Consider the following 72,089-nt stretch of genomic DNA (forward strand, 5'->3'; position numbering starts at 1 on the left):
AAATTTCCGTATGAAATACTAACTTTTTTCCTAGGCAAGCTATACCAAAAATTCTTTTTCTTTTACACTTTAGGTACACATGGGATACTCCATACCGAGTTTGGTTCGATTTGGACAAATCGATTTGGATAAAAATTCTTTATTTTTGAAAAAAGAATAAGCGAATAAGTCGAAACTTCCGATTGAAAGAGAGAGAGAGAGAGAGAGAGAGAGTTTAGGCTTCTGTGGGTCTTTCCACACGGGTTTGCACCCTTCATATAACGACTGAGCTGAGCTTCTGCACCGGGTTACAATGTCCACAGCTGCAGTTGAAAGCACAGGAACATAAGTTGACTTCCGAATAACTTTTGAAGAAGTACGAACAGACCGAATGGGTATCGACCAGATCAAACAGACGCCCGGAAAACTTGTTCCCACCAACTACATCCCCAACATGAGGTGCACAAAAACCCAGCGGGGGGGAAACCGACTAACCGGCGTCTCAACGGGGCAGGGAGGGGGGTGTGCACCTCATGCGGGCCCGAGGCCCTCACCTTAGAATAATAGTATTATATAAATATAAACCAAAATAATTTTACATAATGAGTTTAAACATTGTCCTCTGTAACTGGTGACACGTCCTCTGTGACACGTCCTCTGTGACACGTCCCTGTCAAGCCCCAAGTCAATCCCCAAGTCACAGGGTCAGTTCTCCTGTTTCAGCAGGTCAAAATGGTGGTATCTTTAACAGTCAATATTTCAAAACTGGCCGAACTAAAGACAACCAAACTGGGACCAACAACAGTACTCCTTAAGATGCGCTTTATGTCAAAAGATCATCCAAATCGGTCCATTTTTTGAGGAGATATTGCAAAGTTAAGGTACCGTACCAATCTCGTCAGAAACGAGGAGAGGTGACTTGCAGACCAAAAATTGACCACCTAAACTACGGAAAACGCCCTATAAAATATATATGGGGAGAATCCTCATTATCGGTGGAGTCTACGGAACTAATTCTCGGGGCTAAATTTGTCTTTTTTGTTGGTCTCGCATGTACATACCCGAAATGTACCGGACACGAATTGGTAAAAATGGGGGTATGTGTCCTGGCCAATTTCTCAAAAACGGCCGAACGAAAACAAACGCCCTTACTAACAACTGTAGCACTGCTTGGGATACGCATCATATTAAAAAATGAGCCCAATCGGTGCACTCTTGGAGGAGTTATAGCAAAAATAAGGTACCGTACCAAATGACCAAATAGTACAAGTACGGGTCACGTATCCCTAAAATTGACCACCCGAACTACATAAAACACCATATAAAATATATATGGGGATACTCCCCACTAACTGGGGATTCTATATCACTAAGATTTGAAACATAGTTCAAAGCTTCAAGGTGTGTCAACGGTGTCAACGGATGGTGTCAACCGCTTCTGGGGCTAAAATCGAGGGCAAGTTTACTGGCCAATTTCTCTAAAACGGCTGAACCAAAAAAAACGCCCTTAGTACTGTTCGTAGCACTGCTTGAGATACGCATCATATTAAAAAATGAGCACAATCGGTACATTCTTCGAGGAGTTAAAGCAATTATAAGGTACCGTACCAAATGACCAAAAAGCGAGGTGACCTGACTGCAGAGCTAAAATTGACTGTCTCAATTCCGGAAAATGCTATGGAAAATATATATGGGGATACTCCCCACTAACTGAGGATTCTAAAACACTAACATTTGTTGGGTAAATCGCCTGCTTTGTTGTACCGAAATTTGGGTCACCCAGAATAGCCCGAAAATTCGGCTTATTTCAACTTTGAACATTAATAACTTTTTCATTAGGCCGATTTGGGAAATCAACCAAATAATGCAAGCAAGAGGAGTTCAGTGCTAACAAAATGAGACTACTCCCGTTTAATTTGGTCCAGTACTTGAGGAGATATTAACGAAATACTGTTCTGTACCCCATTTTCTGGGCTAAAATCGAAGCCCAAGATCTCCGGAACCGACGTAAAACACCGTGAAACAGCGTTCCCGGCGTAATTGTGGGTGTAATTCTGGTCCACTTCCACGTTCTAGGTCACGGCAAACCTTCATGGTGAGGTGGGAAAAAATTTCCCACCTCACCATGAAGGTTATGATGTTTTGTGTGTTTTGACATAAAACAACATTCTCAGAAATTTGATGAGATCGTGAAAAAAGATAAATTGTTGAATTAGCCCCATTATTTGATACAAATAGCTTCATCAACTTGAACAATGTCTAGAAAAGACAAAACGCACGCCAAAAATCATGTTCAATTGCACAAAACAACACTCAGTCATAAAATTTAAAAAAAAATTGTTTTTCCGCATTCAAAATTGAATAATTGTTCTAAAGAATATCTTCAGGATTGTGACTAGACATTCCCGAGAAGAATGTCCTAACAGCAACTGATGATGCCAAAAATCACTCGTTTTGGTCAAAAATTGAATGAGAAATTGGAAAAAGTACAAACTTAAGTTCATTTCTCGATGTGATAAAACAAGTTTTTTCCTCCGCAAATGCAAATTTTGCTTGGACATCTGTTGCAAATATTCGTGTTTACCTCTGGTTTTCTTTTCTCTGAAGGCTGTGATTGAAGTACAAGATCAAAATAAAATGAAAGAAATTTTTAATCCTGAAACAATCAGCTCGTAACAAAATTGCTAATTGACCAAAAAAGGCAATTTGACCGGATTCAGAGCCAAATTTGACTACCTCAATTCCATAGACTACTATGCAATGAATATATGGGGAAAATCCCCCCTAACTGGGGATTCCAAAACACTAACATTTGTTGGGCAATTCGCGTGCTTTGTTGTACCGAAAGTTGAGTCTATCAAGATAGCCCAAAAATTCGACTTTTTTCAAATATAAACATTAATAACTTATTAATTAGGACGATTTGAGAAACCAATCAAACACGGCAAGCAAGAACGGTCTAGTGCTAACAAAATGCGACTCCTTCCGTTTATTTTGGTCCGGTACTTTAGCAGATATTAACAAAAGACTCTTTTATACTCCATTTTTTGGGCTAAAAGCGAAGCCCAGAATCTCGGGAACTGACGTAAAACAACGTGAAACAGATTTGCCGGCGTATTTGTGGTTGTGATTCTGCTGCATTTTGACGTTCTGGATCACGGAGAACCTTTATGGGGAGGTGAAAAAAAATTCCCACCTCACCATGGAGGCTATGATGTTTTGAGTAGTTTTGACAAAAAAACAACACACACACACAAACATACACAGAAATTTGTTGAAATTGTCAGAAATTAAAAATTGTTGAATTAACTATGATCCTCAGTAAAACTGGCTTCATGAACAAGAACTTCATGGCAAAAACGAAAATTAAATAGGGAGAAGGACATATCATTGAGGTTTAAACATTCCAACAACAAAAACAAAAAAAAGACGGAAAGTTTTGACTTGCATCAAAATAACATGCTGAAAAGCAAGAGCAGATTAACCAAGGTTTAAGAAGAGCTCGGCTACTACTGAATGCATAGCTGATCACAGAAAATAAAGCAAAATTGACAAAAAAAATGGCACAATATCTGAAAAATTTTATTGCTTTTATTATTTCGTAAAAGATAATCATCTTAAAAACCACGCAAGACTGAGTGGTTAATCAATTGAAAAAAGGTTCTCAGATGGCTCAAAGGGTCTGTTTAGAGCTTTTAATTAAAACCTGACAGTGATTACCAAAGAAGCCAAAGTGTTGAAAGAAATCAATTTGTTGAGAGAAGGTACCAAATGACATAATTTCCCTCCTGAGTTTCAAGTTTCTCTAAAATAGACCATCATTTTGTTGCTTTTGAAATTTTATTCTGTTATCCTAAAATTAATGGCTCCATCGGTTTAGAGAACAAGTTCAATGCATCATAGCTAAAGTTTTCAGTGATACACGTATTGATTAAATGGCTTCAACACTTTCTTCTCGCAATTTTCTACAGAATTTTTAGTTTTTGCGTGTTTTTGTTGTTTTTTTTCATAGCCATAACACATATTGTGATGTGCTATTGATTACCTATGCACGGAAACGTCTTTTTACCCACATTGTGGCGTAACTGTGCGTATTCATTGACTTCCGTTGAAAGCTATTGAGTTTAATGGCGGTTAAGTCTTCAAAAATAATTTTTCTGCTGTAATTTTTTTGAATATTAATCGATCTTTAAATTATTTTCGTGAACTGTAAGTCAGTCTCAGTAATAACCAAACCCTTTTTTTCTATTTCAACAAAAATTAATATATTTAGCGGTTTCAACTTCTAACTATTGTTTTTTGACTTCGATCAAAATTTAATTTTGAATTTTTGATATTTTTTTCGTAAATTTAGTCCCTTTTGAAATGTTATTGCATTATCCTAATTTGGGTAATCCCTATTGGCTCACAGATGTTGTTCAATGGATCGTGAAAAAAATTTTCAGGAAAAAACTTATGGTTTAGTTGGCTTCGATTGTTTTCTCTCGCACTTTTCCACTGAATTTTTGGTTTTTGCCTGTATTTGATGTTGTTTTCAAAGTCAACGACTTGTTGTATTGTCTTACTAATCATTTTGGAGTAACGAACATCTTTTTCGTTACATTGGGACATAAGGTAGCGTATTTGATGGCTTTTGTTGAAAGCAATTGAATTTTATGTCAATGAAACTACGGTTTTTCTCAAAAATTTTGTCGTTTTGTTGTATTTTTTATTCCATGCGACTTTTGTTGATGGGTTATCGATGTAACATATATATGGGGATATGTGTATATATATACATTTATATATATATATATATATATATATATATATATATTTGGGGATTTTCTCCCATGTCTCAGGAATCTAAATAAGTTTTATGATCTTGGATGGGCCATAAAAGTATATGGTCTTGGATATGGTATCCAAGACACCATAAAATTTTTTTCATGAGTAATTTTTAAATCACCTTTTTTACCGTCTGAAACACGCATAGGACCTTGTTTAAATCATTTTTGTGTCAGAAAAAGATGGTGCACAAAAAATGTTTTATGATCTTGGATGGGCCATAAAAGTCTATGGTCTTGGATATGGTATCCAAGACACCATAAAATTTTTTGTCACGGGTAATTTTTAAATCTCCTTTTTTATCGTCTGAAACCCGCATAGGACGTTGTTAAAATCATTTTTGTGTCAAAAAAAGATGGTGCACAAAAAAAGTTTTATGATCTTGGATGGGCCATAAAAGTCTATGGTCTTGGATATGGTATCCAAGACACCATAGAAAAAAAAATTTTTTGTTGAAGGCCAATGGCAACTACGATACATTTCTTGTACTACGTGGTCCAAAAGACGTCATTTGAGATCACCTTTAAGTTTTTGTATGGTCTTATGTATGGTACCAAAGAAGCCATACAACCATACATGTCTTACGTATGGTTTCCAAGAAACATTTATGGTGGTCATCCCGGGTACTGGATATTTAATGTTTAAATACTTTATTATTCAGATAATAATTTTAAGTGCGTTAAATATTCTATAAACCAGGAGCCACTAATTTTCCCCAGGATGCAGCAGAAGGCTTGACTGACGACTGTAACAGAAACTTTTGTGTGCTGGCAACTTAGCAAATAAAAAAGCAAGAAATTTAGGTATCTTTATATGCTTTGATTTTAATATAATGCAGAAAAGTTCAGAATGGTAACATCATTTGCATTTGACACAACATGCAAACATGTTTTTTTGGAGACGGTTTAATTTCGAAACTAACCTGATTTTTTTACATATCGAAAAGAAGTCTTTTCTCGTTTTTGTTTTTTTTTCTAAATTGATTCAAGAAGAAATTTTTTGTATGAAAACATACAAGGTTCTCGTAGGAATAGCTTTTTTTTCATGCATCAACTCATTGATGGAATTTGTAGCAATTGCAATCTCCAAGCACGCGCGGAGATTGGAAATCAGAATAAAGCGGCGTTTTGGGGGTTGTGCAAAAGCACAAACAAAACAACAAATACGATGGGGGTTGGAAAGGAGATAAATCCGATGAATTACAGGGTCGGTAAAACCAAAAAAACATCCAGTAATGATGTACTGGTAGGAGATGGAAAAGTTACCAACCAAGTGTTCTGCAAGATACGTACTAAATCTTGGAACTTCTTGCAAGATCTTACAAGATAACTATCTAGTACGACTGAATAGTTTTCTTGCAAGATTTTTACTAAATCGTTTCGCACGATTTGTACGATCTGGAAAATCACAAAAATTACCGATTTTGAGTTTTTAGGTCCAGCGAAAATAACACAAAAGTTACAAGCAGACACAAGAAGAGAGGCAGAATAAGGGGGTTCGGTAATTTGCGTTCGCACATAATGTTCCGACCCTGCTCAAACACTTTTTGGTTTAATTGTCAACCAGGTGAGGAAGAAGTAGAAACATTCCAAAAATTCACAAATCGTTCAACAAACAACTAAATGTAAAAATAAAGCGGGATTAAAAGACCTATTAGACATGCGATTTATGAGAGTACTGGGCGAGACAAACAGAAAAATCAAATAATAGCGACCAAAACTTGATGTCTAATTACGACCAGAACTTGATGTCTATATACAAATAAATTAATAACAAAAAAATGAAATCAGAAAAAACCAAAGCAAAACCCAACTAAACAGAAAACCTGTACTTCCTTAGAAAAGATATCTGACACATCAAAAGTGAAATTCCACAATACGTCGACAAAGAAGAGCAAAAAGGGCAAAGTTCAAAAATGACATTGTATTTTTGAAAACAGACGCTTTCGAATTGATTGAGACCAATACGTATCAACTCAGTTCATTAGGAATTTGCTATGTTTTTCAATTTGCTTTATACTTCCAAGGAACCAATTGACACCTGTCGTTATCCATAATATACCAGACGACAAAACAATAACGGCAAAAACGAAAAAAAAAACATATATTTAACAAGAAAGCGGTAATACCACCGATAAAACTATAAGATTTTCCTTTTGAAACAGTGAAAAAACCCAATTGTACTTTTCAACTCCAGTTAGTCCTCACTATAAGTAAGATGTTTTTGCAAAGAAACAAAAAAACCTAGAAACAGGCAAATTTCCAAAAATCGCGCTCTTCTTATGAAATTGCGTAGTACCAGAGTCAAAACGATTAGTTGAAAATAAAACCATCATAAAGGTTGGATCTTGGTTCAAAAAAAGAGAATTCAACCTGTCGCTGCTGAGACTAAACGACAAAAAGACAGAAAAAAGATGGAGGTCGAAAGCTCAAAGTCTAAAAGCGCAAAATTAAAGTTCAAAAATCCGCTATTTTTTTTCAAAACAAACATTTTCAAACATTCAAACAAACAAAAAAGATTTAAACATAAGACACATTCACTTGTAATTCATCACGATACTAGTTGGGCTTGTTATTAAAGGGATTGAATCATGAGACGACAAAAATTAACACTTACGGACAGAACTCAAATTTTCACTATCAACTCGTCAAAAACAGTGTGTCGAAGTCATTGGAACTATAAGACAAAATGACACCATAAAAAAAACAAATAGACCAGAAGGATTCGAAATTTTTCGTCTGGTCTCCTGCGATTGCATTTGGGTCTTCTTTGAAATTGGTCTTTATGAAAGAGACAACAAAAATAAGCTCAAATTTTGACCAGCATCGAAACTAAGGAGTTTTTTTTCTTTCGCTCACACATCTCTATTCTATAAAAACGTCAATGAAAACATTTCCAAGTGCGCAGATACCTTTTGGAGCAGCAGAAAGTTAATGAGCTCTTATAATAATGATACGAAATTAGTTGTTGACGACAATGGTAACGAAAAATCTTTTGGGAAACAAAAAAACTGGGAAGTACAAAAATCTTTTCCTCATAAAAAATAAAACTGAAAAACTTTGAAACCGGACTGACAATAGTAAAAAAAATTCATATCAACATCTATCAGAAAAAAAAATTTGATTGTCAATTTTACGCGTACAACAACAAAAAGAACAACAATTAAGGCCAAAAACCAAAAAAACTTTAATAAATTTTACAGGAGAACGGTTTCGCAGCCGTTAAAATTGTAAGTTATTCGCTGAAATTTTTTAAAATTTTTTTTGGTACATCCGCTCAATGCCAATTGGAGCTATCTTGTGGTAGGAGAGCCTTGAAGCCATTAGTTAAAATTAAAAAACCACAATCAAGTGTTTTTTTATTTCACTAGGATTATGGTTTGTCCTGTATAAATTGCGACTAACCTACATGTTGAAAACAAAGAGATAGAGAAAGTCTAGCAAACTCCAAAACTTCATTGGAATTTTCTTATAACAGAAATATTCAAAATCTGAATAGGAATTGGAGAACGATTAAAAGTATTGCATGGGTTCAAATAAGCTTCAAATCGGATCTTTGGTTCAATGGATGCAGTCAGGATACTGCAAAACTAACGACAGATTAAAGAAAAACAAAAGAAATCAAATAAAATTTGCAAAACACACTGTCAAGGCCAAAAAAACTAAATATGAGCTTTTCTCTGAAGATATAATATCGTTCCTCTGGCCTCGTTTTGCGGTAAGTAAGATCTGTTGTTATTGGGCCTTGATTTGAAATCATTATCGTCAGTAATTGATATAAATTTCTTTTAAATAAAATGCGAACAAATTGGAATAGACGGCGCCCCCATAAAATCCGTATATTTATGCGTTTTGTATTATTATTCAGTTAACTTTTTTGAAAAACCGGCAATTTATTACTTCCAAGAGACTCCTCTAGCAACCAAAAGCATAACAATTTTTATTGGATTTTTTGAAGAATGTGAAAGCGGAGGTCTCTACATCCGTAATTTTTACACAAATTGGTATAAAAAAGCGTTATTGCAGTCATTTTTGATTTAAGAAAAAATGGGAAATTTGAAAAAAAAGCAAAAATATTGACTAAGATGCTGATAAAAACCAATCAAAAAGCGTCATCTATCCTTAAAAGTTTAACAGCAATATTCGCCAAGAATTGAAATGAACAGTTCAACAAGACTCATTTGTCTTTAGAGGTAAAACCAACATACACTATCGTTACCAACTTTAACATATTGTTTTCGCAAAATTGACAAAAAATGCGAAACTATGAAAAATGAAAAATGTGAAGGATAAAAAAAATCAGTCAAATGTTCACAAAACTTTGAACATTGATAACTCTGAGGAAAAACAAATCAAAAAAATCATTCTACGTTCGACGGGCTGTCTAATTATACTAGTCTGAACCCTCTACGATGAATATATCGATCAGCCAAAATTGACTGAGCAAAAAACCCATTTGCGTATATAGTTCCTCTCCCCACAAGTGGGTCGGAACAAAAATGGGTGGTTCTTCTGAATTGACAAAAACCATATGCGCAAAATCAACCGAATTGTTTACCACCAGCGTTATGATTTGGGAAAAGCTGCAAACCGTTAGAGGGCGAAACTTATACATTAGAATCAATTAACGTTCAAATTTAAACATTAGAATCAATTAACGTTCAAGTCTTCAAATGCAATCTTTTGATCTTTTCAGATCTTTCCGTTGACTCTTTTCGCGCGTCTCTGTGTTTTGCAGTTACCCAACTGTATATGAACTTCATTATTTTTATTTACTGAAACTTCCGACAAATCATGATACAAAGCAGTGGCTTGAATGTCAAATGAGATATTTTTCGAAAATGAACTTAGACTTTAATGTGGCTGGTCCCGTTACCTTATGTTACTATGCGTGTCAAGGTTTAACAATATAACACTAAAGCTTGTGAATAATTGGTAATTGCTAATATAGAATTTTTCCCGCATTCTTTCCTTTTTAGCAAATTTTATCTGGCTGTGAGGGTTCCAGACAAGGGAAGGAATTAAAATAGGAGTTTTTTTGCATAGAAAATAACCTTTTGTCACTTTTATCACACAAAGTATTTTATAACTGACTGGCTCATAGTGTACTGGAGGGTTGAATTGGAAAAAAAACAACAAGACTGGTATATGTAGCCTATTATAAAAAAATTTCAAATAGTTTGATTCACAGACCATCTATATTAACTGAACAAAATATGTGCATATGTGAGTTCTTTCTCCATTATTTTTCTTATCCGTTGATCAGAGAGGTACCAACGGGACTGGACGAAAAACTACTTTTCAATGATATGGATACAATTAGTAGATCTGTGACAAAATCTTAATTCAAAGAAAGCAATTCTGTCAATTTTTCGTTGCTCTGAAAAATCTATCAAGTGCCAAAACACCATTTTCCTTTCACAGTCTTCCAGTGTTTTTAACAAGCAAAGGCTTCGAATGTCAATAGATCTTGTTTCATAAAAAAACATCACTAAAATTGTGCTTAATTTTATATAAGCAACAAGCCCCCCCCCCCCCCCCAAAAAAGAAAACCAACGGAAATAAACCCTGTTTTCAAATAGAACTTGGGTCGTAATAATTTGTTCGGATGTGATAGCTTCATATCAAGTCCCACGGGCCGCTAAGACATTGCCATGGTCCGCAGCTATGGTGCGCATTTCGCAATTCTTTGAAATATTCAGCGGCGATTTTTTCCGGTGGGTTTGTTTTCTATCTAAAATGAAATGTGTTTTTTTTTCCGAAACTGCCAACAACATTCCAATGAAAAATCAGTCAGCTAAAACTATGGGCAGAACAAATAGAACAATGGTAAAGACTGAAACGTACTTCGGGTAGGTTTAGAAAATATATCTAGCTGTACGCGCCCTATTAAAAACGCGCAGTTAAGCAATGTACAGTTCAAATATCGACGCAAGAGTAAATGGGCACTGTTGAAAAGGATTCATGACAACTTCTTAATTGAGCTTCGATCAAATAGAAGTTAACAAGGAAAGAAACAACCATGGTTTCAAGCAAATACACATTCAGCAGAAAGTGCAAAATTTAAATGACTAAAATGCTCAAACTAGTCTAATGATCACCTGAATAGCAATTGCCGTTAACATCAGCCTCCAACTCAATTTCTCATTATTGCCTTATTTAATGCGTTAACTTTTTTTATTCGCACAAAAAGCTACAATGAAGCTTAATCATTATTCTGTTTTGATAACTTGTTTGATTTAACAAAATTGGTTTGATTAACGGCTATTTTATGTCTGTCGCAAGAGTCTGTGAACAGCAGCAAGCCGTCTATCAAAAAATTAGATAAAAGATTCTGGCTTTGATAACTTACATGTTTAATCTGTCGCTTTTAAGAGGCGAAACGTGTCTAATCACAATGAGACGAGCCATTTGTAGTGGTCGCACCAGCTGAAAATTTAAAATAACTTTTTGCCATATTTGCTCATGGCCACAGTACGCAGAGGCATACCCAAATCGCAAATTTGCCCAATCTGTGTATCTCTTGTTCGTTTTTCCTATCTTAATGCCTTGAAACTGCAACAATATTGCGAAAAATAGATACCTTAGCGAAAACAGGCAAAATTGAAGGGATTTGTACAACACGTGTACACAAAAGTGTCCAAAATTTAACCGCGAAACTGAGGAACAAGGTGTGTACCCTATTGTTCGCGCGCTAACTATCATGAATCTGTTCGATCTAGGTATTCTTTTTTCGCACGCAACGTAACTCTACTTCGCCCTGCATGTATCTAATTTTCGCACTAAGTTTATCTACAATCTGCAAATAAGCCAAGTATAATGCCCGTTTCTGAGCCTTTAAAAGTGGTTTAAAGCTTTATTAATTGATAGCAATTAGGTAATTAAAAATGGTTTACAGGTTAATAATATACCATATCGTACCAATTCATAGTTTTCGGGCTTTTATTGGTATTCAATCGTCATCCTTTTGAGATAATATAATAAAGTTTGACAAATATACTATTTTCTGGAAAATCGCTCAGTTTCAATGAATAGTTGAAAATGAAATCCACTTTTATATAAAAACGATACAAAACTTGTCTCCTAATTTCATTATTTTATGTATCAATTTTTCGAATGAATTCGACTAAGGGAGAAATTTTGTGGTATACCTCTGCTGCGTAATGCACTGAACCAAAAATTGGAACAATCTTGATTAGAACCCTATTAAATGTTGATAAGATTTTGGCATATTTCTCAATAAGAAACAAAAAGATAAGAGCTGACGGAAATTTTTCGCTAGTCAATTAGATGTTTGTCGGAATTTTAAAAAGGAGTTATTGAAGGACTGATATAGCACGGTATCAAATAGTTATTTTAAGTTCTAACTAAAACAAACAAAAACAAAATAAGACGAGATACAGAGATCAAGACACAGCACAATGCGTGCGTAGATACTGAAATTGAGCATTTTTCTGTAAATTGCGGATTTAGAGATACTGAAGGGCATATAAAAACTAAAAATTCCGCCTTATGAAATAAAATAAAAAAATCAGTTCTTCCTGAAAAAGATACATATCAAAAAATTCAAAAATGGCTATTCAGAAAACCAATTGCACTTGACAGCAATCAAAATAATTGATTAGTACAAGTGTAAGCGACAAAACTATATCGAAAGAAAACATATTATTGAGAAAGCTGCTATACACAAAACTAATAACTCTCCAAATTTGTAAAAGAAAAAAAACAGATGTTTTTTCATAATCCACATAAGCAGACTTTTATAAAACAGGTTGAAGGGAAAGGCAAGAAAATGCAAAAAGTTTCAAAACGTGAATTTCACCATAAATTTTGATTAAAATAAAGTGTGTTTAGTCGCAAAAACTTTTAGAGGCGACCTCCAGCTATTAATAAATTCCCTCAGGCCACTGCAAAAGAAACAAAAATGGAAAAAAATATATGAAAACATGTAGTACCCAACTTAACAAAATCAGTATTTGCTCACACCAATTCAGAACTAAGCGTGTATGCACTATCAAAAAAGTAGATCACATTTTCTAGACCCAGTAGTTCAGAGAGGATGACAAATAATTTGATAGATTTTTTAAAGAAGGACAGATCTGTATGTGAAAAGAGTTATTATTGGTTGAGTTCAGTTTTTTTATTCCACTAGATGAAATACCAGAACAAATGGAACGATAGAAAATGGAACCAAACGACATATATCTAATATGCAAAATATTAAATTTTAATTAACATTCCGAGCAACAAGACTGAGAAACAAAATAATCTGGTGAGAAAAAATAGACCTCAGCCCAATTAGGTGTATATGTTAGTGCAGAAAATCAAAATTGAGAATGCAAATTCAAAAAGGGGTTACACAAGCTAATTAGTCGCAAATTAAATCATAAATGAGTTACGTCAGGATTGTAGGGAAATTGAGTGACGTGAGGAAATTACCAAGACCTTATGCTAACTTTTTAGTTTTCATATCACATAAATTCGCATTTGCTGAATTTTAAAAAAAAGTGGAGAAAATTTTTCATAAAATCTAAAAACTTTAACGTTGAAAATGAAAACTTGAAATCAGTATTACAGATATGTTCATAAATGATACTTCTGAAACCAGCGAACACCTCTGATGATAGAGCAGATAGAACTCCTTAAAAAATAGAATAATTTACAAGTCGACAAGACAATTTGGATGTGCAACTACTTTCTCTTAATTGTCGTTATATTTGAAAAAATGATTATTTAGCATTCACTGTCAAGTGGACATGTTCAAATTTATCATGTAACCGTCCCAGAAAATCGGGTGGTCTTGTATGCAATCAGAAATTGTGATGAGTAAAAAAACAAAAGAAGTAAGAATGGTCAAAACTCAAATCCACATACATTTTTGAAAACAAGTACAGTTGACATAAAAGCCATTAGCTATGAAAGCTGAGTCATTTCAAGTTTGTTTCACTCCACTACTGAAAAAAATGAGACCTCTCAATACTTTTAATCTGACAAAATTTCAGAAAAAGATATCTATAAATGAACAAAAATTTACAAATATTTTACCAAAAGAAAAGGTTTCTTTAGGAACCAGCTTCGGAGGGGTACAGAGCTGAGTACGCGACAACCGAAGAAAGTATTTACGAACGACCACAGGATGTTCCAAAAAGGGATATAAATTACGGTGGCAGATTGAAGCACACTCAGTATGCCCTGATAGTGGCAGCCGTCTTCATATTCATACTCATGGTGAGTAAATAGCCGAATTGAATCCCAATACAAAGATACAGGACGTCACCTTCAGTCATTTGTAGAATTATTGAAAACAAGAATAGCTTAACAATGTTGAAGCGCTTATTTGAGTGTTGACAAATTTCGATAGCAATTTGAACTACCAATTTTTCCGATTGCCATATATAACCACGAAACTTTGGAAAATTTTTGAGCAATGAATACTTTTTACAATGAAGGTTTTTAATGGTGCAGTAGAACCAAGGTGAACGTTCCAGACCGAAACAACCTCTGAACAGACCCTCTTCGAGCTCACATGAGGAAATCTGCGCTCAAAATTACAGATTATAGATCTGCTCTAAATTTTGGATATATTTCACTATTGAATGTGATCAGAGGTCAATCTGGTCCTGGGACGGTCTGATGATTGTAGTCTAGGACATCAACCTGTGTTGTAACTGCCTTTAATTATGTTAGTGGGTTTTAATCAGGATTCGAACCATCTTCTCTTTCTTGATAGTCTAGCGTGCTAATCATTATTCCAGCTGGTCTTACGCTCTCCCCGTTCTTTCTTGTTCTGTCATGTTCCGCAAGGCTCCATTGATCTAGCCATCAAGTATACGTTAAACAGTTAGCTTCTTGTCAAGCTATGTGAAGCCTATCTTGAACAATTTACAAAACTTTGCTCTTTCCCAACCTTCTAAAACATTACCAGGTATCATTGATACAAATTTGTGGTGACAAAGAGTAAGGCAATCGGTACTTCTGATTTTCTTTGAAACTGAAATCCAGAATGAAGTGGACTGTGCGCAAATGTTAAATATTAAGCACCCAAATTGAAATCCAGCAAATTGGAAACTTCGCGTTTGCAAAAGGGGGTGGCATTGTTAAGCGGTCCCAGTATAATCCACATGTATGATCAACTCAGTCTATGATCAACTCAGTCAAGGCCGAATCGAATACAGCTTGGTCACCGAGTTAGCGCCCCGACCTTTAATTATCATTGCGCCAATTTGTTGAATCTGGCAACAAAGGACAAAGACATTATACAATTACCGATCAGTAATCGTTCCTTTGTCGCCATATCCAACTATGTAACGCTCTTTTTAGTTGTATCAAGATACGCTTTGTGGAATTAAAGAGAAGTAAAATGGACCAAATAGTCCACTTGTTCTGGTAGGGGTGATGGCTCTTAATGGCCTTTTCGTTTCAGACTGCCTTCCACTGGTCTAAAAATGTAACGAGGCTTAATTTTTTTAGGTTTTTGTGCTGATAGAATTAATTGTTCTCATTTCCCTGGCAAGCAAAGTGAGCGATCTGGAGTCGCGACTGGTGTTACTAAGTAAAACGAGTAATATACCAAAATGCGTCATTTTTCTTGGCCAATCAGAATCGAGTATTTAAATACGCATAGAAATCGTTCCAATTTACCTACAAAGCTCGGAAAAAGTGCAATTAACATAATTTCAAGTAAATCTAATCATAAGACCTATCAAATAAGACATGATTCGGCTCAATATTTTTCGGCTTTTTGAATTCATTGGTACAAAATGGTGACTGGCATTGAACTAATGCGTTATTAGACAAAATACCGGCCAAATGAGCATCAAAAATTGCCGTCTAAAAAACCACTTGTTGCTATGATCGTCGTAATCTTAATACGTTAATAATGCTTATATACGTTGTCTTATGCGTTGCTTTATATCGATTTGAACGATGAATTGAACTGTGTCCGAAAGAGTGTTTTACACCTTTACAAGTGGCGCCCCACAAGGGACTCGAGAGAGAAGTCATGTGTGAAGAAGTACAGTGGGCTGTGACGTCATTGGGATCCAAACAACATGCAGATTGTGATTCGGATAGAGAGTTTCAGTGTTCAGACGGTGAATGCATTCTGTTGTAGCTAGTGTGCGATGGCATTGGAGACTGTTTCAGGGGTGAGGATGAGGTCGGTTGTCCAGCATCGCGTCCAAGGGGCACGTATGAACTGTGTCTAATGGGTGACGAGTGTATCTCCTATGATCAGTTCTGTGATGGGAATCGAGACTCTGGCGACAATTCAGATGAGTTCTTTACTAATGGTTACTGTTTCTCCAGTGGAATCTTCTGCGACTCAACCTGTTTCCCAATCCACATAATTTTTTTACTCAAATTGAGACTGCAAATTGAGGGACGGTATTAAGAGGGTACTTCTATTAATCTCAGCCTGACGCTACAACGCAATTAAACAGCGGAAACCGCATGCCTGGAACTGGACCGAAAAACTGAAGTACAATAATTCCAAAAAACTGTAAGAATCATTAGACCACTCCTTTTGCAGTTAAAATATTTTCCATGTTTAGACGGCAAGAAACCCAACCACTTATTTTTTTTTGATATCACATGGGATAGTAAGACCAAAAAAAAAAAATTGAGAAAATACGCAAAACCGGTCACCATTAACCCCCACAAACATAATTTTGAGATGGTAAAACATCGATTTTGAAAATTGTTTGTCGAATTGTCGAAAATTTGTGAAAAGGGGTCAAGTCGGTTCGTATATCAAAAAATATTCTCTGATATAAACAAAATAGAGAAAACATTATGCTAAATTGTTCAATTTTGAAAATTTTTGGTCAATTTTGATGCAATTCTTAAAAACTTTGGAAAATCAATACCGAATATTGATAGACCGCATTTTCGAGCTTAAATCCGTCCGGTTTACTGGATTTCCGTTCCGTAATCAAGAGTTTGCAGAAAAAATTGACCAAAATTTGAAAAATTGGACAAGGGCATAAAATTTTTGACAAGGTTGTCAAAAATAAATTTCTCTAACAAGAAGGTTCGTTTATTGAGTGAAACTTATTACACAGAAAAAGTTGTGAAAATTTTCACAACCTCCGGCCTACAAAAAATTATCGAATTCCCATAATTTTTTTCGTCGCTCGTTTATATACCGTTTTTCGTCCGCGTTCTTTTCGTTCTTCAACTTTACAATTCTTTGTTTTCCGTTTTTTTTTCAATGACGTCGCTCTCCCAAAACTTCGCTTTTCGTTTTCTTCACTACTTTTCCGTTTTTCGATGTAGTATGTCATATGTGATGAAGTATGTTGTTTTTTTTGCTGTAGTATGTTGAGTAAGCTAGTATGCTGGTTTGTTGTTTAGGTCTTATAGCTTTCTAGGGTGTGACTTAAGTTTATTCTCGAGTTACGGCTGGATTTTCCTTTGACTTTTCAACTGTACTAACTTACTAGCCTTCCTGTTGTAGTATATTAATTTTTGCTGCTGTATGTTTGCGTGTAACTGTATGATTGTTAGCTGGTTTGGTTTTTGGCCTTCTAGGGTGTGACTTAAGTTTATTCTGGAGTTACGGCTAGATTGTTTCTTAATTTTTCCAGCTTTCATAGACTACAAAAGCGCTGCATATTACTTAACTTTTGCTGTAGTTTGTTTAATATTGTTGGTATGCTGATCGGTTGTTTTGGTTTGAATATTAATAGGGTGTGACTTAAGTTTATTCTAGAGTTACGGCTAGTAATTTTCTTGTTCTTTTCATCCTTTTAGTATACTATTGTTTGCCGTAATTTAGTTTGTTATTTTCATATGTTAAGCCCGATAATGAATTGTGCTAGTTTGTCTCTTGCAGTAGCATCTCTCCTTCTCCCTAGGGTGTGACTTAAGTTTGTTCTGGAGTTACGGCTAGTTTGTTTGGTTGAGTTTGTTGCTGTGGTCTGCTAGCATAGTGGTTCTCGACCTCCCCGCTCGCTGCGTAATCGTCTCCCGCCCGTTCCGACCCGCCTTTCCGTTTCGTTGCGCGCTATTCGCTCAACGCCTCCGATTTGCCCGTCTCGTTTCTTCGTGCGTCGCTCGTTCAGCGTTTCCGTCCCGTCCGTTGCGTCGCCCGTTTACTACCCGCGTTTTCGCCAGTTCCGTTCCGTTCCCTGTTGCGTTGCGCGCCGTTCGCCCGTCCTTCCCGCCCCGTCCGCCTCGTTCCCCGTTTCGTCGTGCTTCGTCCACTCAGTCCTCTTTCCCCGGTTGCCTGTGTCCCTGTTTAGTCTCACGTTGCTTTCAAGCACGCTAGACGCACTCTATAATTTCTTACTCACTTTCGCCAAGTAATTCATTACTCGGTAACTTCTTTTCTGCTCTTCGACGTCTTGATTATCAAGTCGTCGTCATTTGGGTTCGGTATAACCCTCATTCCACGTGTTTGGCTGAAAGTACTCTTCATTGATAAATTAGCCATTTCAATATCATGGCCGAACAGCAAGAAAAATTGAAAAAACTCTTTAATGCAAGATCTAATCTAGAATCTGAGTTATGTAACATCCATAAGGACATCACAGATGCCATAGATTGTCAAGACAGGAGGGTTAAAATTGAACGCTTGGTTTCTAAGTTGAAGGATGTTTTCAGTAAACTAGTGCAGAAGAATGAAGAACTGTTTGACTTAGCCAGTAAAGCGGAGAACCCAGATTCAATTTACCCTGTCCTTGAGCAATGGTTGGATGATAAAACCAAGAACAATGATAAATTCTTGCTTGCGGCTAGAAGCTATATTGACTCAGTTGCTGACCGAGACACCGTATGTGAGGGCGTTAATCCTCAAGGTCAATCAAAGAAAAGTTCACGCCGAACAACATCATCAATGTCTAGCCAGCGTAAACATGAATTTCTCATGGCAAAACTAAAACGCGAAGAGGCCGAGAAACAGGAACAAGCTGCCATGCGCCTCGCTAAACAAAAACACGAAATTGCCATGAGAAAAAAGGAGCTTGAAATACAAATGGAACAGATGGCACTTCAAGAATTGGAGGAAGACCACCGCCAGCGTGTTGCAGCAGCCAAAATAGAGGAGGCTGATTTAATGGACAATCATTCATTGTTTAGTCACCACTCAAGTGAACTGAAACTGTTTAAAGAAAGGGGATCAGATAGAAGTCAGGGACTTGTTCAGGATTGGGTAAATTCGTTTCCAGCAGGTAATTCAAGTGAGTTAAACTTTTCTCGTCCTGGTTCAGCAACCGCCGACCCTCCTGTTAAAGATACTTCCCCTAGTAATCCTCCAGAAAACCCAAGTAATGTTGCCGATAACTTACATCATCTTGAAATGCTTTCTCAGTACACACGGCCAGGAGTTGCAATTTCTGTTGCCCAGCAGGAAGCTTTGTATCGGGAATATCTCCAGGCTCAACTGCAGCAATCATTCATTGATCAAAGGGCACATAGTCCCTCAGGCAGTGGTGACGTGAACCAAGTACCAGTCGACGTGCAAAATGTCGCACTCCAACCACCTCAACCACCTATGCAACCTCCCCGGCCACCAACACCCGTTATGGCACCAACGAACTCCATTTTCGTACCTGATTTTTCAGCAAACCCACAGGTAAATCAGTTCTTGGGTCCAAAAAGCTCCAGTGTACCTTGTCAATTACATATGTCAATGCCTCATGTTCAACAACAACAGAATCTAACTCAAAGTAACATTCCACACCGAACACAAGTCCCTATTGCCCATTCCCCGCATAAGGTCCCTCCACTTCTAAACCCACTCGTGAACCCGCCTCCTGTATTCCCGCCTCAACAATTATATAATCCTCAGCCTCCCATGGTTCCGTCGCCCATTCCAGCGAGCGCAACAGCATACTTACCCGTCCCCAACATTCCACAACAAAACATTGTCCATTCACCTCAAACCCGCCTGGTACCATGCCCTACCGCACCCAAACTTCCCCTGAACCGTAACCCCGATTTAAATTTGTGGAGTTTTCCTCAGGATAAGCCCCCAAATGTAAACCAGGCGACAAATAACGCTACCATCTTCAAAAACGTTCAACAGAACCTACCCCCAAGCACAGCTAACCCCACCATCAGCCATCCCATCTTGCAAATGAGTACACAACATAATCCAAATAGCAACTACGCAGCTAACTGTAGCATCCCTGTTAACCCCTTTAGTACAACTACTAACATCGCGCCACCATTCGTCACGCCGGTTATACATCCAACATACGGGCATACTGCTCCGATACCATTGTGTTGGGGTGGCCCACCGCATCCCACGCCTCCAGCGCCAGCATCTGAAAATGCAAGCTTGATTAAGGCACTCACTGACGCCCTATCTAGCAAGAGGAATGACCCACTACCCGAATGGAAGTTGTCACAATACAGTGGGGATCCTCTACAGTGGCACGAATGGTATGGTCAGTTTAAAAGCGCAATTGACTCTCAGTCCTTAACTGATGATGTAAAATTGACATACCTTAAGACCCTCGTAACAGGTAAAGCCAAAACAGCTATAGCTGAGTTCGCCTACTGCGGCGCAATGTACAAAGACGCACTGAGGACCTTAGAACGTAAATTTGGCCAACCACAGGCGGTCGTAAGTGCATATTTGGACAAACTCAACAGCTTTCCACCATTGAAGATGCACAATAGCGATAACATCATTAACTACTCGGGGTGCATTTCAAGTCTTGTCGGGGTATTTAAATCGCTGTCATACGATTCGGATTTAAAGAGTGCTGCGCTTCTCAACACCGCCGTACAGAAGCTACCACCCAATATGAAGGAGTCATGGTCACTCTTCACGGTCAAAAAGCATTGGGTGAAACCTACTCTTCTTGATTTCAACGATTGGTTGAAAGAGAAGGCCGAAGCGCACGATTTAATGAAGAATACCGCACTTAAAGCAAGGACTGAGGATACCAACAACTCAGTAACCAGATCAAAAGTCGCTTCAAAGGCATTTGCTGCAAATACGCAACAGAAGCCGCAACAGAGATCTCCGTCAACATCAATCCCTAGTTGCATTGTATGCAAAGGCAGCCACCGGTTGTGGGAATGCCGTGTCTTCAAGGAAAAGACTCCCACACAGAGAGCCAAGGTCGTGGCTGAGGCAAAGCTCTGTTTCTCTTGTTTGCGTGATAAACACATGTTTAGGCAATGACCAAGTCCCCGTAAGTGTAGGAAAGATGGTTGCAACAGCTCCCATAACACCTTACTTCATGGAGCTGAAAGGGTTTTTCCAGCTAAACCCTCAACAAACAACAACATCGATACTTCGAAGTCGAAGGCAGGTACAAGTAGGCCACCTACTGGTCAACAGCAACCAAGCAAAACAACCACTTTGTCTTCCGTGACGGGTGTCAAAGGCCTCCTTCAGGTCACGGAACTGAAACTTACTAATTCTTCTGGTCTTAGTACTACGGCGTTGGTTTTATGCGATACCGCTTGCAGTAACTCTTGGGTGTCCGATAGTCTCGCAGCTAGACTCGGTTTGCAGGGTACCGCATTAAAACTGACCGTCAAGGGTATAAACACGGAAGAACTCATAGACACAAAGGTGGTTCAATTGACTGTGACACCTCACAAAGATCAAGACTTCGAAGCATTTACTGTACGTCCCTACGTGAGGGAAACATTAAACGTAGGTTCCGACATCATTGACGTGAAGTCCATGCAAGAAACGTACCCACATTTGGCAGTTCTAGATCCAGTAAGATATAGCTATGGAGAAATTGAGATGATACTTGGACAGGATGTCTACCATGCCATCCGCCCGTTAGAGTATTTTTCAGCCGACGAAAAGTGCTCACCATTCGCTGTCCGCTTGCCCATAGGTTGGGTTTTAAGTGGCCCACTCCCGTCAAGCTCAAGTTTAGTCTCCACGTGTTTCAAAGCCAATATTGAACAGGATTTTGAATTAGCTTGTCTGGTTAAATCTTGGTATGATATGGAATCGTACGGCGCGTTCAAGCAAGTTGACCCAAGATCCGCAGCGGATGCTCGCGCGCAGGAAATACTTGAAACAACAACCTTCCATAACGGCCAAAGATACGATGTCGGTATGTTATGGGCTGATGACAACACCCAGCTCCCGAATAACTACTTTTCGTCACTGGTACAGCTCAAGTCTCTCGAAAAGCGGCTATCGAGAGATACATCATTGAAAGAAACTTATGCTAATACCATCCGTGAAGACTTGGAAAAAGGTTACTTGATCACAGTCCCTGATGCTCACAAGGTCGAGCAGCGGTCGGATAGAGAATGGTACCTACCACATCATCCCGTAATCAATCCGAACAAACCGGGGAAAGTGCGTAGGGTATTAAATGGTGCAGCAAGGTTCCACGGTACTTCTTTGAATAAATCTTTGCTCACTGGCCCCGACCTGCTCCAAAACCTAATCCACGTACTACTTAGGTTCCGTCAACATCAGTTTGCCGTGTCCGCAGATATCGAGGGTATGTTCCTCCAAGTGGGTGTCCCTGATTGGGACCAGCCATCACTGCGTTTTTTGTGGCGGGAGGACCCCACAACAAATGTTGTAGTGTATCAATACACGCGCCATATATTCGGGGCTAAAGACTCGCCCACATGCGCTAACTATGCACTGCAACGCACGGCCCGAGACAATGTTAATCAGTACCCGGAAGCAACCAAAGCCGTCCTAGAAAACTTCTACATGGACGATTACTTGGATTCGGTGGAGTCACCTGAGAGGGCTCTCAAAAGATCGAAGGAGTTGGTACATCTTCTCCATCTAGGTGGGTTCAAGCTTACTAAGTTTGTAAGCAATGTACCAAATCTGGCTGATCGAATTGATGGGTCAACTCAGTCTACTGAACCAAAAGTAATTGCCTCATCTAAGGAGGATTCTTCGCACGTGCTTGGGTTGAAATGGGATCACAACAATGATACTCTAGTTGTGAGTCGGGGTACCTCCAGTACAGTAACTAAGTCTTTAACACAACGCTTGGTATTGAGCCTAGTGTCTAAGGTGTTTGATCTCATCGGCCTAGTGGCACCATTTACTGTTGGTGCCCGATTGTTACTAAAGGACATCTGGCGTGTCAGCGGGCAGCACTGGGATGAAGAATTACCAAAAGACACTGTTGAAAGGTTCCTCGAATGGAGTGTAGAACTACCCAAGCTTGCAGAAATCACGATACCGAGGAGCTACTTTTCGGGAAGCTTTAAACACCTGGAACTACACATGTTTGGCGATAGTTCCCAAGAGGTCTTCAGCGCTGTTGCATTTCTCCGAGCTCAAGTAAACACTTCTAGTGGGCCAAAAACAGAGCTTGCATTTGTCCTGGGTAAAGCTCGTGTAGCACCTATGAAAGTGATGACAATTCCAAAGCTAGAGCTGCAAGCTGCTTTACTGGCCGCTCGGTTGAAACAAGATATCTGTCGAGCCCTTACTGTGCATGTCAACAAAGTTTATATGTGGACCGACAGCACTACTGTCTTGCAGTGGCTCAACTCCACAAGCAAGCAGCCAATATTTGTTGCAAACCGTGTTTGCGAAATCTTAGAACACACTAGCGTTGACGAATGGAATCACGTTGCCTCAAGCGATAATCCGGCAGATGCTGGCACTCGCGGTATGTCCGCTGAGGTTTTGCAATCAAGTAGCTGGGTGAGAGGTCCAGATTTCTTAAGAACCAAGCAATTCCCATTCGAACCAAGCACTGAAGTAGTTAATAACATCAAACTCGGTATAGTAACAAAGGAAACTGATGAAACAAATACATCATTGGCCGCATCTGTAACCAAGCCAACTAAAGAACCGCCCCCGCAACTAATTCCCTTCGATAAGTACAGTTCTTATCAGAAGTTGCTACGGATAACAGCGTACGTACTCCGCTTGTTACCTTCTCACGAATGCTACCGTAATGTCGATGGTAGCATCATAGACCCCACGGAGCTTGACAAAGCCGAGCGTCATCTCCAGTATCTTGTGCAAGGGGAGTCATTCAATGCAGAGAGAAAAGATCTTCTCGAAAACAAACCCGTTAAACGGAGTAGCCGTATTGCCCCGTTTTCTCCCTTTATTGGGCCAAATCGTCTAATCCGATCGGCAGGCCGCATCAAGCGGTTGGTCGAAGTTGACTTTGATGTAAAACATCCTATCGTTCTGGACGCACGCCATGCGTTTGTAAAGTTGTTCCTCAGGCACACGCACGTCAAACATCATCATCAAGGTATTGATTACCTGCGGGCAAAAGTACAAGAACGTTATACTATCCTTAAATTACGTTCCTCACTACGTTCCATTAAATCTAACTGCCTTACGTGCAGGATGTTCCGCGCTGCCACTATTCAACCCATCATGGCTGATCTCCCAGTAGAAAGACTTGCATACCAGTCTCCTCCCTTCACGAACACCGGAGTCGACTACTTTGGCCCGTTTTACGTTACTGTACGTAGAACTACCGAGAAGAGGTGGGGTTTCCTCTTCACATGCTTAACTACTCGTGCCGTTCATGTTGAAATCGTTCCGTCCATGGACGCCAGTTCGTGTGTAATGGGCGTGGAGCGGTTCGTCTCCCGTCGGGGTACACCAGCCATTATTTGGTCAGACAATGGCACTAACTTTGTTGGCGCGGAAAAAGAACTACGCGAGAACATCGAAAAGTGGAACACCATCAACATCGCTGTAGAACTTGCCCACAAAGGCATCAAGTGGAGGTTCAACCCGCCCAGTGCGCCACACCAGGGTGGCATCTGGGAGAGGCTAGTACGTAGTTTTAAGCGCGTACTTTACACAATCCTTGGAACACGTCGCCTCACAGATGAGGTTTTAAATACCACTTTTTGTCTGGTCGAACATGCACTTAATTCGCGTCCGCTAACGCCCGTAAGCGCCGACCCGTCCAACCTAGGAGCATTAACACCTAATCACTTTCTCCTCGGTAACCAAGCACGTAGTCTCCCGTCCATCATTGGCGTAGATGAGTTTGATCACCGTAAACGTTACGCCCGCGCGCAGTCTTACGCTAACGCTATTTGGTCTCGTTGGATCAAAGAATACGTACCGGCGCTGAACCGACGTTCCAAGTGGCAGACGCCTGCCGAGCATCACCTTAAGACCGGTGATTTGGTTTGGGTAATTGAAGAGACCAACCCAAGGGGTTACTACCCCACTGCTCGGATCACTGAACTTCGTTACGGTTCCGACAGCGTCGCACGCTCCGCCGTATTGCGCACGTCCTCCGGATCGCTCGTTCGCCCGCTTGTAAAATTAGTACCGATTCTCCCAACATCTTCTTCTGGGCCGGAGGATGTTACTAAGTAAAACGAGTAATATACCAAAATGCGTCATTTTTCTTGGCCAATCAGAATCGAGTATTTAAATACGCATAGAAATCGTTCCAATTTACCTACAAAGCTCGGAAAAAGTGCAATTAACATAATTTCAAGTAAATCTAATCATAAGACCTATCAAATAAGACATGATTCGGCTCAATATTTTTCGGCTTTTTGAATTCATTGGTACAAAATGGTGACTGGCATTGAACTAATGCGTTATTAGACAAAATACCGGCCAAATGAGCATCAAAAATTGCCGTCTAAAAAACCACTTGTTGCTATGATCGTCGTAATCTTAATACGTTAATAATGCTTATATACGTTGTCTTATGCGTTGCTTTATATCGATTTGAACGATGAATTGAACTGTGTCCGAAAGAGTGTTTTACACCTTTACAACTGGATTCCTCAGAAGGTGAGATTGTTGAGCTAAAAAGCCAACAGCAAAAAGTATCTGTCCCGACTAATGTTGACCCTGAAAACCCTGGAGATGATGAGAATGATGACGATCAAGTTGTTGGCGGAAATGGCAATGTAAACGTATCAGATGATAGAATGACAGATTTGGAGGAAAGCTTGGTCATAATGAGAAACAACTTAACAGAGATAAAAGCCGATTTAGGTGAGATGTAACATGTGCACGGGCCAGGACAACCCAGGTTTAGACCCCGATTTAAGAAAAGAGTCATGGTATCTAGTGGGAGGGTGGTCAATATTGACTGAAATAACACAGTCGAGCACTCTATTAAAGTCGAGCAAAAGTATTTTCATGGTTCAGTAAAAGTCTTTTAAAAGGCATTTTGCATCATTTCATGGGTCCAGAATTAACTTTTTAGTAGTCCGGTCAAGATAAATTCAGCGGTCGAGCATAGTGTTCTCATGGTTTCAGCAAAATTGTTCTCATGAGTCTGGTTTTTTTAGCAACTCGGGAAATCTTTTTCTGCTTCCTCATAAACAAAAGCAGCATCGGAGCAAGACAACAAAGCAATTCACCACTGCAGTCCGAATTAGTACACAGCGGAAAAACTGTGGACAGACTGTGTTGCGATTTTTAAGATAAAGCAGTTACATCAGCTGGACTATATTGCGAAATCAGTTGATTGAATAAAACTAGTTAGTTTTATAGAAGCAGTCTTTCTTCCATTAGCTATGAGGAAAAAGTGGCATTAATTAGCTTTTTTCTCCGAAAAAGTTCATTATCAAAACAATGCCGATTCTTTATATAATGGTGGTTCTTGTGAATCTTAAAAAAAAGAAAGAGCTTGCATTCTGACTGCGTTAAAAGCAATAGTGAGCAATAAAATAGCACGTAAAACTTTGAGGCAGAAATGCATACTAATGATTTGACAATAGCTTGAACTAAATTTTGGATTTGAATATTTTAAGTCGAACTAAAGTCAAGCGAGGTTAGGTTGAGTCCAGCAATGTTGCAGAAGCAAAATTTTAGGTCAAATTGAAGTTCAGATGCAGATAACTGGGCCGAGGAAAAGTCCAGAAGCAAAATTTTCAACCAGAATTTAAGGAAATCTAATTGTCGAGGTCATATTAGTTTTGAAACGCACATGATAGAATAAAGTATTGTTGTATGCTTATATAAGCAGTTTTGAAGAAATTCTGTTTTGTAAAATACTCGATATGACCATTGATGAGGTGCGGCACCAGAGACAGCTCTCATCAGACCTACAGATAGCTTGCCAACGCCGGGTAAACCACGACCGCTCCAAGAATTCTTGCACAACAACCTACAGTATGAACATTCTGATCACACTCCGTCTAAAGTCTGCATAATCTTATCAAAGTAAGCATTAGAGTCAAGATAATTTTGGTGGTATGGTATTTGGTGCGGCTGCTCAAGAGTGTCAACGAAACGCATGTTCACAGCCTGTTTGTCGAGTTTTACGCCATCTTCATCTTTAGCTTCATTTTCAAATGACTAAAAACCTCGTCAAATCTTTTAGTGGCTGATTTGTTTAGAGAAAGTTACTTTAATTTGATTGAAAATAAGAAAATCCGAAGTGTTAAATCGCGTACAGTAATATCTCGAACTGACGTTTCTAAGTTTTCAAATAACGCTACTTCTGCAGCTACCTTCCTGTAAGAAAAACAAACTTCCGTAGAAACTTTTGCAAATTTAAGCTCTAGCAACAAAATAACAAAAAAAAACTAAAATGTGAATAAGAACGCACTTTTAGTCCAGATTAAGTCAAATGCTCTTTTTCATATTTCCTTATGGCCCTATATACAAAAGGGTTTCACGGCATATAACAGTTCGTTAAAACCAACCAAATTCTAATTATTCTTCATAATGTAAGATAAACTGATCTCTCATTAATGATGCACACTGATTTTGGTCACTAAAATTTCAATTAACTGAAAATTATCCTTTCATGACATCAACATTTTTGAAACATATGTAAAACTAATTGACTCAAAATCTTATTTGATCATAAATAACAACTAAGTGATCAAATTGATCGCAAGTTAAGAAATTTAACAAAGATTAAAACATTTTAAATGCTAATAGCCATACGTGTGACTAAAACGCAAGTCTGTTCTTTTGGTTCATGGACTGCTTAGCAATTATCCTTACAGTGAGTCAATAGCTTTAGTCATTCAGAAATTTTGCTCCCGAAAATGGGGTTGGAGCTATGGACAATTTTAGGTCCGAACATGAAATTTTCGGTCTTGACTTTTGAACGACTGTTCAAATCATAAATTCAAATTTCTCTTTTTATGCCTGTTGTTCTGAAGGCCCAAGCGTCTTTCCAGCTGTGACGGCAACCTGGTTAATAAAATTTTTGATCCCGGTAACACCATCATAGAATACTGGCGCCGAATTAATTATTTTGTGGTGAATATAACTTAGGCCATTTCACACTTGCTGATCGCACGACACCATTGGTGCCGTAGAAGACTCGGATTAAATTACCGAGTCTTTTTAATCACACAATTTCACTGAGTCAACCACCATCCAAAAAAGGTATTCTTGCATTTTGCACGCTCTTTGTTGATGATTCAGATCTTTTATTCCATTGAGATATATGATTTCGAGTTCATCTTTTCAAACAAAATTAAGCGGTTTTTTTCTATAATTAAAACTTTTATGCATTTCTGCGTGGATTGAAAGCAATTGGAAGATGGAGACTCCTTATAATATTAAAAAGTTTTTTCGTTTGTCCTAGCCTTTGATATTTTATGCGTGATATATTGACCAGACCACTTCGTATTCCATTCTGAGGAAAAAGTATTTTGACGTCACCACCACCAATGGACAGCTCATTCTCCTCATTTTCAATTGCAGGAGAAACTTTTTGAGCGAAGAATCAATTCTTTCATTGACTGAAAGTTCGGATATGTAGCTAAGCAAGCTTATTATATTAAATATCTGAGAAATAACTCAAGCCCTCTTCTTCGCATTAAAGCTACCTTCATCTTCTCTCAAAGAAAGTTCTGTTGCTTTAAACTCTCAACATACTTTGGGTACAATTTACTGGCAGCAACTTCTTCAGTTTTCTTTGCAAGGTTCCTTGAAGTTGTGAAGACGGCCAGATTGCTTAATATTTCGTATTTCTGGTTTCCTGTTACTGGCAGTTTTTTCTGTCTAAACACAACACAATACAGATCAGTTGTTAACTCCTTTTTGTGTTGATTCAATCTGTTTCCTAATATTCTTTAAAAACCTGAATTGCCTGAAAGAGATTATGCGGCAGTTTTTTTGTTCTCTTTGAACAGCATTCTATCTTGTTTGGTAACGATAATTTGTTACAGCTGATTCGCAACCAATTGCTGCTGAATATAAAGCGAAGAATTTTTTGATGCAGCTTCAGCAGCTCTTTTGCTACAAGTGTAGTTTTTAAACTTTTTGATGTCCCTTTTCTGAAACAGAAGTTTCTTCTAATATTCATAATTCATATATATATATATATATATATATATATATATATATATATATATATATTGACTCGTTATTGCAAACAGAAATTCGCTCGGCTACCATTACTGACATGCGGTTCCACAATTGACTCTGTATTTTTTTCTTGTAACTTAAAACTTAAAGAAGTTATGTTCAACTCGTTCAAGACTGACAATAGGATCTAATGGAAAATGAAATTTCTCACGGTTCAGTTCTATGAATTTGCTTTTTATTGCGTCACTTATCCGTAAAAATTTTTCATTGTGGATGGGACTGTAGCTTCCTAAAACACACTTTCTTTTCTTGTTTCCATCTGCACTGAGGTTGAAATTTGAACGTTAAATAATTCAAGCTCTTGTTTTTCTTTTTTTGATTCCTCAAATAACTCGATTGCTCTGATCAAGTCTGAAAATATTTAAGTTTTGGGTTGAGAATGTTTGAAAAATTTTTTGTCATTATCTCGCCAGCAGAGGAATTTTTGTATTCTTTACTCTGAACGAACTACTCGTCTTTTTGTCTTCTTCGATGAGGAATTCACTGGAATAAAGTCTCTATTTTGCAAAAAAAAAACAATTTTTCCTCCGATATTTTGATGACTATAATATACAAGGTACTGTTTTTCTTCCCAAAAACGTTCTCAAAACTCTCGACCTTTCCGGCCGATTGTTGTCAAGTTGAGCTCCAAAAGCATTTGCTTGGTGCTCAGCTTGATCATTTTGGCATTAGTAATCATTGATTCTGTGGCTGATAAAAAACTTCAGAAGATGCAGCTGAACCCTTTCTTCCCTGCCTGGCACTCGCGTTTTTCCCGCCGGCCTGGTCAATCACCTTGTTTCCAATGGAAATCAATGTCGTTGAAGATATTAGCATCCCCATTATTTGAAGGACTGTAACTTTTATATACTGAAATTAAGATTATCCTAAGCTATCACAAATTTTGTTCGATATCGTAATGATGTTTGTAAGGATTCATTCATTGTTTTTTTGTTGCCTGCTTTTTGCAAAAAAAAACTCGACTTACTTACAAGTTTTCCGGTTTTAAGATCTATCAAATTTAATGAAAAGAATACTGTTGATGATTCTGATTCAAAATATAATCAAACGAAAGCCAATCGCTCTTTTCAAAAATTCTTTGGCGCTAAATACAAAAGGTTGCACTACATAAAATTTTAGATTTAGAAAAAGAGTGACATATAAACTATCTATAATGTTAAATTCAGTGATCATTGGTTGGTCAAACAATTTAAGTAATTTAAATCAAGATTTACTCCGCAAATTTCAACAAACTACAAGAAAACCGGCAAGGATGATACATAGGTAACACTAATTGCCTCAAATTAAGTAATATGATATTAATCATATATGAAATTTTAGGGGGAAAAATAAACAAATTAACAAATTTTCCATTTGAATTTAGCAGTTTAACTGCAAATGGCCACACTGGTATATACGAAACATTTCTTGTCGTTGGGTCCATGGTTTGTTTAGACTAAAATTTTTGATCTTCATTTATTCAGTGACAAATTTTAAATTTTTCAGTTTTGATTTTTTCAAGTTTTCCTATATACTTTGTCTTTTGAAATTACTCTTTTTCTGTGCGAGTGAGTGCTCATGCTTCTTTTCAATATTGGTGCCAGCAATCAAGACAGTCTGAATAAAGACCTTCATAGTGTTTCAACGGGCCAATAATAGTCTGAAACGCGTTTTTTTGAAGCAAAATTCCGACGGAGAAAACGATTGTTCACCAGAAAAAGAGAGTTAACTAAACCTCGAATTAACTGTCATATGAAGATGAATACCATTTTTTGTCAACATCAAAGTCTACAAAAAAAATAAAGTCTGGTAACTGCTGTGCTGTTTGGCTTTTTTCCTTTTTTTGGAATGAATGATATTTCATTGCAGAATTTAATAAATATGAGGTCGTTTTTGCGGAAACATTATTTTTTCCAAACTTTACCAATGTTCATTGCTACTCAAGAGTTAAATTGTCTGTTTGGATACAACAGTGCGGGACTGGAGTTTCCCTGGCTGCTTCGGCAACCAAATGTGCGACCCAAGTGAGTTTGATACATCCAACCCAAGCGGGACTCAAGTTGGTCTGATCATGCCCTATTTCGTTCTGTATTTACTTGATGTGCACGATGCAAGTCAGATTCGGCTTGGCGCGCATTATTTTTCTATTGGGAATTGGGATTAGGACCTATATGACTTGCATTAAAAATCTCACTTAAGTGTTTAACAAAATGTCGAAAATGAATAAGTTAAAACAAACTGCGAAAATAAATGAACACTTCGAAGGGAGTAAAAAAACCGGCACATCACAAAAATTACGATGTTGTTCTAAGATTCAACAATATTCATTACAAAATTTTGATTAAAACAATTATTCTACAAAGCTCACAATATAGTTGCGTTATGGTCAGAGGTTTATTTGAAGCTGGCCGGTCGTAATCAAAAAAGAATTTCCAGTTACTGAATAGCACAAGTCCGCCTATATATATGTGATCAAATAACATTGTACAACAGGTAATTTTGGAAAGGCGTCGTTACATATGGACAAAAGAGGAATAGTCGAATTTTAAGTCCACTTTCGTGTGGTTGTGTTTTTTGGAGGTGAAATTCTGAAAAATGTTTATGTGGTAGCATTGCTATAGCTATCACCTGTGCTTCTTGCTAATAGGATGAGACAATTGTAAGAACAACTGGCTCTCAATATATACAATTTTGATGTAGAGGGAAGCACATGGCGCTGACTAGAGGCAATTGTATGCACAGTTGCAAGCAATCAGAATTTTGTTCAACAAAGCAGTTAGCTCTCTTTTTCAATTAAATAAAGTTGCATTCTGTAAACATTCTGATTACAATGAACACTATAGTATTTATAATGAAGATACACTGACTGCTAATAAGTTAATCGAGTAAAGTGGTTTAAGTCAAAATTTAAACAGTATCTGTCAAATACTTGAACAACTGTTCAATGAACAAAAAACAAAGACGATACAAAGACAACACTAATCGCCTCAAAAAGACATGGGATTACAAATAAGCGACTATGTGATCGAAATCTGAACGAGTTATGACATGTGAGAGTAACGTTTATCAATTTAACTGCTGACAGCCGCACGTGCTAATATAAGGTATTTCTGTGCGCTGGGTCCAAGGATTGCTTATCAATTACCCTTGCCGTGGGCTAATAGCTTTGGTCACTTAGAGGTTTGTTCCCCAACATCGGAAGATGCTTGGACAAAGTTTTGGTCCCAACTTGTAAAATATTTGTCTTGACTTCGGAAAGTTTGCCCAAATATAATTTTTTCAAGTTTTATTCATTATATCTGTTGCTCTGATGGCCTAAAAATTTTTTCATTAGTGGCGCCAACAAAGTAGGAGAAGTTCTTAATCTTGGTAACACCATCATAGAATACCGGTGCCGTTTTCACTACTTGTTTGTTGAATTCTCTATGCGCCATTTTCCTTTGTTGATCGCGCGAGTTTTGTACTGACGACGAACACTCGGATCATATTTCAATTTTCGTTGACACAGTTTAAATGATTCATCTACCAGTGAAACAAGTTCTCTGTTTAAAGTTTGCACGCAATTTTCTTTGACCCTTTGAATGTTTCATTCCATCAGGAAATGTACTCTCGATTTCATGCTGTTAAAGAAAATGGCATCTTTTTCTCAGTTTGTTTCATAGGAAAATTCCATTTCACAATTGATTTCACGCGAAAGCACTTTTTCCATAATTAGAACATAATTCGAGAAAAACGATAGCAATAGCTACAAAAATCATACGTGCTATACGCTATTTTGATCACGCAATTGAGGGCGAAACTGGGTCTCAACACAAATAATTTTGATTTAGCGGGCCGAACATGCGTCTGTCGAAAAACATTTGCACCGTCACACGTTAATCAAAAATTTGATCCATTTGTTTGTAAATAAAAAGTTATATTATCTGAACAATGAAAAAAGTTGCAATCTGATCAGAGCTGGCTTGGGGCGCACACTTCATGTTGAGAATAGATTTTACATTGGTTGCATTAAAATTTTCACTTATCTGTTGAATAAAATGTCCAAACTGAATAAAGGAAAAACATTTTGAATCTAAATGACCTCCTCAAAGCTTGTGAAGCTTCAGTTTTACAGAACTTACGGTGGCGAACTGAGCTTCTAATGCATTCAGAAAAGATAATGCAATTAAACTATTTTTCTATAAAGCCCTCAGAATAGTTGCTTCCTCATAAGAGGTTCATTGGGAGTTTGCTGGTCATAATCAAAACAAAAATTCCAGTCGCTATAGAGCGCGTGTTTTATTCATTATGGAATCACAAACCAGTGTACATCGAGTGTTTTTTGGAAAACTGTCTAATTTCAGGTATGCTGCCAGGAATTTGCAAAATTGGTATTGCGATAAGTAAGATTGGTCAACACCTGGAGTTTTTTAGTAGAATCTAATTACCTAGATTTTATCTGTCGAAAGTTTATCATTAGCCTAAATATGTTTGGTTACAAAAATACTTATCCGGATTACAGTTGGACCCCAGGTTTTGAACAAAATTTCGACTATTCAATTTACTTTCTAGTTATTGGCAAAACCTAGAGTAAAAAAAGATACATGCAAAGGGAGACATAGATTTTTTCTCAGTTTTTCTGCTCAAACTATTTCTTTCTCACTGTAGTAATTTTCGATTCAAAATTCTAACAATCTTGTTTCAGCTGCAACAAAAGATACCGTAACTGCTATTCAAAGTAATTTAATCAGTCTTCGAAACAGTGTCGACACAAACACTAATAGCCTTCAATTCGTGCAAGAGGAAGTCGCGCAACTCGAAGGAAATGTAACGATAGTTGGACGGAATGCCGAGAGCGCCACTAATGATCTCGACGACCTTGAAAAGTCTGTCGATGAGAAGTTCAGTGAGGTTTCATCAGAAATTGGCAGTTTGAAGTCAAACACTTCGGAAAATGGACGCAAGTTGAGTGATATCTCGGTAACCATTGGTTCAATTGAGACAGATTTAGGCTCAGTAGAGGGGAAAGTTGTTCAGCTTGAGCGTGCAGATTTTGGGACACAAATACAAAACGTGACAGATGTACAAACGGCTCAAGAGAATGAGCTGAAAGATTTGAATGAGAGATTGGATCAAATTGAGGTGAGCTCGTGGCAAATCTTGTTAGTAAACTTTGAAACATTCTTATATCTAGAAAACCACAACAAAAAACGAGCTAAAGCAAACATTGGAATCTTCAGCTTCAAGCGCTGTACTTGTTTGATGTAAAGTTCGTCCTTTTTGATGTTCACAGTTTTTGTTTACAACGTAGTCGGTTGATAATAAGATTTTCGTGTTCTGATTTCATCGGATCGCTGATGGTTTTAGAGCTCATTGACAACTCATTTGACGACGCAGAAAAATGTTTTGAAATTTTATAATTAATTTAAGTCATTCGAGAAATTGTCATTCAGGAAATTAGGTTAAACTTGTTTTACAATGAAAATATGTAGAGGGAAAATCCTTATTTTATTGTTCTAATCTATAGTTATAAGATGCAGGCCAAATAGTCTCATTGTTTAAAAACGACGAACAAAGTTTTTAACGTTAATCATCAACAAATTGACAATGACTTAGCACGAATTTCATACGCATACTAAAAAGTATATTAATAAGTATTGAAGACTGAAGTACTTTAGTTTACTTCATTCAACTAAAACCGACAATACCAAAATCATAGATAGGTTCAAAAACAAAAATGTATTGACCAGAGTGACGACCTTGAAAAGTCCGTTGAGGAGCAGTTCAGTATTGTGAACACAGAAATTGCTGGTCTGAAATCAAACACTTCGTCCAATGCACAGAAGCTGAGTGACCTCTCGGATTCCATTTCAACAATTGGAACAGATCTGGGCACTGTGGAGGGGAAAGTGTCTCAGCTGGAACAAGCTGACTTTGGCGCTCAAATACAGGGTATATCAACTAAACAGACAGACCAAGAGAACCAGCTGAAAGATGTGGTAGACAGATTAGATCAAGTCGAGGTAAGTCAAGTTACAGAAATTTTAAAGAACTCTTGAAATATTCCATCAATCTGTCATCATTTGTGCATTAAAAACGCAGATGAAAATAGATCTACATTAGTTAGTCAGGTTTTAGCTAGCTGGGATGCACAATCCCTCCAATGAATAAAACAAACATCAAATGTCCTGAAACTCTGGCGACAGGTCGATTTTTGCGAAAAAATTAGTATTTGCGTTTTTCCCGTTAAAATTCGTGTGTACTTTTTGTATATCATGATTTTATCCGATCAACCATCAGTCTTTGTCTTTTTGGCTTTGTTAACGTCCCTCAAAAGGGAAATGAATGGTTTTCTACTTCTACTACTGCTACTACCAAATTGCTGAGGTGTTTAATTATGTTTATAGAGCACTGTGGATGAACTTGACGGAATTACAGAAGGAAACTTCTTGGCAGACTTGGGAGTACAAAATCCTGAAAACTACATCACAGATGATGGATACATTGTCATTCAACAACGTGTTGACGATACCAATTTCGACCGGACACTAAATGAGTATAAAGATGGATTTGGGGACGCCCCAGACGGAAGTTTCTGGCTTGGACTGGATACTTTACACAGTCTGACGTCGCAGAATTCATATAAGTTGAGGATAGAGGTGGAAATATCGGGATCGACAAAAATCGCAGAGTATTCTAATTTCGCAATTGGAGCCGCTAATACTTACCGGTTCTCAATAGGTAAAGTCTGATTATGGTTATGCGATATGGTTAGTTGCTGTGTGAAATAGCTGTGCGATCTATCTTGAGTAATTTGACTACTTTTGTGATTCACAAAGCATTTAAGTGAGATTTGCAAATTCGACCGATTAATTGAAAAAAGTAAGAGCGACAGATCAGAACGGATTGATCTCTATTAATCCGCCAAGCTTAGTGAGCATGTAACGCTCGCCCCAAAGGTGCGCCTGCCATTCTTTATATATTAATTAACGTGCCATAACAACACACTCTTTAACTGAGATCATACATGGCATTGGGCGGGTAGGCAGTTTTATTTTCTCGGGAAAAAATTTTTGACAGATTCCTTTTATTTCCAACAAATCAAACAGGAAAGTTTTTCAAGTTAACACATCGAATTAATTTGTTAAGGAACTGCACAGCAGGATTTAGAGAAAAGAGGCAATGAGTTGACAAATTATTCTACTTCTAAAAATATCTATCATCTTTGTTTCTTATTTCAAGCATCTCACAAATTTGCAATGAAACATTGGCGTTGAAAACAAATGATTCATATGAAAATCATTTCAGATTTATTCTTCTTTTAAGGATCTGCTGTTTCTAATGTTTTCTATATTAACTATCCAATAGTTGGTTAGTTATACCAGGTTTCTAATTGTTAAATCTAGTTTACCAGGAGAACTTTTTCTTTAATTAGTTTACGTGACGAGACAATATGATTTAGATGACATGTCTTCTTCCAGACGATAAGTTTAATGTTTCTCAATTTAATCAGCCATCACAATCTGTTGAAATATATGCTTTTCCAATGCATCTGAAAGCTTTTCACATTAATCAACTGGAAAAACTAACTACTGAAACAGTTTCGAAATATAGAGAGATTAATAAGGGTAGAATGGAAGTGTAATAATTTTTACGGAAGTTTTAAATATCGGTTATTTATTCAAACATAACCAGCTGCAGAAAAATCAAAATTCGGTATCACCGAAGATTATCAACTTGAAGAATTACAGATTTCAGAAAACTAGGACTTCAAAATTAAAAAAAAATATTCTTCTTTTTATTTCTAAAAATGTCTTCTGTTAGCTTTATCCAAAAATGTATATTTAATAAAACTAGCAATCTCAACTAAGAAAAAAGTCACATGAATAGCCAAGTTAGCAAGCAAATGTCATAAAATCTTATCAAAAGATTAAGAGTTTTCCGTTAAAACAGTTCTCCATTAATTTTTCTCGAATCGGTGAAAATGCTTGCGGCCGCAATTTAAAAAAAATATTAAATGAAAACAAAATTACTGAAATTTCTCATCTTCTCACACGTAAATAATTCAAGATGGATGAAAACGATCTGGAATGTTCCTGGTGTGAATTAGGCTATATCGTATTACAAGTTTTTTTATTAAAAAATGGCCAGTTATAAGGTAAAAATTGCTAAAGGACTGTTGGTTGACAAATCATTTGAAAAATTTCCTTAGTAAAATAGATCGTGCTCATAGATCGCTAGTACTTAATCGTATTGATAAACCTGAATAATGTAGCAAACAAATACAAATTTTGGTTAAACAACATGTGCAAGCCGCTCACATACAAAACTACGATCATTCGCTGGCTTTATGTTGAGCTCCAGTAAAAAAATTTAATGTTTCTAAAAATATTTGGGACAACAATCGCAATCAACAAAAGACTTGAATAATAAAACATTCGATTACTTTTTTAATGTAGGAAAATGCAATGATAACTCTAGCGTGGAAAATAGTGCGCCAGGAAACCATTTAATAAAGACAGTTTTTTTGTTTGTTGAAGCTACTAAAACCCTTTAGATAACAAAAACTCAACTGCTCATGACGGGATTAAAAACAGAATTATAACAATTGCGCCATCAGTCGTTATTATCATTTGGCTAGAATGAAAAATAAGAGCACGCAAGAATGGTTTTTCCCGGTTTGACTTTAAACTGCTGAAACAACTCCTCTGCTCAAAGATGGAAATTTTTAAGACCCTGAATTTATTGAGTTTTTTGTTTTCTCTCATTTGTTAATCAAGTGCTTGAAAGAATTTTGAACGCAAAAATGGTTGATTTCTTCGAAACAGAAAACAAATACTTTTTCTACGGATTAACTTGGCTTAGGCGAAAACGTTCAAATGACACTAGCTAAAACTTCTGTTACGTAATTGATGCGAAAGGTAACCTATTTGCAAAATATGAACTTTTCCTGACTCTTCGACTTTTAAAACGCGTTTAATATGGTTGATGATGCATTTTTTTTTGAAAAAAATTGAAGATAATGGGGTTTCTAGGCAAAATGATTGAACTGATTCCTTTTTTCCTCACAGATAGGAACAAATTTGATCTCCATGAATTAAGGCAAATGAATCAATTGGAAATTAATGTAGGTGTTCCTCAGGGATCAGTCTTGGGTCCTTTGCTCTATTTGTTGTTTGCCTATGATTTGCCCAAAATTGTTTTAAACAATTAAAAATTACACTTTTTTCTGAATTGCGACAATTTGAAGTTTATTCATTGGAAAAACTCTAGAAGTTTTTTAAAAAAAACAGAAATTTGTAAAGAAAACTTTGTAGAACTGATTGGCTGTTCAGGAATGTAAGGAAGCCGAACGCTGAAAATGAAAAAGAACAAACAAAATTTCCCAATAGTTTTGAAACACGACCTCAACTTCCCTGGTTGAGAAGAACGGCGTAAAAAGACAAAAAGTGTGTAGGAAATCATCGGTATATTTGGTTTAAATCGTAAGAAAGCGTCGGTACGCTCGGTTTGTTCGGTGTTGTCAGTTTCGAGCGCAAGAACGATTCGGCATTACCCGCTTCTGAAGCAAAAAATGTTGGAACAACAATGTTTTGTCAACTGCTTCCCCAGCTAAACTGGATGACCATTTTAGGCGATGAGTTGACCAGTCAGATTGGAAATTTATTCAAGGATACAATGGAAGGCTTGGATTTCTACGCCAGCGGAGGTTCAACATGCTCTGGATCCACCAGATACAAAAGTGGCTGGTGGCTGACAACTGGGGCATTCTGTGGAGACATTAATTTAAATGCACCCTTCCATCCATGTGGATCTAACTTCTGCGCCAGAGTAGAATCAAGCCAATACGTCCAGAAGACAAAAATGATGATCAAACTCGCCTCGTAATGGAATACACTGGTGCGGTCATCTTAACCGAAGCCACTAGAAAAATAATTTTTTTTGTAAAAATTTCTTAAGTATTTGAATCTATTTTGTTAGTTTAAAAATAATAATTGACATTCCGCTAAAATCAGTACGGCCTTTTTCAGATCAATTGTCTATAAAAGGTACCAGAAGTTTTCTGAGCAATACAATAGGAGCCTATAATGCTAGCGTATCTGTGGAAACGAGATGCATTGCACACAATTCGATCGCATACAATATCAGATATTGTTTGCGCTAACACAAATTAACGTAGTCAAAATGTCATTAGCATTGTTAAAAATTATCCGGGGGGGGGCTGAGAATCTAAAATATAAAATTTAATCTAACCGAGATTAAAGCCAATTTATTACATGGATAAAATGCAAAAATGCACAATCACAAAATGCACAATCACCGTACAATTTATCCTGCTTTGGAGTATCGAAATAATGAAAGGAATTTAATATCCTCTTTAAGACCTTAAAAAGAAAAGTTTCTGAAAAGAAGCAGTTTCTCTGAATTTAAATTTTTGTGAACATTAAGGTCCATAAGGGTTGAACAATATTTGAGCGACGTAAATCATACAAAAGGGACAGATTGCTGAAGAGAACGCAAAAACTGGCTGCTGCTGAAGCCACTGGTATATTCAATTAAAAAAACTAATCTTTTGGGGGACTGAATGCAAAAAAAGATCTTGAACGTGAGGTTAATTGAAGCGTTATGATAAAAACCTTTGGACAATACTTTGCGATTTCATCTTCAAGATAAAAAAAAACTGAGGGTTAGAAATTGAAAACTTATTCTACGGATTAGTAAACAAAATCGATTATTAATGAGAGTTCTCGAGCCAAGAACTCAATTTATTAAAAGATCAAAGCTTTTTCTTAGATTTGCCATGTTAAATTTGAAGTCTGAAAAGATTTGCTATGTTAGCCCTCAAAGCAAACCGGTCAAGATCCGATAAGATGACGCTTACATCTCATCAGATTTGATTAATGTACTTTGATCAAATCTCATTCGTTTTTTTTTTTGAAACAAGGCTCGCGTCTGATAGTTTTGATTTATCTTTTAAAATTCATCAAGGAGGCTTGGTAATGCGCGTTCGTACACAATGTTCCCAAACCAATCAACCACGTTTATGAGTAAGTTGTCAAATAAAATTCAACCAAATGACCTGCATTTCACTAGAAAATTTCGAGACCTGTCTTTAGTGAGAATAACTAACAAGTAGACAAAAAACGAAAAAAAATGAACATAGAAAAAATTTTTACACTTTTTAAAGCAATTAAACTCAAAGACACGAAAACCATTAGCTGCCAACTGAAGTCATTCAATGGCTTCATCTATACCTTCATACAAAACCACTGAGACCTGTCATTATGAAGGATGTCATACGACTACATAAAGAACAGATACAGGCAAGAATTAAAAAAATCAATTCAATTATGCAAGAAAACGATGTCGAAAATCACAATCTTTTCAATATAAATACCAAGTATAGTTCAGCACCATTAAAACGAAGCTCAACCTGCCATTAATATGCCATTAATGTGATCATTAGACGAGAGACTGAAATGAACCTCAAGATGTGGAATATGTCAAAATTTTTTTAGAAACTTATGAAAACGCGTAGCACCAATTCCAAAAAGCCAATATTTAAATAAAACCCAGTATTGAAGATTAAGTTAAACTTCAATTGAAAAAAATTAAGACCCTTTTTTTGAAACGTTTTTGTTGAAACGCGACCAAGAAAAGACTCAAAATGGCAAAACTCAAAGTTTGTTTTTTTCAAAAAAAAATATTTAATCCGTACGCCACAACAAGCGTAAGCTTTAAAATATGCAAACTGATTTTTTTAATAACGCTTAGGATGCTAACTGAAAATGCGTCATTATTGTGACTAAAAATGCGACTAGGTCAAAAGACACCAAATTAACAACGGATACATGCGGATCTCAAAATTTCTCGAGCAATTTTACGCAACCGATGTTAAGACAAAAAAAATCTTGTAAAGTAAACTTAACCTGCCTATAATTGAGGTTTGACTTGAAATAATTGTTGTCTGAAATGTAAAGAATGTAATACTAATATGCAAAAAACTTTTCAAAAACAAATTTATAACGCGCCATTACAATCAGAAAAATTTTGAAACATAAAATTCCACAACTTGACGAAAGCTGCTCTTTCTCTTGCAGCTTCTAAGTTAAAATAACTAAATTGTTATCGAAACAGTCTATTTGACCAAAAAATCCGTATAAGAAAAATAAATGATAATTCTTGGAAACATGTCGAACTGTATTACCGAAAAACAACAGTTATTTTCATTAACAGCTTCGTCATGAAACTACAAAAAAGAACCTAAAATGCTGGCAAAACCCGAATACCAAAACAGTGTCGGAAAAAAAGTAACATGAGCTTTGTTTTAAAAAACATATTTTTAAATTTCACTGGACCATATTTAAACATAAGTGAAATATATTTACAAATGAAACACTGGACCATGTTTAATTTGTAACTATATTCCACAAAATAAGTCATTTTGTGGATTTTGTGTTAACATAGTTCAAATTCCGTTTAACAAGGGCGCTTTTTTGTAAACTTGAAAAATACTTTCAATTAAAAAAATGTTGTTGAAAAAGTGTTCTGCGTAATTCATCCGCAAAGTTATCAGCTGCCAGGAAACCAAAATTCAGAACATTCTGCAATTTTATTTTGTAGATTAATCACTTCTCTCTGATAATTCAAACCATAAATCTTTTAAAAAATCTGCCCGAGTGTATTGCGTTTGTACATAATAGCTAAACTTTAAAATTAAAAGACACTTGCTTGTAATTCGTATGAAAAACATTTTAGAAATAACAGAACCAAAGTATAGTACGAATCTTTTTTCATTGCAAAAATCAACGATGAAGATAAAACTGGCCTTACTCTCGCTCCCGGGCTGTTAAAAAAGCAATTTTTATGAAAAATCTGTAATAGTTTATTTGACAAACAGAAATAGTAATTTCGTAAAAATAAATTCCGCAAGTTTTATAAAAATTGGTTTAAATTAGCAAAAGACAGCTATAATGCTTTTCCAATGAAATTTTTGGAGGAATCGAAGGTACAGTTAACCCAAATATGAGTAAGATTATCTCAGCAGTGTCAATATTTGCGCTACCGGTCAAACTGAACACATTGCGCAAAGTAGGCACAACTCAATTTTTCAAAAATTTAGCGTAAAACTTAGTCAGAACAGTTGATTCAAACACTTCGCTAAATCACCATTGTCTTTGAATATTAATTATATCCTAACTTTAGATACAATATATTAAAAAAAAACAAAATTTAACAAAACTTAAAGCTCCCTAACTCTTCGGAAAAAAGCGATATTTAAAAAATCTTTATAATTTGAAATTGTACGCTTGACAAGCTTTTTAATGATACGATGTTAAGACAAAAAAAATCTTGTAAAGTAAACTTAACCTGCCTATAATTGAGGTTTGAATTGAAATATTTGTCGTCTGAAATGTTAAGAATGTAAAACTAATAGGCAAAGAGCTTTTCAAAAACAAATTTATAACTCGCCATTACAATCAAAAAAATTTTGAAACATAAAATTCCACAACTTGACGAAAACTGCTCTTTCTCTTGCAGCTTCTAAGTTAAAATAACTAAATTGTTACCGAAACAGTCTATTTGACCAAAAAATCCGTATATGAAAAATAAATGATAATTATTGGAAACATGTCGAACTGTATTACCGAAAAACAATTATGCTTCAACTGAGGACCTTAGTTATTTTCTTTAACAGCTTCTTTAATGCCAGTTTAGACGTTTGATTAAATAGATTCAGTCATGAAACTACAAAAAAGAACTTAAAATGCTGGCAAAACCCGAATACCAAAACAATGTCGAAAAAAAAGTAACATGAGCTTTGTTTTAAAAAACATTTTTTAATTTCACTGGACCATATTTAAACATAAGTGAAACATATTTACAAATGAAACACTGGACCATGTTTAATTTGTAACTATATTCCACAAAATAAGTCATCTTGTGGATTTTGTGTTAACATAGATCAAGTTCCGTTTAACAAGGGCGCTTTTTTGTAAACTTGAAAAATACTTTCAAGTAAAAAATTGTTGTTGAAAAAGTGTTCTGCGTAATTCATCCGCAAAGTTATCAGCTGCCATGAAACCAAAATTCAGAACATTCTGCAATTTTATTTTGTAGATTAATCACTTCTCTCTTATAATTCAAACCATAAATCTTTTAAAAAATCTGCCCGAGTGTATTGCGTTTGTACATAATAGCTAAACTTTAAAATTAAAAGACACTTGCTTGTAATTCGTATGAAAAACATTTTAGAAATAACAGAACCAAAGTATAGTACGAATCTTTTTTCATTGCAAAAATCAACGATGAAGATAAAACTGGCCTTACTCTCGCTCCCGGGCTGTTAAAAAAGCAATTCTTATGAAAAATCTGTAATAGTTTATTTGACAAACAGAAATAGTAATTTCGTAAAAATAAATTCCGCAAGTTTTATAAATAGTGGTTTAAATTAGCAAAAGACAGCTATAATGCTTTTCCAACGAAATTTTTGGAGAATCGAAGGTACAGTTAACCCAAATATGAGTAAGATTATCTAAGCAGTGTCAATATTTGCGCTACCGGTCAAACTGAACACATTGCGCAAAGTAGGCACAACTCCATTTTTCAAAAACTTAGCGTAAAATTTAGTCAGAACAGTTGGTTCAAACACATCGCTAAATCACCATTGTCTTTGAATATCAATTTTATCATAACTTTAGATACAATATATTAAAAAAAAAACAAAATTTAACAAAACTTAAAGCTCCCTAACTCTTCGGAAAAAAGCGATATTTAAAAAATCTTTATAATTTGAAATTGTACGCTTGACAAGCTTTTTAATGATACGATGTTAAGACAAAAAAAATCTTGTAAATTATACTTAACCTGCCTATAATTGAGGTTTGATTTGAAATAATTGTTGTCTGAAATGTTAAGAATGTAAAACTAATAGGCAAAGAGCTTTTCAAAAACAAATTTATAACGCGCCATTACAATCAGAAAAGTTTTGAGCATAAAATTCCACAACTTGACGAAAACTGCTCTTTCTCTTGCAGCTTCTAAGTTAAAATAACTAAATTGTTATCGAAACAGTCTATTTGACCAAAAAATCCGTATAAGAAAAATAAATGATACTTATTGGAAACATGTCGAACTGTATTACCGAAAAACAACTATGCTTCAACTGAAGACCTTAGTTATTTTCTTTAACAGCTTCTTTAATGCCAGTTTAGACGTTTGATTAAATAGATTCAGTCATGAAACTACAAAAATGAACTTAAAATGCTGGCAAAACCGGAATACCAAAACAATGTAGGAAAAAAAGTAACATGAGCTTTGTTTTAAAAAACATATTTTTTAATTTTACTGGACCATATTTAAACATAAGTGGAATATATTAACAAATGAAACACTGGACCATGTTTAATTTGTAACTGTATTCCACAAAATAAGTCATTTTGTGGATTTTGTGTTAACATAGATCAAGTTCCGTTTAACAAGGGCGCTTTTTTGTAAAGTTGAAAAATACTTTCAATTAAAAAAATGTTGTTGAGAAAGTGTTCGGCGTAATTCATCCGCAAAGTTATCAGCTGCCAGGAAATCAAAATTCAGAATGTTCTGCAATTTTATTTTGTAGATTAATCACTTCTCTCTTTTAATTCAAACCATTTCACAGTAAATCTTTTAAAAAATCTGCGCGAGTGTATTGCATTTGTACATAATAGCTAAACTTTAAAATTAAAAGACACTTGCTTGTAATTCGTATGAAAAACATTTTAGAAATAACAGAACCAAAGTATAGTACGAATCTTTTTTCATTGCAAAAATCAACGATGAAGATAAAACTGGGTTTACTCTCGCTCCCGGGCTGTTAAAACAGCAATTTTTATGAAAAATCTGTAATAGTTTATTTGACAAACAGAAATAGTAATTTCGTAAAAATAAATTCCGCAAGTTTTATAAAAATTGGTTTAAATTAGCAAAAGACAGCTATAATGCTTTTCCAATGAAATTTTTGGAGGAATCGAAGGTACAGTTAACCCAAATATAAGTAAGATTATTTCAGCAGTGTCAATATTTGCGCTACCGATCAAACTGAACACCTTGCGCAAAGTAGGCACAACTCCATTTTTCAAAAATGTAGCGTAAAACTTAGTCAGAACAGTTGGTTCAAACACTTCGCTAAATCACCATTGTCTTTGAATATTAATTTTATCCTAACTTTAGATACAATATATTAAAAAAAAACAAAATTTAACAAAACTTAAAGCTCCCTAACTCTTCGGAAAAAAGCGATATTTAAAAAATCTTTATAATTTGAAATTGTACGCTTGACAAGTTTTTTAATGATACGATGTTAAGACAAAAAAAATCTTGTAAAGTAAACTTAACCTGCCTATAATTGAGGTTTGAATTGAAACATTTGTTGTCTGAAATGTTAAGAATATAAAACTAATAGGCAAAGAGCTTTTCAAAAACAAATTTATAACGCGCCATTACAATCAAAAAAATTTTGAAACATAAAATTCCACAACTTGACGAAAACTGCTCTTTCTCTTGCAGCTTCTTAGTTAAAATAACTAAATTGTTACCGAAACAGTCTATTTGACCAAAAAATCAGTATATGAAAAATAATTGATAATTATTGCAAACATGTCGAACTGTATTACCGAAAAACAATTATGCTTCAACTGAAGACCTTAGTTATTTTCTTTAACAGCTTTTTAATACCAGTTTAGACGTTTGATTAAATAGATTCAGTCATGAAAGTACAAAAAAGAACCTAAAATTCTGGCAAAACCCGAATACCAAAACAATGTCGGCAAAAACAGTAACATGAGTTTTGTTTTAAAAAACAAATTTTTTAATTTCACTGGACCATATTTAAACATAAGTGGAATATATTTACAAATGAAACACTGGACCATGTTTAATTTGTAACTATATTCCACAAAAAAAGTCATTTTGTTGATTTTGTGTTTACATAGTTCAAGTTCCGTTTAACAAGGGCGCTTTTTTGTAAACTTGAAAAATACTTTCAATTAAAAAAATGTTGTTGAAAAAGTGTTCTGCGTAATTCATCCGCAAAGTTATCAGCTGCCAGGAAACCGAAATTCAGAATATTCTGCAATTTTTTTTGTAGATTAATCACTTCTCTCTTATAATTCAAACCATTTCACAGTAAATCTTTTAAAAAATCTGACCAAGTGTATTGCGTTTGTACATAATAGCTAAACTTTAAAATTAAAAAGACACTTGCTTGTAATTCGTATGAAAAACATTATAGAAATAACAGAACCAAAGTATAGTACGAATCTTTTTTCATTGCAAAAATCAACGATGAAGATAAAACTGGCCTTACTCTCGCTCCCGGGCTGTTAAAAAAGCAATTCTTATGAAAAATCTGTAATAGTTTATTTGACAAACAGAAATAGTAATTTCGTAAAAATAAATTCCGCAAGTTTTTTAAATATTGGTTTAAATTAGCAAAAGACAGCTATAAAGCTTTTCCAACGAAATTTTTGGAGAATCGAAGGTACAGTTAACCCAAATATGAGTAAGATTATCTCAGCAGTGTCAAAATTTGCGCTACCGGTCAAACTGAACACATTGCGCAAAGTAGGCACAACTCCATTTTTCAAAAATTTAGCGTAAAACTTAGTCAGAACAGTTGATTCAAACACTTCGATAAATCACCATTGTCTTTCAATATCAATTTTATCTTAACTTTAGATACAAAATATTAACAAAAAAACAAAATTTAACAAAACCTAAAGCTCCCTAACTCTTCGGAAAAAAGCGATATTTAAAAAATCTTTATAATTTGAAATTGTACGCTTGACAAGCTTTTTAATGATACCAATCTCAAATCGATGTTCGATAAATATATCGATCGGCAAAAATTCACAAAACAAAAAATCTATTTGGGCAAATAGTTCTGCCCCCACTAAAATGAGTCGGAACAATAAAACACTAAACAGCTTGAGAAATTTTACAACGACCATCGCTGAAGGAAACTTTTGGCCATCTCAGGTGGTCAACTTCTCCGATAAATTTCAATTACACCAATTTTTCAAAATGATTTCTCAAAATTAGTGCCTTTTTCGAATTTTAAATGTTTTTGAGCTACGTATCTGAATTACAAACCATTCTTTTATGAATCATAACACGTACAAATCAATAAATTTTTATGGAGTTTTCAATGACGTAGCGGGTCCTAGGCAAAACAGTTCAGACAAAACAGTCCCGAAAAAACGTAGGAACAATTCTAAATCTACAAACAATTAGCAAATATAATTTATGAGTTAAGCTTCTGAAAGCTTTGTTTTTATTTGTTATTAATTAAGATTTAAACAAAAATTTGTTTCGAAATAAAAAGTTTGGCAAAATTTATGTTGTAATCAGTTTAATTTTTGTTCAATGACGCACAGTCATGAATAACCTAAAGAACTTTTTGTTATTTGGTTTGAATATGTTTAACTCTATGTTTAATCACGACTAGTTCGTCTTCAAATGTAATTCTGTTTGCGATTTTAATGTTTTAATCTTTTTTTTGTTAAAACATACTGTCTTAAAATGTTATTTTTTCAGCCTACTTCATAGGATCTTTTGTACGAGTTCTCTTGCGGAAAATAAATGTTTGCGATCCGTAAAACATTTTTTTTCAGCCAGTTTTTGTTTAAAACTTATGGCCCAAGTAAAAACACTTGAAAAAAATATTACGATTCAGCGTTGATTTACTCTGAGCTATAATCGGGGTTTGCAACTTATATCAAAAAATTATCATTTTTAGCCCGTTTCATCTGAATATAAATTTTACCATCCGGCCTTTTCTAAAAATTGCTAACAGGTTTTCACATTTTACAGCCTCTTTTGAAGCTTGTTTTGTTTCTCAACCTTTTTCTGAGTTGATATTTTTATATAAGTGTTTTGAGAGTTTGCTGATGTACAAACGCAATATACTCGGGCCAATTTGATTTTTTAAAAGATTTTCTGAGAAATGGTTCATATTATAAGAGAGAAGTGCTTAATCCAGAAAATAAAATTGCAGAATATTCTGAACTTTGGTTTTCTCGCAGCTGATAACTTTGCGGATGAATTATGCAGAACTCTTTTTCAACAACTTTTTTTTAAATTGAAAATATTTTTCAACTTTACAGAAAAGCGCCCTTGTTAAATGGAACTTGAACTATGTTAAAACAAAATCCACAAAAGTGACTTATTTTGTGGAATATAGATATAAATTTTGTCACAATATTCCCAATTTTGTGTTTCTTGGAAAACGACAGTCGAAGACCGTGGATTATTGTGACAAAATTTATCGACATCATCCACAATTCAGCATGCAAGCAGGTTTCCACAAGCTGGACATATGGGCGATTTTGTGGAATGCCAACAAAATTTTGTGGTGCCAACAAAATGGTTCTTTCGGTACCATTTCCGTCACATTTTGAGCCAATTTTACATGTCTCAAGATTTAATTTGTTGAAAGCGATGGTTGAAATATGGACCGAATTGTCCGACTAAATGGTCAACGCTAGTCAGTAACAAACTATTTTTGGCTCATTAGTTACATAACTTCAGAATTAGGTAGGATCTCTTAAAATCAAAAGACCTTATGAGTGAAAGAAACACCATATAAAAACAGCAGTGCAGACATTTCATCCAGAAAATGATTTGCAAACAATTTCAAGAGAGATAATTAAAAAAATTAGCGCAGACACAAAACAGTTCTAACAATGAAATTGACATTTGAAATTTGTGTGTATCATTTGTGCGCGAAAAGTTGCAGAGGAAAACCACACAGACACCACCACTTTTTATCAACAATGTAAAGGAGACCCAGGTTGAGGTGCTATATAATATTGGTACTATTGTACTAATAAAAATCAGAATGCTGCTTTTTGTTCCCTATTAGCAGAGCCAATATCTTTCGACAAAAATTTTCCGCTCGAAATAGTATATGATCGGAACCAATTGCGCTCAAAATGTTTTCTCATCATAATAATGTGCGCTTGAATCCGCCTCTGAGCACACTAACGTCCACGGAATTGACCTCTGATCATACCATCCCCAGACCGAAGTGACCTCGAATCATAGCGCTCGAACCAAATCCCAGACCCTGTAATTTTGGTCTGGGAACACACCGTGTGCGTTGGACTTGGTCTGATCAGAGGTCACTTCCGGATGGCACCTCAACCTGGGGAGCGAACCTGAACAAAGAGTTTGAGAGAAGAAAAAAGTGTCGGAAAGAAGAAACAGAAGCCACAGATACTGAACACATAGAAAGCTTTAAACTCAATTGATTGAAAGTCTGTTATAAATCAAATGGAATCATTTCGATAGGTGCGAGTCGGTAGAGCGTAGATATATTGTGTGAAATTTAGCTTGCTAGATTTGACACAATATTTGAACGCAGCTATTTTGTCGAATTTTCTTCAAGACCTCAACGGCTCGACAGTCTGAAAATTTCGAAAATTTCGCTTTTTCGATGACTCTCTCTACTTTAGTTCGCGAAACGCTTATTAAGGATGCTCTTTATTATTATATTTTTTGTTCTAAATTAAGAAAATAAAATTGAAAGGTAATTTATTTTCAGGGCTAATTGAACCAACGTGTTCAATGTAATTCGTAGAAGCAACAGAGAGAAGATTCTTTACGAAAATTTATCGGCCTCAAAAGAAGAGCTGCTCGAAGACTTTCCCCAGTACTGGTATAGAATTCGAGTACAGTTGTGGCCAGGAATGAGGGATAAATTTCCGGGTCACGAATGAAGACCAAGGAACGGAAGTTTTCTTTTGCCATAACTATCACATTAACCCCTATTCCATTTTTATTTCTATTGAAACTGTTTCATCTGCAACTTCTAGGGAAATGCAGACTTTTTGAATCATAAGAGCTTCTAAGATAAAAAACGTTTTTCCCACGTCGTTATAATTTGCATATGGGTTTTCGATTGATGCAACTTTTGTCTTTTTCTGATTATGATTATTTTATTTTCTGTTTTTAGGGTCATAGTTCAAAGAAGAAAAAAACAAGAATCAGTCCTATAATAACACAGTTCTTTCAATTTTCTAGACTCCCCGCAGTTTGTTCGCATTACTTTTGCAAACCGAATAAGTAGCAAAGAAATATCGGCTGCTCAAAATATATTTGTGTAAATCAACATCAACTGCCCAGATAAAGTACATTTCGCAATATAGCAAGTGACTTTAGTTGGTTCAAGATATCAATCAAAATATGTATACGTGATTCAGCTAGCCTACTAGTTGCCTATATGGTCTTTTGATCTAAATTCACTCCGTTTTATTTAAAGCGCGTCCTCCGCATTGATACGTCAACTCCAGTGGCTCCTCGGGACCAAACTGATGAATAATTGAACAGTTTTTAATTAACCACCGGATATATCAGCTGCTTTGATAAAACGTGGCAAAATTACCCCACTCGCGTTATTTGCTTCAAGCAAACAATTCAGCCTAGCAACTCAGAAATTGTTGAAATTAACCACCGACTCTTAATTTGTTTTTAATTCTCAAATTTTACCAACGAAAAAAATGTACAACTTGTGTAAAGCTTTATCAGTTTGTTTTTTGGCAATTTTTGTTATCGGAAAAATAGAGGCAAATGGAAACGATACCGAGCACGAGAGATTATTGCTGCAGTTCCTCAAAACTAAAATAACAACAAACTCAGCCCCGATTTCCATCAAGGACAACACAGGGATACTAATTCTAACACTTGCCTCTTTCAAAGGAGATCCTTTTTAACTCGACTGGGAAAAATCCTGGCAACTTAAATTTTAGCTATTTTATACTACTTTTGTTTTATTTCGCCTATTTTCATAGTTACTCTTATTTTGCTTGTTTTGGAGAACAACAATTTCAGGTTTTTTGATGTGCTATATAGGTTTTCCTGTGAATTAGTTAAGTATAACTCCGCAGCCGTTGGTCCCAAGCCCGAAATGATAAAGGAGAGAAAAAACACAAAAATAGTGCCAGAAAATGGCAAAATAGTAGTTTATAACTCGACTTGCGACACTTTTTCGGCAATATTTTAGCTATATCACGTTTTGTTACGCGTAATCAGAACTTGTATTGACCTATGAAATGAAATCTGTGTGTTAAATGGACACAAAAACACTGAACCCCGCCATTGAACAAGGAAACGGTTTTTTCACTATAATAGCGATTGATAACATCAAGGCACGATCCATAAAAAGAGTTGGGCTGACATTTTCATCTATCAAAGACTATGTATAGACACTTGAAAAAATATCTATACACCTTAAGCATGATCTCGACCAAGTAGTTTAGCTCAATAATAGCCCCCTGGATTGTTTAATTTTTTCTTAAAGTCTATATTGATAATAGGGGAAGAAGTGAATCCTAATTTCCCAGGGTCGAGGTGTCACTGCTAAAAATCGTTAGATGTAAGATTTGCGGTGAATTTGAATAAAAAGTGTAAGATTTGCGCTCAATGAGATGAAGCGTTGAAAAAAAATAAGCGGTAAAGTATTTTTTACCGCTACCAGCAGAATGCGGTCAAAACAGATTTCAGCGCTACTAGCAAAATGAGGTGAAAAAAAATTCACCGCTAAAATTGCAAATCTTTCAAACATTCGCCCCCAATTTCAACGTTATCTTAAATTCACAGGAAATTTGCTTGCAGTAAGTGACAGATGGCGTAGTGGAATAAGAAGTTGATGACATGCCGGAGGTGAGAGGTTCGAACCCAAGTAAGATAGTTTAATAATCTGTTAGTAATCTGCTCTTGTTAGCAATTCGGTGAATGCTGTGAAAAAACATTTCCCCCCGCTAAAAACCGCAAAACTTACAAAAATTTACAGCAATCAACGCTAAAAGAGGCGGGTTTTTTTCACCGCTATTCACCGCTAATCTTAAATTATTTTTAGGCCGAACCTCGACCCGGATTACGTCCTGATAATCAAAGAAAAAAAACACACGTCACACATGATCCCACGCAAATCCGATTTTATTTCAGGAATGGACTATATATAGCTGAATTTTTTTTTAAAATGGACATAACAAAAATCATTCCTCTCCGTCAACTGAAACTAACTAAGAATGGCACAAAATTTTCAGTCTTGTTTTTATCAATAATATTTTCATTACAAATTATTTCCAAAATATTTTATCTCAATATATTGACTCCATTTATCGTATAGTTTAGAATGTTTTCAGAGAACAACTCAAAACAATATTTTCACTAAACCAGTGGAGTTTTATGTTGGGGCCCAATTTCAATTCAATATTTAAGTATTCTCAGATATTTTATAGAAGTTTTTTTCCGACAAACCTACTACACTGACCTGATGTGTTTTTTTGATCTTGGTACTTCTTAACTTAAAAGAATAAACTCATTGAGGAACTTAATAATATTATTTGCCGCTGAACCTTTGCACACATTCGAATTAACAATTTTTTAAACAAATCAATTGCTACAATGAAGTGTTTTCTTTTCCCGTTCATCGAACACGTGTCCAGCGAAACTTATCAGGACTTCTTTGTTTAGCTCCAAAACACCTTAATTGTTTTTAAATTTATTTCTTTAATATTGGTTTTAAGCTCTTTTAAGCTCTTAGTTATGCATGCAGCCACCATACTTTGTCTGCAATGTCTATCATTGCAGCTGGGAAAGAATGAACGGTATAAAACAATTCCATTAATACTGAACGTAAAATTGTTGATATTACAACATTTTTACTCAAACATAAACATTCATCTACCATTTATGAATGGTCTTGAACACTATGGAAAAATTTGTTGAATTGTGGTAATATGTGCATGTCATTTTTTGAAACACAATCTTGTACTTCTATGATGACTTTGACTTTCTTAATGATGATATTTTGTTTCAAGACGTTTACTACTTCTGCATCCAAACCCCTGCTCTTTTTTCTCCTGACTTCAGATGTTGTTTAACTCATTTTTGACTCCGAGCATTTGGATGAAGAACTTTCGTGAAGGTCCAGTCTTGTTTTTGGCGGCTTTTAGCTGTCTGCCCGGCGAAACGAATCCCAAAATTCTTGACAAGTTCCTGTTTTGTTCCCGGCAAGAATAGAAGAAATCCTACCAGGATCCTAATAGGACAATTATCAGGAAATGTAGGTGGTGGTAAGTATGTGCAAGTTCTCACTTTTCCCACTAGGAAAATTGAGAAATGTCAGATTCCTAATAAGAAATGGGCGAAAACAAGATCTCAGTAGGAAAGTTTAAAAATTAACTGGGTTCTTAGCAGGAATGAGCAGATTCCTAATAGGAAAAACAGGAATCTCTGTAAGAAAAACAGGAAGTTAATAGGTTTCGTAGCACGACAAACGGGATTCTCTGTAGGAAAAATAGGAAAAAATTAGCATCCATTGTAGCGTCGAAAAAGCGGTTGGGTAGAGAAACAGTTCCTTATTTACTTGTTTGATCTAGAAACATCAGTAGAGCTGAAGAGTGGGAAACTTTTATATTAAACTTAACCGTAACTTTGCGAAACTTAACAAACGCAGGAAATAGTTTCATAAATGTTTGTTTTGTCCACTAAAAACTGTAGAGAGCCCAGTTTCGGAAACATGTACCTAAATTTTAGACTTACTTACCTAAAAATTTGACTTACGGAGTTTTGAAGCGGAGCTTATAATGGAAAATGGAATTAGTTTGATTTAAAAAGAATATCAATCTGATTCTTAAAGTCTTTAGAGAAATGGAAGCTAAATGAGGACCATATGTCGTTTCCGTTTATAAAGTTTGTATTTGTATTGCCTTTGTTTACTGCTAATTTTTTTTTGTTTTACTGCTGAATACAAAAAAGGTGTTTTCAGGTAACCACACCTGAACTTGTTCAGGTGCAAATTTATCTGAAATACAGTTCAGGTGTATTTCAGGTGCTTTTACACCTGAACTTCACCTGAAGTTCTAGTCACCTGAACTTTTTTAGTGTTTACAAGTTTTATCTTGGTTGAGGTAAAATTCCTACTCGGAAATATCCCATATCCTATTAGAAAACGGAAAAAAAACAAGCGAAAAAACTTTCCTAGCAGGAAATTCAGGAAAAAAAGAAATTGTAATATTTCCTACTAGGATTTGCGAGAAAAGCAGGCGAAAAATTTTTTTCCGAGCAGGAAATTGCGGAAAAGCGGGTAAACGATTTTTCCGAGCCGGAAATTACGGAAAAGCGGGTGAAAGTTTTTTTTCCGAGCAGGAAATTACGGAAAAGCGGGTTTTAGTAAGATAATCAGGAATCCTAGTGAGATTAGTAGGAATCGTTGCACCGGGTGAACTTCTCATCGACTTGTAGCCTTTACCTTGATTCCCAGCTCTGTTGTGGCTTCATTGCGTTGATTGCTCATTTTTGGTTTGATCAGCTTCTAGGTGTTTCCTTTTATTTGCTCTATTTTTTCTCAGGTTACTATTTTAACTTTGATAATGATGTTTTGACTGCAGAATACTGCAATGATTTAATATGTTTGTAAGCTTTTGTTTAGAATTATTAATCTATAAAGTTTGCAACTGTTCTGCGTTTAAGTTTCGGAAAACCTCGATTTCTTTAATTGTGCTCATTCATCTTGTACGTTCCTCAATTGATCATTTGTTTCATCATTTTTGTTGCTGCAGAGAGTCAAAGTTTTTCCTTTTTGGGTCAATTTACGCGTAGAATTGAGTCTTGTGCATTCTGTCTTCATTTTGTAGTTGTAATCTACAATTGCTATTTTTACCACATGATTTTTTTATACGCGGGAGTCAATAAAGTTTGACTGTATAAGACTAAATTAGACTTATTCTTTGGTTGCTACGAAAGTTTGACTATATTCAGACTAAAATATAGTGATTCATTGGTTGCTTCGATAAAATTGGTGGCATAGTGTGACTTGAGAAAGGAAGGGTTTGTCAGATAACATGAAAAATAACCAATTAGTCCTATTCATTTTCCGTATTTATGTGTTTCCGTATTAATTATGGTGTTAAAATGTCTAGTCATTATTTAAGTCTGTTTATGTGTGTTTTGTTTTTCGGAAAGTAACCCAGGTTGAGATCCCAGACGGAAGCAAGTATGTCCAGACCGAAGATGAACGCACGAGGGGGGCGTCGTGCGTTCAAAATTACATAGTCTGGAAACATCAAAAAACGCACGAAAGTCTGAACATGAAAGCACGAAAATCTGGTGAACGCACCAAAGTCTGGACATGAACGAACAATAATCGGTTGAACGCACGAAAGTCTGGTGAACGCACGAAAATCTGGACATGAACGAACTAAAATCGATTGAACGCACGAAAATCTGGTGAACGCACCAAAGTCTGGACATGAACGAACAAAAATCGGTTGAACGCACGAAAGTCTGGTGAACGCACGAAAGTCTAGACCTGAACACGCGAAAGTCTGGACATGAACGCAAGAAAGTCTGGACATGAACGCGCGAAAGTCTGGCGAGCGCACGAAAATCTGGACATAGGCAACTTTCGTCTGGTACGGTCTGAACATAGGTACTTTCCGTCTGGGACGGTCTGGACATACTTGCTTCCGTCTGGCACCTCAGCCTGGGAAGCAATGATTTATGATCAGTTAAAATTTTGAAAAAATATTGAAAATGTTGTATGGCTATGAAATTTTAAATAGTTCTTACTTGTTACTACCAGAATCCTACTCGAAGTGGATTAATTTTTAAGATGCGTACACAATAGTTCTCCAGGAACCTTCAGGGCGTTGTTATAAGCTTGCAATAAGTCCTTATTTTGAAGCATTGCTTTTTACTAATATTTCACTTTCACTGCTGTAAAGTGCTTTTTTTTCAAAAGCTTTTGCGACGATTGAATTTAATTCTTTCTTTATGCCTTCTGATGCGTATTTTTCCACGTGAATTTTGCAAATTCTTGCAAATTTTTGCACAAATTTTTTTCCGATATGATTCCTAAATTTGGAGCAGAAGATGTCAAGATCGGGAGTTTTAATTAGGCAATTAATGAGCCTAATAACGATTTTTATTCTCTCCTTTCCAGTTGGCTTAAATTTAATAGGACGCTTGTTCAACATCATTTTTTAGATGTGATATCCCAACATTTCAGTTTCATTATCAGCAAATTTGCAGTTTTAGCAAAGTTATTCTTGTGTAAACGTAGACAGTTGTATAACAGATCTAAGTGTTCTTTTTTGAAACTGCCTGATGCTATTAAAATATCTTCCAGTAGTTTGTGTGTGTGTGTTCTGAACTCCAATTAATGTTGTATCCGTAGCTTTCTGCAACTCTATGGGCATGTTTATTAGGCCATAAAAACTTGTTAAAAATCTGATTGTGCCTGTACCTCTGCCTCCGATGATTTTGAAACTGTTATGATTACTCGTACTTTTACGAGAGTTTGACGAGAGACTCTAATGAGAGTTGACTGCATGCACTTTTTAAATCAATAGAACTCGTGTCTCGTATTACATTCTCTGATAATGCTTCAAGATTGAGTCAAGACGCTTCATTTGAAACCTATACTTGTGCATCGTTTTGTTCATTATCGCTATCGTTTTTAAATTTGTTCTACTTCAATTTTTTGAGTTTTTTTCATTTCAGCTTCTACGCTATGTTGAAGGTGTATCGGAATTCACACTCTTTTTTGCTTTACTGAATAACTTTTCTTGAAGTTGATTTCTACCAAAAGGTTTAATGCAAACCCGTTCCTTGTTGCCAACAACGGAAATCTAATTTTGTAATGAAAAAGTCTGTCAAACAATTATTCCTATTGTTTGACAGACTTGTTCGATAAAAAGTATCGACTTCCCCATTTTTTGTTGTGGTTCCAGACACTGTAGTGATCTGTTTCAGTATCGATTTCTTTTCAGTTCCCACGACAATGACTTCAATTTCACTTGTTGAATAGGGGTCTGACCTAAGTGTTGCTTTTTGTTGTAAGCATTGATTTAACAAAATTTCCTGAATTTAACTTCCGCTCAATTTCTCCTTTGTTCCTGAATTTCAGTAAAATTTTACATGGTGATACTTTTTTCACCGTAATTGCCTCATCTAATGGGATTACTGTAGCACTGTCGACGGAATCCACTAGGTATTGGCTTGGGACACCAATCAATTTCACCGTTTTGTGAAAGAATTCTAAACTTGGTTCTTCAATAGAGCCATCAACTGCAATGAATTCATCGCTTTCTTCCTTCCCTATTAGTTTTTCTGCAGAATTTGTTATGTTGTTTCTGTGTGTTCTTCTCTCGAGATATTATTTACTCACGATGTTTACAAACGATTCGTTTATATGAGCGTTTGTGTGAGTTTTTTTTGTGCTTGGCTCTGTTGGAAGCATTGCTGTAGATGGCCCTGTACCCAATAGGATTTTCAGTTCTATTCCTTTTTGTGGCTGTATCGCTCAGCTACATTGTGTCGTCCACTTCTCCCAGCATATTGAAGGATTGATGCCTGCTTTTTGCTAGAATACCTCGCAATATGAAGTGGTGTCCGCATGAAGCAACTGTTGCAGCTTCGGTTGAACATATCAAGAATTTCCTCACTCCCATGTCAAGGAATATTATTCAAACAATTATATATATGAGGCAACACATGATTTTAAAATAATAATACAGTTAAGAAACTGAATGTTTTGGATCATGAAAGAAGAGAGCTTTCTGAACAGAGACCATTTCGAGTGCTAGAAAATCTGATAAGAGGCAGTTTGAACGCACAGTAGTCATTGCAGCCCCAGGTTAGTTTGTTCGAGCCAACTTTCCTTAAATGTCAATCAAAGGTAGTTTTTGCCTGGGCTTCAACCTGAGTGCTTATTCTAGCACAACTACTTACTCAAAACAATTTATTTCCCTCATCAAACTGAAATTGAAAAATTGGCTACTCTCATATTAAAACAAGCATTGAAAATAAAAGTATTCATATAACATCAATGCAACTTTTTTCCTCACTCTTAGAGGAAAGCTTGTTTTTGCCTGTAAGTTTTTATAAGCGATAAAAAATGTAGTGTATCATTTGGTAAACAGATTGAACTAAAAAAAACTTTAATAAATTAACTTTCCCCAGACTATCTCCAACGGTTGTCTGGTAAGATCTTACAAGAAGTATCCTTTGATCTATTCGCCGACTCTAATCTAAACCCTTAATTTTGGGGATTAGTCACCAATTTTCGCAGTGCTATTATTACTAGAATTGTCTGCCGAGATTAGTGACAACGAATGGCAGTTTGCTCGTTAATTGTCGCATTGTCGCTGATTTTGTGCAAATTTGTGAAATACGGAAAGCCAAGAAAATGTTTTATCGAAATTCAAAACATTAACGGTTAATTTTATCGTTATTTCTGTGAACGCAAAAACTCAATAAGGCTAAACTGAGGCTAATCCTCCTCAAGAAGTTCTCGATTTTTTGTTTCGCCTGTGTTCTATAGAGTATTACCGTTCTCGAGAGACGAAAGCGGGAGTAACCATTATAGCAAGTGGTCGATAAAGTCTTGTTTGGTGCTCAAAAGTTGGAAATCATCGACATATTTGGTTTCCAATAAAAATTAATCAAACCAAAAGTTTTTACTGGTATATTTATAACTCTGTGCGTGAATTTTTGAATGAATTGACTGTGGATGATCAACATTTGTTCTGATAATATTTACAGAAGGCTCTCAAAATTGTTAGATGAGGTTTGTCAACAAGCTGAGCAATAAATTTCACTGAGAATTCAAGCATTTATTTCTGACAAAACCGATGAGACAAACAAACATGACTACTGTGAAACTTTCTGACGTAAAAACCAAGTAAAACATTTATATATATATATATATATATATATATATATATATATATATATATATATATATATATATATATAATTTTCTGGAATACAGAAAAAAGTAAGTTTTCACGTCCTAAATCTTGGATTTTTGGATAGAAATCAATATTGACTTCGTCCGTAATGAGTATGCATTAAACTTAAATAACAAATGCATTAGTATTCTTGTTCATACCTCCCAGTATATGTCTACCTTGACGTGTTCCAAATAATTGACGTGGATGAAAAGAGCAGTACTTGGACAGTGAAAGTGTGGGTATTTTACACCTACTTCATCTCGAGTGCCCAATGGAATGCAAGTGAATATGGAGGCGTCAGAGGACTCTTTCTACCGCCAGACACTTTTTGGGTACCGGATATAGGTTTGTACTATATTATTTTTTGATAAATTTTAACAGTTCTATGATTATCTCGGAGTAATAAAGTTGGTCCGATAAAGTTTGTTTAGTAGTTTACGACATGAAATGTCAAATACTAATAGTAAAGCCATCAAGATCTGAATTCATTAGGTATTAAATTCGTTCGTTGATTTTGAATAATGTTATTTTTGTTGTAGAAATTTAGTTGATATAAAAATTCAATTTAAGCGCTTCGCGATTTGGAACTCATCAACGGTGGTTTCTAGAATTGAAGAAACTAGCCAAAACTGTATGTGACCAAATTTTGAAGCCGGATCAGTCAGTTACTTTGATATGGCTTTGATCTAATTAGGAGGGAGGGGGTTGCTATGTTTCAAGCACAAGCATAGCAAAACTAACTTAAGAAGAGAAAAGCAGAAGCAGAGCAGGTGATGATTTCGGGGTAAAGACATACTCCTTAAAAAAATTAACCACACATTCTCCCTGCGCATAATTACATAGCCAAATCAAATTAAGTACTTGATCTGGCTTCAATTTTCCTACTCTGTCAGTTCTGGCTAGTTTCTTATTTTCTACAAACAACCGTTGATGAAATAAATCAGACCCTCTCTGATTTTTTCAAATAAAAACTTAGAACTTTTAGAACTTAGAAGTTTTAGAAACTTTTCTCCTAAATCGTTCATAATCCAAACCAGGTGATTATCCTTTTAGAACTTAGAAGTTTTAGAAACTTTTCTCCTAAATCGTTCATAATCCAAAACAGATGATTATCCGGTGGACAAAATTTAGCAGATTTATTTCTAATCCTGCCAAAAAAATGACAATCTCTCAAGATTATTACTCTAAAAGACCTTCTTCAAATGTCTTCAAAAGTAGTTATCTTGTAGAAACCGGTGGCTAGTTCAGAATCTGCAAAATTCAACGCTTCCCCGGTTGACAATAGGCGGAAACGGTCAAAATAATGTTGCAAATGACCCTCTTTAATCCGTTTGGACCGGTAATTTTGAAGACATACCCGGACTTGAGATTTTCAGCGCTGAAACAGCACATTTCAAGAATAAAAACCTAATTCAGCTCTGAAACATTGTATTTTAAGAATATTTAAGTTTCTTTATGGGCAGTGTTTCTTCAGTATGATTATATTGAGGTCATAGAGATCGCCCCGGCTAAAATTATCCTGCATAGTCTGAAAACTACTCATATCCCAAAATTAAGTCTGATCAAAATAAAGCCACAGTTTTGTAGCTTATAATTGGTAATTTCTATAGTAGTATACACACTATTTATATTTAAGCTGATTGCTACGCAAATTGAATGTCACAAGCATCCGCGGGAAGTTCGAATCGAATATAAAGCAAACCTTGTTGGCGGGAGTTAAGCTGAACAAATTATTTTTCATGACGTTAATTTTATTCAAAAATCAGACTGGCCAATGTAAATTGCGACATGATCAAAGTACTTGCCATCCTAAAAAAAACAGAAAGTCTTTATACTGATTCAGCGCTGATTTGCTCTGACACCCACCTCCGGGTAATTTTTTAATTTGTTTTCGATTTTCGATTGATAATTTTAAGAATTGATTGTTTTTATCGTTTTTTACGATAATACTTCCTTTTTTTTACAAGATACCACCATTTTTGGAACACCTTTGACCAGTTTTATGATTCAATCAACACAAGTCACGATTCCCGCTCGAAATCACTAATGAATCAAACCCAAAATTCAACGCTTGATAAGTTCACTTAGGAATAGGAAAAACTGTTTTTTTTTTATTTTCGATGCTCATAAGCAAAAAATTGTTTTCAAAAACAGGTTTTTTTTAATCGGGTAAAGGAGTTGGTACAATTGATCAAGCTAATAGTCAGATCCCCTATTTGAATAAAGTCTGGAAGGCCAAACGTTTTGTGGCTACCTTATTTATGAAAAAAGCTGGTTTTCATACAAAACTTATAACACTTTTACTATTGTTTTTTTTTTCAAAAATAGAGAACTATCGTATTCATATAAAACCAAGAATACTCCAATGCAGTCTTTTAATATGGGTAACTTAAGACGTCATACATTTTTGGCATTTATTTCGTAAATAAAAAACGCTCAAATATGGTCGTCTAATTAAAATACCTGTTAGAAATGTCATTTCCTATGTCACAAAACAATCAAAAAGCCGGTCAAAAAACGTAGAGGCTTTGACCATTTTCCCTTGAAATTATTTGGCAAAATTTAAACAAAACTTTACCCTCAATTTCGATTATCCGTTGTCCTTTGTTGCGTTTTTGATTTCCGTGTAGAAATAGATATGAGGAAACTAATTAGTTGAGAAAACGAATAGCATTGGAACAGTAAGAAATATACAATAAAGCATACTAGATCATCAATCGATATCATTAATTTCAGTGCCAGTGAACGTAATAGATATCATAGAGAGTCTGTCAAGGAGACAGATGGTATTTGAAGATGGGAAAGTGATTGCGTGGACCTCAATCATGACTGTGAAGTTGTCTTGTGTCTTCCACGTAGGATTCTTCCCTTTCGACTCACAAATTTGTGATATCAAAATGTCACCTTGGGCATGGGACAGGAACCAGTACAACCTAAGTTAGTCAACCTTAATAAAAGCTTTCCAGATTTTTTTTTCTAAAACTGTATCTTAATAAAGTTGCTTCGTGTTAAATTCGCTTCTCCCAAAAGCTGATTGGATTCAAGTGAATATGCCGAAGAAGTGAAATGCCACTAAATTTAGCTGTCATCCTTTTAATTGGCAACCCGGATTGACAATACAGTGTATTACAATACTCATTAAGCATAGTATATCCAGATATTCTTCCTGTTTCAGCTTTGAATCATAGTCTGTTATTCTACACAACGTTTCATTAAGTCCAGTTTAAAATCCGATCAACTTTTGAGATTGCCAGGATTGAATTCAGAAAAAAATAGCATGAAGAAAAAAGTAGCATCACGTCTGAAATATATGACTAGGTAAAGACCCAGTGCCTATTATTTGCTGGTATCATACGGATAGAATATACCGATTAACACCGATTAACTAGAGTTCCGCCCAGAATACGAGCAAACCCTTTAGGATTGCAAACCCGAGTCGAGAACGAATGGTTAACGTGTAATAACATGCAAGTTTCTTGCAAAAGATGGTAAACTTGTAAGAACTTGCAAGTCGAATGGCTAACTTGCAAGTTATTGGCTGAATTGCAAGCTCGCCCCGTATTGGTTAATTTAATTTAACACTCAGTGGTTTACCGTAAAAAGCGCATGAGAGTTAGTTGCTCAATTTGGATAACATATTACAAAGCAACCTAATTTGATAAAATGTTTACTTCTCAACTTCATCAACTCAAGAGGTCCTTTTCCAATTCAATTGGTTGCTTTTTAAAAGCGTTTTTTAAATTTTATACCCTTTTTGTCTTTGGTTGAAGTTTCAAATTCAAATGTCTGAATTTTCTCAAAAAAATAACCCTTGAATTTTTACCAGTTTTTATTTTTTTTAATTTCAATTCAAACGTTTCCAGGCTCTATATTTTTGAAGCATCTGTTTACAATCATGTCTTCGTTTTTGCTACAATATAGGGAGAAAAGTTATCTAGTAACAATTATATTCAAAGAAATTATGTACGAAATTTTGAAAGTCAAATGTTTAACTTATAAGAACCCTACGAATTGAATAATTAGCTTTCAAGAGCTTTTGAATTAGAATGGTTAACTTGTAAAAGACTTTTAAGTCGAATGATTAACTGTAAGAACTTGCAAGTTTTTAGAAGAAAAACTTTCAATACGAGGAATCGCCTGGTAAGTTTCTGCCAGAAACTATCAAGTTCTTGCAAGTTAACTGTTCGGCCACGACCCGGAAGTTTTGATTGATAGCCGCGCTTTGAGTCAATTGTTCAACCTGATTTAGTTGCGGAGAAAAGTACCCAAACAATTGATTGGATCTGATTTCTATTATCTTTTTGAGCAATCAATGAGCTTTTTCTTTTTTGAAATTGCAATCATTCATCAATGAAAAAGATTCAGCTGACTTCATCAAATGATCAATGCAATGCAAAAAAATCCAAGATCGCACAACCCACTTTCCCCGATCTGCTATTTTCCTTTTAAGGTATTAATATCTACAACAGGACGAAAAAAAATATTATTAAAACAATTATTTGCCCATATTATCTTTCATATATGTAACAATACTTGAAAGATAGGTTAATAATTTAAAGACAACTAAATTGAACCATAAGCTAAATTTTCAAGGAAAATAAGAGGCGAAGAAAATTTGAGTTCCCGAAAATATATTTTACAACTATACTGAGACACTTTAGTGCGGAGGAACTATATGCTCAATCGTGTTTTTTTTTGTTCAGTCAATTTAGGCCGATCGATATGTTTATTGTCGAAGGTTGTGAGTGGTACATTAGAAAACCCGTCCAGCAGAGAAATTATAGCTATAAAGACTTTTTTCTTGTTTTTCTCAGAGTTAACGAAGTTCAAAGTTTTGTGAACATTTGACTGATTTTCGTTCTTATTGTTCACATAGTTTTACGCAATTTTTGCCAATTTGTTTAAAGCAATATGTTAAAATTGGTTGGTAAGAAAAGTAAAGCTGGTTTTACCTCTACAAACAGAAGAGTGTTTTTGAACTGTTCGTTTCAGTTTTTGGCTAATATTTGTGCTAAATTTATTGAAAATCAGTTTTTTTTCATCAAAATTAAAACGAAATAAGCCTCCTTAGTCCACTTCGTTTCAATTTCCCAGACTAACACTCCTAAAAACTGTGACACAATCTTCGTTATCTCCAAAGATAGCTATTTTACTCCTGGAGACTTTGAGAGCTTTCCCAAATTAAAATTGCCGGCTTTTTTGCTAATTTATCTCGATGATTATGCAAAACGCATAATTTATTTTTCATATTATTATAAAAAATTGTTAAATTTGTTAAATCATACATATCCAATATATTTGGAACAGTTTCGTGTTCCTAATAGACAAAACGCAATATAAAGGCTGGTTTTGGTCTAATCGTTGTTTCCAAAAGAAAATTCCAAAGCAAATCAGATTGCAATCAGTCGATCTTTTAAAATCGCTTTTGCATTTTTTGCTTATTCTTATTTTAATTACTGAAAAGAACAAATCAAATCAAGGAGCACTAATCACAGATTCAACTGGTTTCCCAGTGAGTTACAGAGAAAACTATCTAGTTTTTCAGTCGAAAGCATTTGGTCATTTTCACTTTTAAAATTACATATTTCAGAAAAACAATGGATTATTGAGCTTTGCAACTTTTTCCACTTTTTTGCCAACTTGTCACTTAAGGTCAGCAAAAACAGGCAACATCAAGTCTCATTTGAAAAAAGTTATTGTTTAAGGCGGCTTTACGTTTCAAGTAATGGTTTTCTGCCTCGATACTACGAGTTTTCAAAATAAATTTTTCGCACTTTTCCCATCATTGAGTTTATTTTTCTTCTCTTGTCACATTATTAACTTGTCAGCTATCAGTTTCTTAGTGAATAGATTATCGTTTTAACTGCTTTGGCATCGAACAGATTGCATATCAAATTACTGGTATTGGAAGTAGGCACAATTGAACGCATCTATGGTTTTTAGTCCGTTGCTTATTGTTTTAACGGCTTCAATACCAGTTTTTGCAAAAACTTTTATCGAATATTTAATTTTTTTTTGTTTGCGTTTTTTGTAGAACCATGACATAATCTGAGAAAAGACACATCTCAACGGCTTTCTTTTGAGAAATAAAAAGAACATATCAATTGATTTTTGTTGCTATCTAATGTGTTTATCTCTTTGAAGTTATTTGTTTTCTAGTCTTTTTATATTTGTTTCCTAGTCTCGTTTTTCAGAGGTCGTTCATATCTAATCATTGGTTTTCAAAGAATGCGCAGTGTATTCTAACTTATTTGTTACAGAATAGATTATGGTTTTAACGGTTTTAACTTCATTTGTTTTTTTTTTACTCTGACATATGACATATTCTGGATAATGACAGATCTTAAAGTATTCATTTTGCGGCAGAGATGAACAAAAACTTATTTGGAGATTTCAATTGATGTTTAATGGTTATCATTATTTGAATCAAGTTTATTTGAATCATTTGTTTTCAAGAATACATTAGCGTATTTATTTACTTTTGTCGTTATTGTTCTTTTTGGCTACTTGTTACCGAGTCACACCAAAGACCGGTCCTATGTTTTTTTGGTGAAAAACAAACTACTTTGTTTATCTTAGGTTTTATCTGACACTATTTTGATTTCTTTATTATGCAGGTTTTTCAGAAAAATAGAATTCGAGTTTTTGATGTAAATGTTTGTTTCTTGATTTTTTATTTGTCTGGTCTCGTAATTTTATTAATGGCTGGTCTCATCGGCCCACTAATGTGGCATTATTTACTTTACTATGTTATTTGAGTTGAAAAAAATTTTTTAAGTCACACACTTATTATTTTTGATTAAAATGTGAGATTTTTTGAAAGTTTTCTATCTCATTCTCATTTGTCAGACAATAAGCCAAACTTGCTGATAAGCGGGACTAGAACAGCATTATATACGAACGCACATCACCAAGCCTCCTTGTTTGTTCTAGGTTACAAAAAGAAATAAAATTAAGAAAATCATAATTACTGAAATATGCCCGATAAGCTACCTATAGCCAACTTTGCTTTGTGGCCGCCGTCAACAATTTTTCATTCCATCAATAATTGTTGCTTCCATTCTCGTTGTTAAAAGTATTTAATATTGTGAACGCATTTTATACTTCAGCCAAATTTCTCGCCCTTTGAAACTGGATATGTTCCATCTGAATGAAATGTTGGGTGCGCAGGTATCAATGATCAATATCTGGGTCCAGTGATCAATCAGTCTGCCCCCCTGAAGTTGTCCTACTATGTACCACACGAGCAGTGGGCAATATCAGACAAAGTCTACATGCGAGAGATAGAGGACTGGAACCATCCTTCAGCTGGAAATATGAGCATGATCAGAGTTGACGTTCCACTAAGAAGGCGTTCCCTCTTCTTCGGAGTTTTCCTTATATATCCAAACCTTCTCCTCTACTTTCTGTCAATATTCACGTACTTGCTTCCCCCTGAATCTGGCGAGAAAGTGAGTTTTGCAGTTACTCTGCTTCTGGCGGAAGTGGTGAATTTCGGAACGATGCTGGCAATATTTCCCACAAGTTCTCTTCACATTCCGATTGTCGTCTATTTCGCCTGTGCTGTTTCTGGTCAAATGATGCTCATGTGTATTTTCGCCATCTCCGGTAAGTGATAAATGACATTCTGATTTTTTACGACTCTAAGGTGCATCCCGGAGTTGAGTCTCAGAGCTTTTCAGAGCTGAACCATCACATTTCAAGAGTAAAATCTTACTTCAAATCTGAAACATTGCATCTCCAGAATTTTTTTTATTTTCTTTATGTGCAGTTTGTCTCCATTTTGATTATATTGAGGTCATTGAGTTCGCGCAGACTAAACTTATCCTTTACAGTATTACTAATACCCCAAAATCAAGCCTGAGCACACCAATGTCATAAGTTTGTCTTATAACTGGCAACTACTATAGTAGTGTACACACTATTCATACATATGCTAATTTGTAGGCATTTACCACAAAGCCTATTTAGCTTAGTGGGTACGCATTGCTACGCATATTAAATGTTACAAGTACTCACGCGGGAGTTCGGGTCGCATAAAAAGCAAACATTGCTGGCGGGAGTTAAGATGAACAAATTATATTTCATGCAAAAAATTTTACACAAAAGTCAAGACTAGCCAGTGTAAATCTGGACATCAACAGAGTAATGGCCGTCCCAAAAAACAAAATGTCTCTAGACTGATTCATCGATGATTTGCTCTGCCACCAACCTCCTGGATCTTTAATTTGATCGGTAATTTTGTGGAGTATAATTAGAACAGGAAGAAAAATGCGTGAAAACAAAGGTTTCAGAACAAATTGCTGAAGCAACTTCATGAGCAGAGAGAAAAGAGAGTGCTTTTCTGTTCGTAATAAAAAAGCGTGCGAAACTTGTAATCGCGTGCGGCCTTTTCAAAACAGTTTTATAGTTTACCCTCTAGTTTTTGCAGTAAAAATTATATCTCTCGAGTTTTTGATCCGGTGATTGCGCAATTGGAAGCCCTTTTAAACATTCTAAGCAGATAGTTTTAGATCCAATTTTGCGCTAGTCTACCAATTTTGCCATATGGACCCGTTTTAAAAGTGTTTGCATTCATTTTCAAAGAATCTAATAGCTTTTGGAGAGTTTGTGGTTCAAACTAATTGTTTATGTTTTATTGGCAGCTTTTCAATTTAACGGATACTTCCTTTGATTTGTTTCTCTAAAGAAAAATTGAAAAAAATCTAACGAATTTTGTCATATTTTCGCCTGTTTTTAAACTTCTTTCCCTAATTCTACTGATTTTGTTCCTCCCGATTTAGTTTATCTTATGTAATCTTTAAATGACTTTATCTTTACACATACGGCTTCTGATAGGTACACGGGAAGGCGGGGCAGGATGCTTTTCACTGTAAAAATATAACTTTCTGTGTTTTCTTCTTTCCGACTTTTTTTGTTTCTCGTGTTTCTTTAATCTATAATATAATTCTCTCTGATGTTATATGGGCAAACGCTCGACCAAAAAAAAACATATTATTTACCAAATATAATGAGTGGGAAAATGCATTTTATCACTTTGTGGATAGTTTTGGCTAAGAGTTCTGTCCAGAGTTTTACTCCTTGACTTTGTCCTGCCTTTTCTTTCCATTTGCTCGGTTTTGTATAAAAACTTTTTTGTCCTTTCTGTCAATTGACTGTCACTAATTGAACGTAAATCAACCGCATCACATTGTGTTTTTTTAATAAATGTTTTGTAATTGCAACTTACGAAGAACTTTTTATCAGAAGTCTTATTAGTTTCTCTCGCCAGATAGTTGTCCGAATTTCAATCCAAGTCCTGTTATTGTTTCAAAATAATAAAAAGTTAACTTAATGAGGGGGATTCTTTGGAAGTCTGGTTGTTGAACTTTCCACTTGGAGTCGTTCTCAAAATTCATCCAGTTACGCTTTTATCGTTAATTCCTTCGGGTGCATTTGAAACAGGATATAATAGTTAATGCCACACTTGCTAACTTTTTGCTTAGGCCTGACGAGTGATTGGAGTGAAGGCCTAAAAAAGTGCATTTTTTGTTTTGTCAAGATCTTGAGAGAGACCTAGAAGAAGAGATGCGAGAGGAAGTTTGCTAAGCTAGCACGTGCCGCTTTTGATCACGTGCGTTCTTTTTTCGCAGCAGTTTTGTAGACTTTTTTCGCTTTGCGGCAAAGCTGGTTTTTCGAGACTATATTGACAAGTGATTCTATGCCTTGGAGTTTTTGACCATCTCAAACATAATTAGATTTTTAAATGCGTTTCTGATCTACGTTTCTGCTTTCTCAGTTTTAGATGCTTTTTAGCGCTTTATGTAATCATTTTTATGTTCTTAGTGTCTGTTGTAATTTTTCTGGCATGAAATCAGTTTTTATTGGTTTTTTTGGACTTTTGATTTTGATAATATCATTTTCAGGTTGTTTCAGTGGAAAAAAAATTAATAACATATGAAAAAATTTTGCCTAATTCTTTAAGTTTTTTGACGTTCAGAATATTTTTCCATGTTCAGTTGTTTAATTAGTGTTGTTTGTAATAAAGTTATTATTACTAAATTAATAGAACTGAAGGTTTGATAGCACATACTTTTGTGAAATTAAAAAAAAAACATTATTCTGCAATCTTATTGTTCATTTCGGTTCCTGCCCTTTTAGTCAACTTCAATGCGTTTGGGTTACAATTGGGTACTCAATGAAGCAAAGGATTTGTTTTTTATTGAGACTTCGCAACTTTAAAAAGTTTCTAAGAAAATATACTATGATTTGCTTTTACCTGAAAAATTGATTCCTCTGTTTGATGTTACAAAATGAATGATATGAATAATGAATAATAAATATAAAATCTTTTAAAATATAAATACACATACATTTTCATTAGAAAATTTTATTCAAAAGGAGGGTTATGTGTTTGTAGCATTTTTTCATTAGGTATTGTCATTAAAAATTTCAATATATATATATATATATATATATATATATATATATACATATTTATTTCTAGTCAGAAACTGTTTCAGTAATAACTCCTAGCACTGCAATTCACAACCAAAAAAAACTATCCTTTTCTTATGGAAAAATTTTTCAGTGGTGAAAATTCATTTCAATGACAACGTGAAAATTCCGTGGGTTGTGCAAAAAATAATGTCTACAAAATTAACCAACAATTTCGGGACACTAACAGTACAGACTAACGACTCATCGCATGTGCCACGGAGAGAGCCAAATGATTTAAAATATGAGGGAATCGTTGATAACTGCGACAAACTCAGTTCTCTCGATTGCATTGTTGGAGATTCGGGAAAAGTTGATGTCATTGCTGAGGACCATGGGAGTGATGACGCAGAGCGCATTAAATCAAGATTTGGGGCGAAGGATAAAAGTCAAGAGGAACATACCGGCAATGAGCAGCATATATGGAAGAAGTTTGCCCTTGTGATGGATCGGGCGTTTTTTTGTGTCCACTTGACCATAATGGTTGCTATGCTGGCTTTTTTTACCTATAAGTTTTCCACTTGAAGCAACAGAATTCCCAGATTGTTCCAAGTTTAAAGATGCCCACCATGTTCTAACTCAGCCTATCTCTCTTTATATAAATAAATCTAGTACATGTTTCAAATATCGTAAACTCACGATTTTAACCGAATTGTTGGTAACTTACATGCTAAATCTGATAAACTATGTATATATTATAGACTGATTATTGACGTATTTTTGGAGTTATTGGAATAAAACGAGGCCGAACTCCTAGTAAGATCAGTAATGACTAGTGTCACAAAACTAGTAGTCTAGTTAGCCTAATTTACAGACTCACATGACAAAAAGTGTCCAATAAAACAATTCTCCAATAACTGAAATACGATGAAATTACCTGCAGACAACTTAATGGTTACAGAAAATCATGCACATCTGTAAACCTAATTATATAGTACCGTTTCTAAATGTGACAACAACTCTTTTGGCTGCTCGCTCCTCATGCGTAGAATTAGGACACAATAAATGTAGACATATAAATATAGACTCAAAGAAACAAAATTTGACAGACAAACTGACTATAATTTATCCACGTGACCACAGTTTAAATCACGTTATCTGTTCAAAATCAGCATATGCTATCAGTACCTTTTTCAGAGTTATTTCACCTGGATTCATAGTTCATAGTTAAATTGACCTCTATTGCTAAAATTTGTTCATTTCAACTTTAAGTTGCTCGTCGATTTCCATTCAATCCTGTTCATATTTTTAGTTTTGATCTGTTCACTCTAGAGTATAAACAAATCTTTTGTTCATCTGTTATTCACACCGTGTCTGATCTGAGTTATAATCTTCCAAAAATTGGGTTATACATTCTATAGCTTTCTCTTCTACTTTTGAGTTGAATTAAAATCATCATCTGTTGTTGTCTCTTATCTGGCCAAGAGCCGATCAAATCAAACATTCAATATAAAGTATTGATTTTCCCAGCAAATCAAATTCAACTGACTATTCATAAATTAGCGTGACTTGCGCCACGAATCAAAAAAAATTCTCATACAAACTAATTGTGTATGATACCCCGGGTCCATTTCGAATGGTTAAATTGTAAGAACTTTTGCAAGTTTCTTGCAAATTCTTACAAGGCGATGCATCGTTTTGCAAGTTTTTCTTCCAAAAATTTGCAACTTTTTACAAGTTAGTCACCCTACTTAAAAGTTCATACAAGTTACTTTTTCGAGTTACAAGTTCTTACAAGTTACCCATTCGACTTACAAAGCTACGTTAACCATCCGACTCACAGTGTTCTTACAAGTTAAATTTTTGCCTTAAACATATCAATTATAAATTTTCCTATATAAATTTTTGGCATATAAGTTCTTACAAGACAAACTTACTGCAGATATTGTAGCAAAGAAAAAAACCTTGACGTATTTTTGGAGTTATTGGAATAAAACGAGGCCGAAGTCCTAGTAAGATCAGTAATGACTAGTGTCACAAAACTAGTAGTCTAGTTAGCCTAATTTACAGACTCACATGACAAAAAGTGTCCAATAAAACAATTCTCCAATAACTGAAATACGATGAAATTACCTGCAGACAACTTAATGGTTACAGAAAATCATGCACATCTGTAAACCTAATTATATAGTACCGTTTCTAAATGTGACAATAACTCTTTTGGCTGCTCGCTCCTCATGCTTAGAATTAGGACACAATAAATGTAGACATATAAATATAGACTCAAAGAAACAAAATTTGACAGACAAACTGACTATAATTTATCCACGTGACCACAGTTTAAATCACGTTATCTGTTCAAAATCAGCATATGCTATCAGTACCTTTTTCAGAGTTATTTCACCTGGATTCATAGTTCATAGTTAAATTGACCTCTATTGCTAAAATTTGTTCATTTCAACTTTAAGTTGCTCGTCGATTTCCATTCAATCCTGTTCATATTTTTAGTTTTGATCTGTTCACTCTAGAGTATAAACAAATCTTTTGTTCATCTGTTATTCACACCGTGTCTGATCTGAGTTATAATCTTCCAAAAATTGGGTTATACATTCTATAGCTTTCTCTTCTACTTTTGAGTTGAATTAAAATCATCATCTGTTGTTGTCTCTTATCTGGCCAAGAGCCGATCAAATCAAACATTCAATGTAAAATATTGATTTTCCCAGCAAATCAAATTCAACTGACTATTCATAAATTAGCGTGACTTGCGCCACGAATCAAAAAAATTCTCATACAAACTAATTGTGTATGATACCCCGGGTCCATTTCAAATGGTTAAATTGTAAGAACTTTTGCAAGTTTCTTGCAAATTCTTAC

At 35.4% G+C, this 72,089-nt stretch overlaps 2 protein-coding genes across 3 annotated transcripts in view; both read left to right on the top strand.

Annotated features, from left to right (window-relative positions):
* Positions 1-13,720: 13,720 nt before the first annotated feature.
* LOC142339668 (uncharacterized) lies at positions 13,721-38,942 on the top strand. Its single transcript, XM_075389914.1, has 10 exons — positions 13,721-13,741; positions 13,872-14,033; positions 15,919-16,190; positions 19,215-19,380; positions 19,525-19,735; positions 25,471-25,713; positions 33,722-34,158; positions 34,767-35,039; positions 35,424-35,757; positions 38,651-38,942. The coding sequence occupies exons 1-10, from the start codon at positions 13,721-13,723 to the stop codon at positions 38,902-38,904; spliced, it is 2,373 nt and encodes a 790-aa protein (XP_075246029.1). The 3' UTR covers positions 38,905-38,942.
* Positions 38,943-58,901: 19,959 nt separating this feature from the next.
* Positions 58,902-72,089, top strand: part of LOC142348552 (acetylcholine receptor subunit beta-type acr-3-like) — a 15,315-nt gene continuing 2,127 nt past the window's right edge. The window contains exons 1-4 of one of the 2 annotated variants that reach the window (XM_075399940.1): positions 58,902-59,141; positions 61,533-61,733; positions 65,967-66,404; positions 69,367-70,007. In XM_075399940.1, the coding sequence (XP_075256055.1) occupies positions 61,580-61,733; positions 65,967-66,404; positions 69,367-69,797 (1,023 nt within the window). In that variant the 5' untranslated portion in view covers positions 58,902-59,141; positions 61,533-61,579 and the 3' untranslated portion in view covers positions 69,798-70,007. Of the gene's footprint in view, positions 59,142-61,532; positions 61,734-65,966; positions 66,405-69,366; positions 70,008-72,089 lie in introns of those variants that run through there. The other variant, XM_075399947.1, reaches the window with a different exon arrangement.

This window comes from Convolutriloba macropyga, chromosome 1 (genome assembly GCF_964194025.1).
Source record: "Convolutriloba macropyga chromosome 1, txConMacr16.3, whole genome shotgun sequence".
NCBI classification, from domain to species: domain Eukaryota; kingdom Metazoa; phylum Xenacoelomorpha; order Acoela; family Convolutidae; genus Convolutriloba; species Convolutriloba macropyga.

Bases quoted from the DNA above. Each gene is read 5' to 3' on its own strand.
- LOC142339668 (XM_075389914.1), top strand. From the start codon at position 13,721: ATGAAAGCTGAGTCATTTCAA. The intron at 13,742-13,871 runs GTTTGTTTCACT...AGGTTTCTTTAG, and splicing joins TGAAAGCTGAGTCATTTCAA to GAACCAGCTTCGGAGGGGTA. The intron at 16,191-19,214 runs GTATTAAGAGGG...CATTGATCAAAG, and splicing joins AGACTGCAAATTGAGGGACG to GGCACATAGTCCCTCAGGCA.